This window comes from Phalangium opilio, unplaced genomic scaffold (genome assembly GCF_054372755.1).
Source record: "Phalangium opilio isolate 3A_F unplaced genomic scaffold, DU_Popi_V2 ptg000021l_1, whole genome shotgun sequence".
Taxonomy (NCBI): domain Eukaryota; kingdom Metazoa; phylum Arthropoda; class Arachnida; order Opiliones; family Phalangiidae; genus Phalangium; species Phalangium opilio.
Genome location: NW_028324153.1, coordinates 3,779,634 through 3,843,020, shown reverse-complemented (window position 1 = coordinate 3,843,020; position 63,387 = coordinate 3,779,634). Strand labels below are relative to the sequence as shown.

General features: G+C 33.9%; 1 non-coding gene and 26 pseudogenes across 1 annotated transcript; all 27 read left to right on the top strand.

Moving 5' to 3' along the window:
- Positions 1–18,962: 18,962 nt before the first annotated feature.
- On the top strand, positions 18,963–19,081 carry LOC149697029 (5S ribosomal RNA; annotated as a pseudogene).
- A 123-nt stretch (positions 19,082–19,204) lies between these two features.
- LOC149697028 (5S ribosomal RNA) lies at positions 19,205–19,323 on the top strand (annotated as a pseudogene).
- A 580-nt stretch (positions 19,324–19,903) lies between these two features.
- On the top strand, positions 19,904–20,022 carry LOC149697027 (5S ribosomal RNA; annotated as a pseudogene).
- A 137-nt stretch (positions 20,023–20,159) lies between these two features.
- Positions 20,160–20,278, top strand: LOC149697026 (5S ribosomal RNA; annotated as a pseudogene).
- Positions 20,279–20,415: 137 nt separating this feature from the next.
- Positions 20,416–20,534, top strand: LOC149697025 (5S ribosomal RNA; annotated as a pseudogene).
- Positions 20,535–20,657: 123 nt separating this feature from the next.
- On the top strand, positions 20,658–20,776 carry LOC149697024 (5S ribosomal RNA). Its single transcript, XR_016382469.1, has one exon. It is a non-coding gene; the product is annotated as a 5S ribosomal RNA (ribosomal RNA).
- A 361-nt stretch (positions 20,777–21,137) lies between these two features.
- On the top strand, positions 21,138–21,256 carry LOC149697023 (5S ribosomal RNA; annotated as a pseudogene).
- A 123-nt stretch (positions 21,257–21,379) lies between these two features.
- Positions 21,380–21,498, top strand: LOC149697022 (5S ribosomal RNA; annotated as a pseudogene).
- Positions 21,499–22,062: 564 nt separating this feature from the next.
- LOC149697021 (5S ribosomal RNA) lies at positions 22,063–22,181 on the top strand (annotated as a pseudogene).
- A 136-nt stretch (positions 22,182–22,317) lies between these two features.
- On the top strand, positions 22,318–22,420 carry LOC149697020 (5S ribosomal RNA; annotated as a pseudogene).
- A 122-nt stretch (positions 22,421–22,542) lies between these two features.
- Positions 22,543–22,661, top strand: LOC149697019 (5S ribosomal RNA; annotated as a pseudogene).
- Positions 22,662–23,032: 371 nt separating this feature from the next.
- LOC149697018 (5S ribosomal RNA) lies at positions 23,033–23,151 on the top strand (annotated as a pseudogene).
- Positions 23,152–23,273: 122 nt separating this feature from the next.
- Positions 23,274–23,392, top strand: LOC149697017 (5S ribosomal RNA; annotated as a pseudogene).
- Positions 23,393–37,678: 14,286 nt separating this feature from the next.
- LOC149697016 (5S ribosomal RNA) lies at positions 37,679–37,797 on the top strand (annotated as a pseudogene).
- A 361-nt stretch (positions 37,798–38,158) lies between these two features.
- LOC149697015 (5S ribosomal RNA) lies at positions 38,159–38,277 on the top strand (annotated as a pseudogene).
- Positions 38,278–38,414: 137 nt separating this feature from the next.
- On the top strand, positions 38,415–38,533 carry LOC149697014 (5S ribosomal RNA; annotated as a pseudogene).
- Positions 38,534–38,893: 360 nt separating this feature from the next.
- LOC149697013 (5S ribosomal RNA) lies at positions 38,894–39,012 on the top strand (annotated as a pseudogene).
- Positions 39,013–39,134: 122 nt separating this feature from the next.
- Positions 39,135–39,253, top strand: LOC149697012 (5S ribosomal RNA; annotated as a pseudogene).
- Positions 39,254–39,376: 123 nt separating this feature from the next.
- Positions 39,377–39,495, top strand: LOC149697011 (5S ribosomal RNA; annotated as a pseudogene).
- A 581-nt stretch (positions 39,496–40,076) lies between these two features.
- LOC149697010 (5S ribosomal RNA) lies at positions 40,077–40,179 on the top strand (annotated as a pseudogene).
- Positions 40,180–40,297: 118 nt separating this feature from the next.
- On the top strand, positions 40,298–40,417 carry LOC149697009 (5S ribosomal RNA; annotated as a pseudogene).
- Positions 40,418–41,256: 839 nt separating this feature from the next.
- On the top strand, positions 41,257–41,375 carry LOC149697008 (5S ribosomal RNA; annotated as a pseudogene).
- Positions 41,376–41,512: 137 nt separating this feature from the next.
- On the top strand, positions 41,513–41,631 carry LOC149697007 (5S ribosomal RNA; annotated as a pseudogene).
- Positions 41,632–41,755: 124 nt separating this feature from the next.
- LOC149697006 (5S ribosomal RNA) lies at positions 41,756–41,874 on the top strand (annotated as a pseudogene).
- A 580-nt stretch (positions 41,875–42,454) lies between these two features.
- Positions 42,455–42,574, top strand: LOC149697005 (5S ribosomal RNA; annotated as a pseudogene).
- A 361-nt stretch (positions 42,575–42,935) lies between these two features.
- LOC149697004 (5S ribosomal RNA) lies at positions 42,936–43,054 on the top strand (annotated as a pseudogene).
- A 376-nt stretch (positions 43,055–43,430) lies between these two features.
- On the top strand, positions 43,431–43,533 carry LOC149697003 (5S ribosomal RNA; annotated as a pseudogene).
- Positions 43,534–63,387: the final 19,854 nt, after the last annotated feature.

Sequence of the window (63,387 nt, the reverse complement as noted above, 5' to 3'; positions counted from 1 at the left end):
TTTGAGTATTTCTTCACTATTTTCAAATATGTTCACTGAAACCATTATATTTATACTTTTTGCTTTAATTCAAGCAAATGTAACGATATTCAATCAAAAAACTGTTAAAATTAAATTTTTCAATAAGAAATCGTTGTCACGGATTTTGTATCTTGAAGAAGAAAAACATGCGATTTTTTCGGTACTTTTTTGAATGCATTTTTTTCTGGAGAAATTTTTGACCGAATTCAGCTTAATTCCCTATAAAACACTCATTGAAAGTGATTTCATCTCGATTGAACAATAAATAAAAATGTACCTCGATTTTTAATAACATTTTCAAAATCGACGTAACTCGGCCTAAGAAAAACATTTTGAGTATTTGTTCACTGTTTTCAAATATAAACACTGAAACCATTATTTTTGTAATTTTTGCGTTAATTCAAGCAAATGTAACGATATTCATTCAACAAACTGTTAAAATTCAATTTTAAATAAGAAATCGTTGTCACGGATTTTGTATCTTGAAGAAAAAAACATGCGATTTTTTCGGTACACTTTTGAATGCATTTTTTTCTGGAGAAATGTTTGACCGAATTCAGTTTAATTCCCTATAAAAACACTCATTAAAAGTGATTTCATCTCGATTGAACAATAAATAAAAATGTACCTCGATTTTTAATAACATTTTCAAAGTCGACGTAACTCGGCCTAAGAAAAACATTTTGAGTATTTGTTCACTGTTTTCAAATATAACCACTGAAACCATTATTTTTGTAATTTTTGCGTTAATTCAAGCAAATGTAACGATATTCATTCAACAAACTGTTAAAATTCAATTTTAAATAAGAAATCGTTGTCAAGGATTTTGTATCTTGAAGAAAAAAAACATGCGATTTTTTCGGTACACTTTTGAATGCATTTTTTTCTGGAGAAATGTTTGACCGAATTCAGTTTAATTCCCTATAAAAACACTCATTAAAAGTGATTTCATCTCGATTGAACAATAAATAAAAATGTACCTCGATTTTTAATAACATTTTCAAAGTCGACGTAACTCGGCCTAAGAAAAACATTTTGAGTATTTGTTCACTGTTTTCAAATATAACCACTGAAACCATTATTTTTGTAATTTTTGCGTTAATTCAAGCAAATGTAACGATATTCATTCAATAAACTGTTAAAATTCAATTTTAAATAAGAAATCGTTGTCAAGGATTTTGTATCTTGAAGAAAAAAAACATGCGATTTTTTCGGTACACTTTTGAATGCATTTTTTTCTGGAGAAATGTTTGACCGAATTCAGCTTAATTCCCTATAAAACACTCATTGAAATGGATTTCATCTCGATTGAACAATAATTAAAAATTTACCTCGATTTTTAATAACATTTTCAAAATCGACGTAACTCGGCCTAAGAAAAACATTTTGAGTATTTGTTCACTGTTTTCAAATATAAACACTGAAACCATTATTTTTGTAATTTTTGCGTTAATTCAAGCAAATGTAACGATATTCATTCAACAAACTGTTAAAATTCAATTTTAAATAAGAAATCGTTGTCACGGATTTTGTATCTTGAAGAAAAAAACATGCGATTTTTTCGGTACACTTTTGAATGCATTTTTTTCTGGAGAAATGTTTGACCGAATTCAGTTTAATTCCCTATAAAAACACTCATTAAAAGTGATTTCATCTCGATTGAACAATAAATAAAAATGTACCTCGATTTTTAATAACATTTTCAAAGTCGACGTAACTCGGCCTAAGAAAAACATTTTGAGTATTTGTTCACTGTTTTCAAATATAACCACTGAAACCATTATTTTTGTAATTTTTGCGTTAATTCAAGCAAATGTAACGATATTCATTCAATAAACTGTTAAAATTCAATTTTAAATAAGAAATCGTTGTCAAGGATTTTGTATCTTGAAGAAAAAAAACATGCGATTTTTTCGGTACACTTTTGAATGCATTTTTTTCTGGAGAAATGTTTGACCGAATTCAGCTTAATTCCCTATAAAACACTCATTGAAATGGATTTCATCTCGATTGAACAATAATTAAAAATTTACCTCGATTTTTAATAACATTTTCAAAATCGACGTTTCACGGCCAAAGAAGCATACTTTGAGTATTTCTTCACTATTTTCAAATATGTTCACTGAAACCATTATATTTATACTTTTTGCTTTAATTCAAGCAAATGTAACGATATTCAATCAAAAAACTGTTAAAATTAAATTTTTCAATAAGAAATCGTTGTCACGGATTTTGTATCTTGAAGAAGAAAAACATGCGATTTTTTCGGTACTTTTTTGAATGCATTTTTTTCTGGAGAAATTTTTGACCGAATTCAGCTTAATTCCCTATAAAACACTCATTGAAAGTGATTTCATCTCGATTGAACAATAAATAAAAATGTACCTCGATTTTTAATAACATTTTCAAAATCGACGTAACTCGGCCTAAGAAAAACATTTTGAGTATTTGTTCACTGTTTTCAAATATAAACACTGAAACCATTATTTTTGTAATTTTTGCGTTAATTCAAGCAAATGTAACGATATTCATTCAACAAACTGTTAAAATTCAATTTTAAATAAGAAATCGTTGTCACGGATTTTGTATCTTGAAGAAAAAAACATGCGATTTTTTCGGTACACTTTTGAATGCATTTTTTTCTGGAGAAATGTTTGACCGAATTCAGTTTAATTCCCTATAAAAACACTCATTAAAAGTGATTTCATCTCGATTGAACAATAAATAAAAATGTACCTCGATTTTTAATAACATTTTCAAAGTCGACGTAACTCGGCCTAAGAAAAACATTTTGAGTATTTGTTCACTGTTTTCAAATATAACCACTGAAACCATTATTTTTGTAATTTTTGCGTTAATTCAAGCAAATGTAACGATATTCATTCAACAAACTGTTAAAATTCAATTTTAAATAAGAAATCGTTGTCAAGGATTTTGTATCTTGAAGAAAAAAAACATGCGATTTTTTCGGTACACTTTTGAATGCATTTTTTTCTGGAGAAATGTTTGACCGAATTCAGCTTAATTCCCTATAAAACACTCATTGAAATGGATTTCATCTCGATTGAACAATAATTAAAAATTTACCTCGATTTTTAATAACATTTTCAAAATCGACGTTTCACGGCCAAAGAAGCATACTTTGAGTATTTCTTCACTATTTTCAAATATGTTCACTGAAACCATTATATTTATACTTTTTGCTTTAATTCAAGCAAATGTAACGATATTCAATCAAAAAACTGTTAAAATTAAATTTTTCAATAAGAAATCGTTGTCACGGATTTTGTATCTTGAAGAAGAAAAACATGCGATTTTTTCGGTACTTTTTTGAATGCATTTTTTTCTGGAGAAATTTTTGACCGAATTCAGCTTAATTCCCTATAAAACACTCATTGAAAGTGATTTCATCTCGATTGAACAATAAATAAAAATGTACCTCGATTTTTAATAACATTTTCAAAATCGACGTAACTCGGCCTAAGAAAAACATTTTGAGTATTTGTTCACTGTTTTCAAATATAAACACTGAAACCATTATTTTTGTAATTTTTGCGTTAATTCAAGCAAATGTAACGATATTCATTCAACAAACTGTTAAAATTCAATTTTAAATAAGAAATCGTTGTCACGGATTTTGTATCTTGAAGAAAAAAACATGCGATTTTTTCGGTACACTTTTGAATGCATTTTTTTCTGGAGAAATGTTTGACCGAATTCAGTTTAATTCCCTATAAAAACACTCATTAAAAGTGATTTCATCTCGATTGAACAATAAATAAAAATGTACCTCGATTTTTAATAACATTTTCAAAGTCGACGTAACTCGGCCTAAGAAAAACATTTTGAGTATTTGTTCACTGTTTTCAAATATAACCACTGAAACCATTATTTTTGTAATTTTTGCGTTAATTCAAGCAAATGTAACGATATTCATTCAACAAACTGTTAAAATTCAATTTTAAATAAGAAATCGTTGTCAAGGATTTTGTATCTTGAAGAAAAAAAACATGCGATTTTTTCGGTACACTTTTGAATGCATTTTTTTCTGGAGAAATGTTTGACCGAATTCAGCTTAATTCCCTATAAAACACTCATTGAAATGGATTTCATCTCGATTGAACAATAATTAAAAATTTACCTCGATTTTTAATAACATTTTCAAAATCGACGTTTCACGGCCAAAGAAGCATACTTTGAGTATTTCTTCACTATTTTCAAATATGTTCACTGAAACCATTATATTTATACTTTTTGCTTTAATTCAAGCAAATGTAACGATATTCAATCAAAAAACTGTTAAAATTAAATTTTTCAATAAGAAATCGTTGTCACGGATTTTGTATCTTGAAGAAGAAAAACATGCGATTTTTTCGGTACTTTTTTGAATGCATTTTTTTCTGGAGAAATTTTTGACCGAATTCAGCTTAATTCCCTATAAAACACTCATTGAAAGTGATTTCATCTCGATTGAACAATAAATAAAAATGTACCTCGATTTTTAATAACATTTTCAAAATCGACGTAACTCGGCCTAAGAAAAACATTTTGAGTATTTGTTCACTGTTTTCAAATATAAACACTGAAACCATTATTTTTGTAATTTTTGCGTTAATTCAAGCAAATGTAACGATATTCATTCAACAAACTGTTAAAATTCAATTTTAAATAAGAAATCGTTGTCACGAATTTTGTATCTTGAAGAAAAAAACATGCGATTTTTTCGGTACACTTTTGAATGCATTTTTTCTGGAGAAATGTTTGACCGAATTCAGTTTAATTCCCTATAAAAACACTCATTAAAAGTGATTTCATCTCGATTGAACAATAAATAAAAATGTACCTCGATTTTTAATAACATTTTCAAAGTCGACGTAACTCGGCCTAAGAAAAACATTTTGAGTATTTGTTCACTGTTTTCAAATATAACCACTGAAACCATTATTTTTGTAATTTTTGCGTTAATTCAAGCAAATGTAACGATATTCATTCAAAAAACTGTTAAAATTCAATTTTAAATAAGAAATCGTTGTCAAGGATTTTGTATCTTGAAGAAAAAAAACATGCGATTTTTTCGGTACACTTTTGAATGCATTTTTTTCTGGAGAAATGTTTGACCGAATTCAGTTTAATTCCCTATAAAAACACTCATTAAAAGTGATTTCATCTCGATTGAACAATAAATAAAAATGTACCTCGATTTTTAATAACATTTTCAAAGTCGACGTAACTCGGCCTAAGAAAAACATTTTGAGTATTTGTTCACTGTTTTCAAATATAACCACTGAAACCATTATTTTTGTAATTTTTGCGTTAATTCAAGCAAATGTAACGATATTCATTCAATAAACTGTTAAAATTCAATTTTAAATAAGAAATCGTTGTCAAGGATTTTGTATCTTGAAGAAAAAAAACATGCGATTTTTTCGGTACACTTTTGAATGCATTTTTTTCTGGAGAAATGTTTGACCGAATTCAGCTTAATTCCCTATAAAACACTCATTGAAATGGATTTCATCTCGATTGAACAATAATTAAAAATTTACCTCGATTTTTAATAACATTTTCAAAATCGACGTTTCACGGCCAAAGAAGCATACTTTGAGTATTTCTTCACTATTTTCAAATATGTTCACTGAAACCATTATATTTATACTTTTTGCTTTAATTCAAGCAAATGTAACGATATTCAATCAAAAAACTGTTAAAATTAAATTTTTCAATAAGAAATCGTTGTCACGGATTTTGTATCTTGAAGAAGAAAAACATGCGATTTTTTCGGTACTTTTTTGAATGCATTTTTTTCTGGAGAAATTTTTGACCGAATTCAGCTTAATTCCCTATAAAACACTCATTGAAAGTGATTTCATCTCGATTGAACAATAAATAAAAATGTACCTCGATTTTTAATAACATTTTCAAAATCGACGTAACTCGGCCTAAGAAAAACATTTTGAGTATTTGTTCACTGTTTTCAAATATAAACACTGAAACCATTATTTTTGTAATTTTTGCGTTAATTCAAGCAAATGTAACGATATTCATTCAACAAACTGTTAAAATTCAATTTTAAATAAGAAATCGTTGTCACGGATTTTGTATCTTGAAGAAAAAAACATGCGATTTTTTCGGTACACTTTTGAATGCATTTTTTTCTGGAGAAATGTTTGACCGAATTCAGTTTAATTCCCTATAAAAACACTCATTAAAAGTGATTTCATCTCGATTGAACAATAAATAAAAATGTACCTCGATTTTTAATAACATTTTCAAAGTCGACGTAACTCGGCCTAAGAAAAACATTTTGAGTATTTGTTCACTGTTTTCAAATATAACCACTGAAACCATTATTTTTGTAATTTTTGCGTTAATTCAAGCAAATGTAACGATATTCATTCAAAAAACTGTTAAAATTCAATTTTAAATAAGAAATCGTTGTCAAGGATTTTGTATCTTGAAGAAAAAAAACATGCGATTTTTTCGGTACACTTTTGAATGCATTTTTTTCTGGAGAAATGTTTGACCGAATTCAGTTTAATTCCCTATAAAAACACTCATTAAAAGTGATTTCATCTCGATTGAACAATAAATAAAAATGTACCTCGATTTTTAATAACATTTTCAAAGTCGACGTAACTCGGCCTAAGAAAAACATTTTGAGTATTTGTTCACTGTTTTCAAATATAACCACTGAAACCATTATTTTTGTAATTTTTGCGTTAATTCAAGCAAATGTAACGATATTCATTCAATAAACTGTTAAAATTCAATTTTAAATAAGAAATCGTTGTCAAGGATTTTGTATCTTGAAGAAAAAAAACATGCGATTTTTTCGGTACACTTTTGAATGCATTTTTTTCTGGAGAAATGTTTGACCGAATTCAGCTTAATTCCCTATAAAACACTCATTGAAATGGATTTCATCTCGATTGAACAATAATTAAAAATTTACCTCGATTTTTAATAACATTTTCAAAATCGACGTTTCACGGCCAAAGAAGCATACTTTGAGTATTTCTTCACTATTTTCAAATATGTTCACTGAAACCATTATATTTATACTTTTTGCTTTAATTCAAGCAAATGTAACGATATTCAATCAAAAAACTGTTAAAATTAAATTTTTCAATAAGAAATCGTTGTCACGGATTTTGTATCTTGAAGAAGAAAAACATGCGATTTTTTCGGTACTTTTTTGAATGCATTTTTTTCTGGAGAAATTTTTGACCGAATTCAGCTTAATTCCCTATAAAACACTCATTGAAAGTGATTTCATCTCGATTGAACAATAAATAAAAATGTACCTCGATTTTTAATAACATTTTCAAAATCGACGTAACTCGGCCTAAGAAAAACATTTTGAGTATTTGTTCACTGTTTTCAAATATAAACACTGAAACCATTATTTTTGTAATTTTTGCGTTAATTCAAGCAAATGTAACGATATTCATTCAACAAACTGTTAAAATTCAATTTTAAATAAGAAATCGTTGTCACGGATTTTGTATCTTGAAGAAAAAAACATGCGATTTTTTCGGTACACTTTTGAATGCATTTTTTTCTGGAGAAATGTTTGACCGAATTCAGTTTAATTCCCTATAAAAACACTCATTAAAAGTGATTTCATCTCGATTGAACAATAAATAAAAATGTACCTCGATTTTTAATAACATTTTCAAAGTCGACGTAACTCGGCCTAAGAAAAACATTTTGAGTATTTGTTCACTGTTTTCAAATATAACCACTGAAACCATTATTTTTGTAATTTTTGCGTTAATTCAAGCAAATGTAACGATATTCATTCAAAAAACTGTTAAAATTCAATTTTAAATAAGAAATCGTTGTCAAGGATTTTGTATCTTGAAGAAAAAAAACATGCGATTTTTTCGGTACACTTTTGAATGCATTTTTTTCTGGAGAAATGTTTGACCGAATTCAGTTTAATTCCCTATAAAAACACTCATTAAAAGTGATTTCATCTCGATTGAACAATAAATAAAAATGTACCTCGATTTTTAATAACATTTTCAAAGTCGACGTAACTCGGCCTAAGAAAAACATTTTGAGTATTTGTTCACTGTTTTCAAATATAACCACTGAAACCATTATTTTTGTAATTTTTGCGTTAATTCAAGCAAATGTAACGATATTCATTCAATAAACTGTTAAAATTCAATTTTAAATAAGAAATCGTTGTCAAGGATTTTGTATCTTGAAGAAAAAAAACATGCGATTTTTTCGGTACACTTTTGAATGCATTTTTTTCTGGAGAAATGTTTGACCGAATTCAGCTTAATTCCCTATAAAACACTCATTGAAATGGATTTCATCTCGATTGAACAATAATTAAAAATTTACCTCGATTTTTAATAACATTTTCAAAATCGACGTTTCACGGCCAAAGAAGCATACTTTGAGTATTTCTTCACTATTTTCAAATATGTTCACTGAAACCATTATATTTATACTTTTTGCTTTAATTCAAGCAAATGTAACGATATTCAATCAAAAAACTGTTAAAATTAAATTTTTCAATAAGAAATCGTTGTCACGGATTTTGTATCTTGAAGAAGAAAAACATGCGATTTTTTCGGTACTTTTTTGAATGCATTTTTTTCTGGAGAAATTTTTGACCGAATTCAGCTTAATTCCCTATAAAACACTCATTGAAAGTGATTTCATCTCGATTGAACAATAAATAAAAATGTACCTCGATTTTTAATAACATTTTCAAAATCGACGTAACTCGGCCTAAGAAAAACATTTTGAGTATTTGTTCACTGTTTTCAAATATAAACACTGAAACCATTATTTTTGTAATTTTTGCGTTAATTCAAGCAAATGTAACGATATTCATTCAACAAACTGTTAAAATTCAATTTTAAATAAGAAATCGTTGTCACGGATTTTGTATCTTGAAGAAAAAAACATGCGATTTTTTCGGTACACTTTTGAATGCATTTTTTTCTGGAGAAATGTTTGACCGAATTCAGTTTAATTCCCTATAAAAACACTCATTAAAAGTGATTTCATCTCGATTGAACAATAAATAAAAATGTACCTCGATTTTTAATAACATTTTCAAAGTCGACGTAACTCGGCCTAAGAAAAACATTTTGAGTATTTGTTCACTGTTTTCAAATATAACCACTGAAACCATTATTTTTGTAATTTTTGCGTTAATTCAAGCAAATGTAACGATATTCATTCAACAAACTGTTAAAATTCAATTTTAAATAAGAAATCGTTGTCAAGGATTTTGTATCTTGAAGAAAAAAAACATGCGATTTTTTCGGTACACTTTTGAATGCATTTTTTTCTGGAGAAATGTTTGACCGAATTCAGCTTAATTCCCTATAAAACACTCATTGAAATGGATTTCATCTCGATTGAACAATAATTAAAAATTTACCTCGATTTTTAATAACATTTTCAAAATCGACGTTTCACGGCCAAAGAAGCATACTTTGAGTATTTCTTCACTATTTTCAAATATGTTCACTGAAACCATTATATTTATACTTTTTGCTTTAATTCAAGCAAATGTAACGATATTCAATCAAAAAACTGTTAAAATTAAATTTTTCAATAAGAAATCGTTGTCACGGATTTTGTATCTTGAAGAAGAAAAACATGCGATTTTTTCGGTACTTTTTTGAATGCATTTTTTTCTGGAGAAATTTTTGACCGAATTCAGCTTAATTCCCTATAAAACACTCATTGAAAGTGATTTCATCTCGATTGAACAATAAATAAAAATGTACCTCGATTTTTAATAACATTTTCAAAATCGACGTAACTCGGCCTAAGAAAAACATTTTGAGTATTTGTTCACTGTTTTCAAATATAAACACTGAAACCATTATTTTTGTAATTTTTGCGTTAATTCAAGCAAATGTAACGATATTCATTCAACAAACTGTTAAAATTCAATTTTAAATAAGAAATCGTTGTCACGGATTTTGTATCTTGAAGAAAAAAACATGCGATTTTTTCGGTACACTTTTGAATGCATTTTTTTCTGGAGAAATGTTTGACCGAATTCAGTTTAATTCCCTATAAAAACACTCATTAAAAGTGATTTCATCTCGATTGAACAATAAATAAAAATGTACCTCGATTTTTAATAACATTTTCAAAGTCGACGTAACTCGGCCTAAGAAAAACATTTTGAGTATTTGTTCACTGTTTTCAAATATAACCACTGAAACCATTATTTTTGTAATTTTTGCGTTAATTCAAGCAAATGTAACGATATTCATTCAAAAAACTGTTAAAATTCAATTTTAAATAAGAAATCGTTGTCAAGGATTTTGTATCTTGAAGAAAAAAAACATGCGATTTTTTCGGTACACTTTTGAATGCATTTTTTTCTGGAGAAATGTTTGACCGAATTCAGTTTAATTCCCTATAAAAACACTCATTAAAAGTGATTTCATCTCGATTGAACAATAAATAAAAATGTACCTCGATTTTTAATAACATTTTCAAAGTCGACGTAACTCGGCCTAAGAAAAACATTTTGAGTATTTGTTCACTGTTTTCAAATATAACCACTGAAACCATTATTTTTGTAATTTTTGCGTTAATTCAAGCAAATGTAACGATATTCATTCAATAAACTGTTAAAATTCAATTTTAAATAAGAAATCGTTGTCAAGGATTTTGTATCTTGAAGAAAAAAAACATGCGATTTTTTCGGTACACTTTTGAATGCATTTTTTTCTGGAGAAATGTTTGACCGAATTCAGCTTAATTCCCTATAAAACACTCATTGAAATGGATTTCATCTCGATTGAACAATAATTAAAAATTTACCTCGATTTTTAATAACATTTTCAAAATCGACGTTTCACGGCCAAAGAAGCATACTTTGAGTATTTCTTCACTATTTTCAAATATGTTCACTGAAACCATTATATTTATACTTTTTGCTTTAATTCAAGCAAATGTAACGATATTCAATCAAAAAACTGTTAAAATTAAATTTTTCAATAAGAAATCGTTGTCACGGATTTTGTATCTTGAAGAAGAAAAACATGCGATTTTTTCGGTACTTTTTTGAATGCATTTTTTTCTGGAGAAATTTTTGACCGAATTCAGCTTAATTCCCTATAAAACACTCATTGAAAGTGATTTCATCTCGATTGAACAATAAATAAAAATGTACCTCGATTTTTAATAACATTTTCAAAATCGACGTAACTCGGCCTAAGAAAAACATTTTGAGTATTTGTTCACTGTTTTCAAATATAAACACTGAAACCATTATTTTTGTAATTTTTGCGTTAATTCAAGCAAATGTAACGATATTCATTCAACAAACTGTTAAAATTCAATTTTAAATAAGAAATCGTTGTCACGGATTTTGTATCTTGAAGAAAAAAACATGCGATTTTTTCGGTACACTTTTGAATGCATTTTTTTCTGGAGAAATGTTTGACCGAATTCAGTTTAATTCCCTATAAAAACACTCATTAAAAGTGATTTCATCTCGATTGAACAATAAATAAAAATGTACCTCGATTTTTAATAACATTTTCAAAGTCGACGTAACTCGGCCTAAGAAAAACATTTTGAGTATTTGTTCACTGTTTTCAAATATAACCACTGAAACCATTATTTTTGTAATTTTTGCGTTAATTCAAGCAAATGTAACGATATTCATTCAACAAACTGTTAAAATTCAATTTTAAATAAGAAATCGTTGTCAAGGATTTTGTATCTTGAAGAAAAAAAACATGCGATTTTTTCGGTACACTTTTGAATGCATTTTTTTCTGGAGAAATGTTTGACCGAATTCAGCTTAATTCCCTATAAAACACTCATTGAAATGGATTTCATCTCGATTGAACAATAATTAAAAATTTACCTCGATTTTTAATAACATTTTCAAAATCGACGTTTCACGGCCAAAGAAGCATACTTTGAGTATTTCTTCACTATTTTCAAATATGTTCACTGAAACCATTATATTTATACTTTTTGCTTTAATTCAAGCAAATGTAACGATATTCAATCAAAAAACTGTTAAAATTAAATTTTTCAATAAGAAATCGTTGTCACGGATTTTGTATCTTGAAGAAGAAAAACATGCGATTTTTTCGGCACTTTTTTGAATGCATTTTTTTCAGGAGAAATTTTTGACCGAATTCAGCTTAATTCCCTATAAAACACTCATTAAAAGTGATTTCATCTCGATTGAACAATAAATAAAAATGTACCTCGATTTTTAATAACATTTTAAATCCGTGACAACGATTTCTTATTGAAAAATTTAATTTTAACAGTTTTTTGATTGAATATCGTTACATTTGCTTGAATTAAAGCAAAAAGTATAAAAATAATGGTTTCAGTGAATATATTTGTAAATAGTGAAGAAGTACTCAAATATGCTTCGTTGGCGGTGAAACGTCGATTTTGAAAATGTTATTAAAAATCGAGGTACATTTTTATTTATTGTTCATTCGAGATGAAATCACTTTTAATGAGTGTTTTATAGGGAATTAAGCTGAATTCGGTCAAAAATTTCTCCAGAAAAAAATGCATTCAAAAAAGTACCGAAAAAATCGCATGTCTTTCTTCTTCAAGATACAAAATCCGTGACAACGATTTCTTATTGAAAAACTTAATTTTAACAGTTTTTTGATTGAATATCGTTACATTTGCTTGAATTAAAGCAAAAAGTATAAAAATAATGGTTTCAGTGAACATATTTGAAAATAGTGAAGAAATACTCAAAGTATGCTTCTTTGACCGTGAAACGTCGATTTTGAAAATGTTATTAAAAATCGAGGTAAATTTTTAATTATTGTTCAATCGAGATGAAATCACTTTTAATGAGTGTTTTATAGGGAATTAAGCTGAATTCGGTCAAACATTTCTCCAGAAAAAAATGCATTTAAAAGTGTACAGAAAAAATCGCATGTTTTTTTCTTCAAGATACAAAATCCGTGACAACGATTTCTTATTTAAAATTGAATTTTAACAGTTTGTTGAATGAATATCGTTACATTTGCTTGAATTAACGCAAAAATTACACAAATAATGGTTTCAGTGGTTATATTTGAAAATAGTGAACAAATACTCAAAATGTTTTTCTTAGGCCGAGTTACGTCGATTTTGAAAATGTTATTAAAAATCGAGGTACATTTTTATTTATTGTCCTGACGAACATTTAATTTTTGGGCTTCCGTGGCTCAATGTTAGCGCGTTCGGCTGTTAATCGAAAGGTTGGTGGTTCGAGCCCATCCGGGAGCGGTCTTGTGAGGTCTCAGATGTAGCGTGAAAAGTCAAACTTTTTCCATAATACGTGATAACCATTTATTTTCTGAGCTTCCGTGGCTCAATGGTTAGCACGTTCGGCTTTTAAGCAATAGGTTGGTGGTTCGAGCCCACCCGGGAGCGGTGTTTTGGGATCTCAAATGTAACGTTAATAGCCAAAGTTTTTCCACAATACCTGACGACCATTTAATTTTTGGGTGTCCGTGGCGCAATGGTTAGCGCGTTCGGCTGTTAACCGAAAGGTTGGTGGTTCGAGCCCAGCCGGGAGCGGTGTTGTGAGTGCTCAGATGTGAAGTAAAAAGCCAAAGTTTTTCCACAATACCTGACGACCATTTTTTTTTGGGCGTCCGTGGCGCAATGGTTAGCGCGTTCGGCTGTTAACCGAAAGGGTGGTGGTTCGAGCCCACCTGGGAGAGGTGTTGTAGGGTCTCAGATGTAACGTAAAAAGTCATAACTTATCCACAAAACCTAACAACCATTCAATTTCTTAGCTTCTGTGGCTCAATGTTTAGCGCGTTCGGCTATTAACCCATAGGTTGGTGGTTCGAGCCCATCCGGGAGCGGTGTTGTGACGTCTCAGATGTTACGTAAAATGTCAGAGTTTTTCCACAATACCTGACGAACATTTAATTTTTGGGCTTCCGTGACGCAATGGTTAGCGCGTTCAGCTGTTAATCGAAAGGTTGGTGGTTCGAGCCCACCCGGGAGAGGTGTTGTGAGGTCTCAGATGTAGCGTGAAAAGTCAGAGTTTTTCCACAACACCTGACGACCATTTAATTTTTGGGCGTCCGTGGCGCAATGGCTAGCGCGTTCGGCTGTTAACCGAAAGGTTGGTGGTTCGAGCCCATCCGGGAGCGGTGTTGTGACGTCTCAGATGTTACGTAAAATGTCAGAGTTTTTCCACAATACCTGACGAACATTTAATTTTTGGGCTTCCGTGGCGCAGTAATTAGCGCGTCCAGCTCTTAATCGAAAGGTTGGTGGTTCGAGACCACCCGGAAGAGGTGTTGTGGGGTCTCAGATGTAGCGTTAAAAGTCAAAACTTTTCCACAATACGTGACAACCATTTAATTTCTGATCTTCCGTGGCTCAATGGTTAGCGCGTTCGGCTGTTAACCAATAGGTTGGTGGGTCGAGCCCACCCGGGAGCGGTGTTTTTGGATCTCAAATGTAACGTAAATAGCCAAAGTTTTTCCACAATACCTGACGACCATTTAATTTTTGGGCGTCCGTGGCGAATGGTTAGCGCGTTCGGCTGTTAACCGAAAGGTTGGTGGTTCGAGCCCATCCGGGAGCGGTGTTGTGAGGTCTCAGATGTGAAGTAAAAAGTCAAGGTTTTACCTCAATACCTGACGAAAATTTAATTTTTGGGCTTCAGTGGCGCAATGGTCAGCGCGTTCAGCTGTTAACCGAAAGGTTGGTGGTTCGAGCCCTCCCGGGAGCGGTGTTGTGACGTCTCAGATGTAACGTAAAATGTCAGAGTTTTTCCACAACACCTGACGAACATTTAACTTTTGGGCTTCCGTGGCGCAATGGTTAGCGCGTTCAGCTGTTAATCGAAAGGTTGGTGGTTGAGCCCGCCCGGAAGAGGTATTGTGTGGTCTCAGATGTAGCGTAAAAAGTCAAAACTTTTCCACAATACGTGACAACCATTTAATTTCTGAGCTTCCGTGGCTCAATGGTTAGCGCGTTCGGCTGTTAATCGAAAGGTTGGTGGTTCGAGCCCTCCCGGGAGCGGTGTTGTGACGTCTCAGATGTAACGTAAAATGTCAGAGTTTTTCCACAACACCTGACGAACATTTAACTTTAGGGCTTCCGTGGCGCAATGGTTAGCGCGTTCAGCTGTTAATCGAAAGGTTGGTGTTTCGAGCCCATCCGGGAGCGGTGTTGTGAGGTCTCAGATGTAGCGTGAAAAGTTAAACTTTTTCCATAATACGTGATAACCATTTATTTTCTGAGCTTCCGTGGCTCAATGGTTAGCGCGTTCGGCTGTTAACCAATAGGTTGGTGGTTCGAGCCCACCGGGGAGCGGTGTTTTGGGATCTCAAATGTAACGTAAATAGCCAAAGTTTTTCCACAATACCTGACGACCATTTAATTTTTGGGCCTCAGTGGCGCAATGGTTAGCGCGTTCAGCTGTTAACCGAAAGGTTGGTGGTTCGAGCCCAAACGAGAGAGGATTTGTGGGGTCTCAGAAGTAGCGTGAAAAGTCGTAACTTTTCAACAATACCTGACAACCATTTAATTTTTGGGCGTCCGTGGCGCAGTGGTTAGCGCGTTCGGCTGTTAACCAATAGGTTGGTGGTTCGACCCCATCCGGGAGCGGTGTTGTGAGGTCTCAGATTTGACGTAAAAAGTCAAGGTTTTTACACAATACCTGACGAGCATTTAACTTTTGGGCTTCCGTGGCGCAATGGTTAGCGCGTTCGGCTGTTAACCAATAGGTTGGTGGTTCGAGCCCTCCCGGGAGCGGTGTTGTGAGGTCTCAGATGTGACGTAAAAAGTCAAAGTTTTTACACAATACCTGACGAGCATTTAACTTTTGGGCTTCCGTGGCGCAATGTTTAGCGCGTTCGGCTGTTAACCAATAAGTTGGTGGTTCGAGCCCATCCGGGAGCGGTGTTGTGAGGTCTCAGATGTGACGTAAAAAGTCAAGGTTTTTACACAATACCTGACGAGCATTTAATTTTTGGGCTTCCGCGGCGCAATGGTTAGCGCGTTCAGCTGTTAATCGAAAGGTTGGTGGTTCGAGCCCACCCGGGAAAGGTGTTGTGGGGTCTCAAATGTAACGTAGAAAGCCAAAGTTTTTCCACAATACCTGACAACCATTTAATTTCTGAGCTTCCGTGGCTCAATGGTTAGCGCGTTCGGCTGTTAACCAATAGGTTGGTGGTTCGAGGACACCCGGGAGCGGTGTTGTGTGATCTCAAATGTAACGTAGAAAGCCAAAGTTTTTCCACAATACCTGACGACCATTTAATTTTTGGGCTTCCGTGGCGCAATGGTTAGCACGTTTGGCTGTTAACCAATAGGTTGGTGGTTCGAGCCCATCCGGGATCGGTGTTGTGAGGTCTCAGATGTGACGTAAAAAGTCAAGGTTTTCCACAATACCTGACAACCATTTAATTTCTGAGCTTCCGTGGCTCAATGGTTAGCGCGTTTGGCTGTTAACCAATAGGTTGGTGGTTCGAGCCCATCTGGGAGCGGTGTTGTGAGGTCTCAGATGTGACGTAAAAAGGCAAGGTTTTTACACAATACCTGACGAGCATTTAACTTTTGGGCTTCCGTGGCGCAATGGTTAGCGCGTTCGGCTGTTAACCAATAGGTTGGTGGTTCGAGCCCATCCGGGAGCGGTGTTGTGAGGTCTCAGATGTGACGTAAAAAGTCAAGGTTTTTGCACAATACCTGACGAGCATTTAGCTTTTGGGCTTCCGTGGCGCAATGGTTAGCGCGTTCGGCTGTTAACCAATAGGTTGGTGGGTCGAGCCCACCCGGGAGCGGTGTTGTGTGATCCCAAATGTAACGTAGAAAGCCAAAGTTTTTCCACAATACCTGACGACCATTTAATTTTTGGGCTTCCGTGGCGCAATGGTTAGCACGTTCGGCTGTTAACCAATAGGTTGGTGGTTCGAGCCCATCCGGGAGCGGTGTTGTGAGGTCTCAGATGTGACGTAAAAAGTCAAAGTTTTTCCACAATACCTGACAACCATTTAATTTTTGGGCTTCCGTGGCGCAATGGTTAGCGCGTTCGGCTGTTAACCAATAGGTTGGTGGTTCGAGCCCACCCGGGAGCGGTGTTGTGGGATCTCAAATATAACGTAGAAAGACAAAGTTTTTGCACAATAAATGACGACCATTTAATTTTTGGGCTTCCGTGGCGAAGTGGTTAGCGCGTTCGGCTGTTAACCAATAGGTTGGTGGTTCGACCCCATCCGGGAGCCGTGTTGTGAGGTCTCAGATGTGACGTAAAAAGTCAAGGTTTTTACACAATACCTAACGAGCATTTAACTTTTGGGCTTCCGTGGCGCAATGGTTAGCGCGTTCGGCTGTTAACCAATAGGTTGGTGGTTCGAGCCCATCCGGGAGCCGTGTTGTGAGGTCTCAGATGTGACGTAAAAAGTCAAGGTTTTTACACAATACCTAACGAGCATTTAACTTTTGGGCTTCCGTGGCGCAATGGTTAGCGCGTTCGGCTGTTAACCAATAGGTTGGTGGTTCGAGCCCATCCGGGAGCGGTGTTGTGAGGTCTCAGATGTGACGTAAAAAGTCAAGGTTTTTACACAATACCTGACAAGCATTTAACTTTTGGGCTTCCGTGGCGCAATGGTTAGCGCGTTCGGCTGTTAACCAATAGGTTGGTGGTTCGAGCCCATCCGGGAGCGGTGTTGTGAGGTCTCAGATGTGACGTAAGAAGTCAAGGTTTTTACACAATACCTGACGAGTATTTAACTTTTGGGCTTCCGTGGCGCAATGGTTAGCGCGTTCGGCTGTTAACCAATAGGTTGGTGGTTCGAGCCCATCCGGGAGCGGTGTTGTGAGGTCTCAGATGTGACGTAAAAAGTCAAGGTTTTTACACAATACCTGACGAGCATTTAATTTTTGGGATTCCGTGGCGCAATGGTTAGCGCGTTCAGCTGTTAATCGAAAGGTTGGTGGTTCGAGCCCACCCGGGAGCGGTGTTGTGTGATCTCAAATATAACGTAGAAAGCCAAAGTTTTTCCACAATACCTGACGACCATTTAATTTTTGGGCTTCCGTGGCGCAATGGTTAGCGCGTCCGGCTGTTAAGCAATAGGTTGGTGGTTCGAGCCCACCCGGGAGCGGTGTTGTGGGATCTGAAATGTAACGTAGAAAGCCAAAGTTTTTGCACAATAAATGACGACCATTTAGTTTTTGGGCTTCCGTGGCGCAATGGTTAGCGCGTTCGGCTGTTAACCAATAGGTTGGTGGTTCGACCCCATCCGGGAGCGGTGTTGTGAGGTCTCAGATGTGACGTAAAAAGTCAAGGTTTTCCACAATACCTGACGAGCATTAAAATTTTGGGCTTCCTTGGCGCAATGGTTAGCGCGTTCGGCTGTTAACCAATAGGTTGGTGGTTCGAGCCCACCCGGGAGCGGTGTTGTGGGATCTGAAATGTAACGTAGAAAGCCAAAGTTTTTCCACAATACCTGACGACCATTTAGTTTTTGGGCTTCCGTGGCGCAATGGTTAGCACGTTCGGCTGTTAACCAATAGGTTGGTGGTTCGAGCCCATCCGGGAGCGGTGTTGTGAGGTCTCAGATGTGACGTAAAATGTCAAGGTTTTCCACAATACCTGACAACCATTTAATTTCTGAGCTTCCGTGGCTCAATGGTTAGCGCGTTCGGCTGTTAACCAATAGGTTGGTGGTTCGAGCCCACCCGGGAGCGGTGTTGTGGGATCTGAAATGTAACGTAGAAAGCCAAAGTTTTTGCACAATAAATGACGACCATTTAGTTTTTGGGCTTCCGTGGCGCAATGGTTAGCGCGTTCGGCTGTTAACCAATAGGTTGGTGGTTCGACCCCATCCAGGAGCGGTGTTGTGAGGTCTCAGATGTGACGTAAAAAGTCAAGGTTATAAAGATGAATTTTAATTTGTCTCACTTAATTTAAATTCGAATTTTTAACTTGCACTCTCGGCAACGGCCATATCACGCTGAGAACACCGGTTCTCGTCCGATCGCCGAAGTTAAGCAGCGTCGAGCGCAGTCAGTACTTGGGATGGAGACCACTTAGGAACACTGCGTGCCGTTGGCTTTTTCACTTTTTTTTCCTCTTTTAAATTTTAATAGATATGAAAAAAGCAAACATATCTTCTTTTTTGTTATTGTTTTATAAAGATGAAAGTTAATTAAATTCAAATTATTAACTAGCACTCTCGGCAACGGCCATATCACGCTGAATACACCGGTTCTCGTCCGATAACCGAAGTTAAGCAGCGTCGAGCGCAGTCAGTACTTGGGAGGGAGACCACTTAGGAACACTGCGTGCCGTTGATTTTTTCACTTTTTTTTCCTCTTATAAATTTTAATAGATATGAAAAAAGCAAACATGTTTTTTTGTTATTGTTTTAAAATGATGAAGGTTAATTTGTCTCACTTAATTTAAATTCGAATTATTAACAAGCACTCTCGGCAACGGCCATATCACGCTGAAAACACCGGTTTTCGTCCGATCACCGAAGTTAAGCAGCGTCGAGCGCATACAATACTTGGGAATACTGCGTTCCGTTGGTTTTTCACTTTTGTTTCCTCTTTTAAATTCCACCCGATATGAAAGAAGCAAACATATCTTCTTTATGTTATTGTTTTATAAAGATGAAAGTTAATTAAATTCAAATTATAAACTAGCACTCTCGGCAACGGCCATATCACGCTGAATACACCGGTTCTCGTCCGATAACCGAAGTTAAGCAGCGTCGAGCGCAGTCAGTACTTGGGAACACTGCATGCCGATGGCTTTTTCACTTTTGTTTCCTCTTAAATTCCACCAGATATGAAAAAACAAACATATCTTCTTTTTGTTATTGTTTTATAAAGATGAAAGTTAATTAAATTAAAACTATTAACTAGCACTCTCGGCAACGGCCATATCACGCTGAATACACCGGTTCTCGTCCGATAACTGAAGTTAAGCAGCGTCGAGCGCAGTCACTACTTGGGAGGGAGACCACTTAAGAACACTGCGTGCCGTTGGCTTTTTCAGTTTTTTTTCCTCTTTTAAATTTTAATAGATATGAAAAAAGCAAACATGTTTTCATTTTGTTATTGTTTTAAAATGATGAAGGTTAATTTGTCTCACTTAATTTAAATTCGAATTGTTAACTAGCACTCTCGGCAACGGCCATATCACGCTGAATACACCGGTTCTCGTCCGATAACTGAAGTTAAGCAGCGTCGAGCGCAGTCACTACTTGGGAGGGAGACCACTTAAGAACACTGCGTGCCGTTGGCTTTTTCACTTTTTTTTCCTCTTTTAAATTTTAATAGATATGAAGAAAGCAAACATGTTTTCATTTTGTTATTGTTTTAAAATGATGAAGGTTAATTTGTCTCACTTAATTTAAATTCGAATTGTTAACTAGCACTCTCGGCAACGACCATATCACGCTGAATACATCGGTTCTCATCCGATCACCGAAGTTAAGCAGCGTCGAGCGCAGTCAGTACTTGGGATGGAGACCACTTAGGAACACTGCGTGCCGTTGGCTTTTTCACTTTTTTTTCCTCTTTTAAATTTTAATAGATATGAAAAAAGCAAACATATCTTCTTTTTTGTTATTGTTTTATAAAGATGAAAGTTAATTAAATTCAAATTATCAACTAGCACTCTCGGCAACGGCCATATCACGCTGAATACACCGGTTCTCGTCCGATCACCGAAGTTAAGCAGCGTCGAGCGCAGTCAGTACTTGGGAGGGCGACCACTTAGGAACACTGCGTGCCGTTAGCTTTTTCACTTTTTTTTTCCTCTTTTAAATTCCAATAGATATAAAAAAGCAAACATATTTTCTTTTTGTTATTGTTTTAAAAAGATGAAGGTTAATTTGTCTCACTTAATTTAAATTCGAATTATTATCTAGCACTCTCGGCAACGGCCATATCACGCTGAGAACACCGGTTCTCGTCCGATCGCCGACGTTAGCAGCGTCGAGCGCAGTCAGTACTTGGGAATACTGCGTGCCGTTGGCTTTTTCACTTTTGTTTCCTCTTTTAAATTCCACCCGATATGAAAAAAGCAAACATATCTTCTTTTTGTTATTGTTTTATAAAGATGAAAGTTAATTAAATTAAGATTATTAACTAGCACTCTCGGCAACGGCCATATCACGCTGAATACACCGGTTCTCGTCCGATAACTGAAGTTAAGCAGCGTCGAGCGCAGTCACTACTTGGGAGGGAGACCACTTAGGAACACTGCGTGCCGTTGGCTTTTTCACTTTTTTTTCCTCTTTTAAATTTTAATAGATATGAAAAAAGCAAACATATCTTCTTTTTTGTTATTGTTTTATAAAGATGAAAGTTAATTAAATTCAAATTATCAACTAGCACTCTCGGCAACGGCCATATCACGCTGAATACACCGGTTCTCGTCCGATAACCGAAGTTAAGCATTGTCGAGCGCAGTCAGTACTTGGGAGGGAGACCACTTAGGAACACTGCGTGCCTTTTTTCCTCTTATAAATTTTAATAGATATGAAAAAAGCAAACATGTTTTTTTTGTTATTGTTTTAAAATGATGAAGGTTAATTTGTCTCACTTAATTTAAGTTCGAATTATTAACAAGCACTCTCGGCAACGGCCATATCACGCTGAAAACACCGGTTTTCGTCCGATCACCGAAGTTAAGCAGCGTCGAGCGCATACAGTACTTGGGAATACTGCGTTCCGTTGGTTTTTCACTTTTGTTTCCTCTTTTAAATTCCACCCGATATGAAAGAAGCAAACATATCTTCTTTTTGTTATTGTTTTATAAAGATGAAAGTTAATTAAATTCAAATTATTAACTAGCACTCTCGGCAACGGCCATATCACGCTGAATACACCGGTTCTCGTCCGATAACCGAAGTTAAGCAGCGTCGAGCACAGTCAGTACTTGGGAACACTGCATGCCGATGGCTTTTTCACTTTTGTTTCCTCTTAAATTCCACCAGATATGAAAAAACAAACATATCTTCTTATTGTTATTTTTTATAAAGGTGAAGGTTAATTAAGTTCAAATTATTAACTAGCACTCTCGGCAACGGCCATATCACGCTGAATACACCGGTTCTCGTCCGATCACCGAAGTTAAGCAGCGTCGAGCGCAGTCAGTACTTGGGAGGGTGACCACTTAGGAACACTGCGTGCCGGTAGCTTTTTCACTTTTTTTTCCTCTTTTAAATTCCAATAGATATAAAAAAGCAAACATGTTTTCTTTTTGTTATTGTTTTAAAAAGATGAAGGTTAATTTGTCTCACTTAATTTAAATTCGAATTATTATCTAGCACTCTCGGCAACGGCCATATCACGCTGAGAACACCGGTTCTCGTCCGATCACCGAAGTTAAGCAGCGTCGAGCGCATACAGTACTTGGGAATACTGCGTGCCGTTGGCTTTTTCACTTTTGTTTCCTCTTTCAAATTCCACCAGATATGAAAAAAGCAAACATATCTTCTTTTTGTTATTGTTTTATAAAGATGAAAGTTGATTTAATTCAAATTATTAACTAGCACTCTCGGCAACGGCCATAACACGCTGAATACACCGGTTCTCGTCCGATCACCGAAGTTAAGCAGCGTCGAGCGCAGTCAGTACTTGGGAGGGAGACCACTTAGGAACACTGCGTGCCGTTGGGTTTTTCACTTTTTTTCCTCTTTTAAATTTTAATAGATATGAAAAAAGCAAACAGGTTTTTTTTTGTTATTGTTTTAAAATTATGACGGTTAATTTGTCTCACTTAATTTAAATTCGAATTATTAACTAGCACTCTCGGCAACGGCCATATCACGCTGAGAATACCGGTTCTCGTCCGATCGCCGACGTTAGCAGCGTCGAGCGCAGTCAGTACTTGGGAATACTGCGTGCCGTTGACTTTTTCACTTTTGTTCCCTCTTTTAAATTCCACCCGATATGAAAAAAGCAAACATATCTTTTTGTTATTGTTTTATAAAGATGAAGGTTAATTTGTCTCACTTAATTTAAATTCGAATTTTTAACTAGCACTCTCGGCAACGGCCATATCACGCTGAATACACCGGTTCTCGTCCGATAACTGAAGTTAAGTAGCGTCGAGCGCAGTCAGTATTTGGGAGGGCGACCACTTAGGAACACTGCGTGCCGTTAGCTTTTTCACTTTTTTTTCCTCTTTTAAATTTTAATAGATATGAAAAAAGCAAACATGTTTTCATTTTGTTATTGTTTTATAAAGATGAAAGTTAATTTAATTCAAATTATTAACTAGCACTATCGTCAACGGCCATAACATGCTGAATACACCGGTTCTCGTCCGATAACCGAAGTTAAGCAGCGTCGAGCGCAGTCACTACTTGGGAGGGAGACCACTTAGGAACACTGCGTGCCGTTGGCTTTTTCACTTTTTTTTCCTCTTTTAAATTCCAATAGATTTGAAAAAAGCAAACTTATTTTCTTTTTGTTATTGTTTTAAAAAGATGATGGTTAATTTGTCTCACTTAATTTAAATTCGAATTATTACCTAGCACTCTCGGCAACGGCCATTTCACGCTGAATACACCGGTTCTCGTCCGATAACCGAAGTTAAGCAGCGTCGAGCGCATACAGTACTTGGGAATACTGCGTGCCGTCGGCTTTTTCACTTTTGTTTCCTCTTTAAAATTCCACCAAATTTGAAAAAACAAACATATCTTCTTTTTGTTATTGTTTTATAAAGATGAAAGTTAATTTAATTCAAATTATTAACTAGCACTCTCGAGAAACGGCCATAACACGCTGAATACACCGGTTCTCGTCCGATAACCGAAGTTAAGAAGCGTCGAGCGCTGTCAGTACTTTGGAGGGAGACCACTTTGAGTATTTCTTCACTATTTTCAAATATGATCACTGAAACCATTATTTTTATACTTTTTGCTTTAATTCAAGCAAATATAACGATATTCAATCAAAAAACTGTTAAAATTAAATTTTTCAATAAGAAATCGTTGTCACGGATTTTGTATCTTGAAGAAGAAAAACATGCGATTTTTTCGGTACACTTTTGAATGCATTTTTTTCTGGAGAAATGTTTGACCGAATTCAGCTTAATTCCCTATAAAACACTCATTGAAAGTGATTTCATCTCGATTGAACAATAATAAAAAATTTACCTCGATTTTTAATAACATTTTCAAAATCAACGTTTCACGGCCAAAGAAGCATACTTTGAGTATTTCTTCACTATTTTCAAATATGTTCACTGAAACCATTATTTTTATACTTTTTGCTTTAATTCAAGCAAATGTAACGATATTCAATCAAAAAACTGTTAAAATTAAATTTTTCAATAAGAAATCGTTGTCACGGATTTTGTATCTTGAAGAAGAAAAACATGCGATTTTTTCGGTACTTTTTTAATGCATTTTTTTCTGGAGAAATTTTTGACCGAATTCAGCTTAATTCCCAATAAAACACTCATTAAAAGTGATTTCATCTCGATTGAACAATAAATAAAAATGTACCTCGATTTTTAATAACATTTTCAAAATCGACGTTTCACGGGCAAAGAAGCATATTTTGAGTATTTCTTCACTATTTTCAAATATAACCACTGAATCCATTATTTTTATACCTTTTGCTTTAATTCAAGCAAATGTAACGATATTCATTCAAAAAACTGTTAAAATTAAATTTTTCAATAAGAAATCGTTGTCACGGATTTTGTATCTTGAAGAAGAAAAACATGCGATTTTTTCGGTTCACTTTTGAATGCATTTTTTTCTGGAGAAATGTTTGACCGAATTCAGCTTAATTCCCTATAAAACACCCATTAAAAGTGATTTCATCTCGATTGAACATAATTAAAAATTTACCTCGATTTTTAATAACATTTTCAAAATCGACGTTTCACGGCCAAAGAAGCATATTTTGAGTAGTTCTTCTCTATTTTCAAATATATTCATTGAAACCATTATTTTTATACTTTTTGCTTTAATTCAAGCAATGTAACGATATTCATTCAAAAAACTGTTAAAATTCAATTTTCAATAAGAAATCGTATTCACGGATTTTGTGTCTTGAAGAAGAAAAACATGCGATTTTTTCGGTACTTTTTTGAATGCATTTTTTTCTATAGAAATTTTTGACCGAATTCAGCTTAATTCCCTATAAAACACTCATTAAAAGTGATTTCATCTCGATTGAACAATAAATAAAAATGTACCTCGATTTTTAATAACATTTTCAAAATCGACGTAACTCGGCCTAAGAAAAACATTTTGAGCATTTGTTCACTATTTTCAAATATAACCACTGAAACCATTATTTTTGTAATTTTTGCGTTAATTCAAGCAAATGTAACGATATTCATTCAACAAACTGTTAAAATTCAATTTTAAATAAGAAATCGTTGTCACGGATTTTGTATCTTGAAGAGAAAAAACATGCGATTTTTTCGGTACACTTTTAAATGCATTTTTTTCTGGAGAAATGTTTGACCGAATTCAGCTTAATTCCCTATAAAACACTCATTAAAAGTGATTTCATCTCGATTGAACAATAATTAAAAATGTACCTCGATTTTTAATAACATTTTAAAAATCGACGTTTCACCGCCAACGAAGCATATTTTGAGTATTTCTTCACTATTTACAAATATATTCACTGAAACCATTATTTTTATACTTTTTGCTTTAATTCAAGCAAATGTAACGATATTCAATCAAAAAACTGTTAAAATTAAATTTTTCAGTAAGAAATCGTTGTCACGGATTTTGTATCTTGAAGAAGAAAACCATGCGATTTTTTCGGTACTTTTTTGAATGCATTTTTTCTGGAGAAATTTTTGACCGAATTCAGCTTAATTCCCAATAAAACACTCATTAAAAGTGATTTCATCTCGATTGAACAATAAATAAAAATGTACCTCGATTTTTAATAACATTTTCAAAATCGACGTTTCACGGCCAAAGAAGCATATTTTGAGTAGTTCTTCTCTATTTTCAAATATATTCATTGAAACCATTATTTTTATACTTTTTGCTTTATTTCAAGCAATGTAACGATATTCATTCAAAAAACTGTTAAAATTCAATTTTCAATAAGAGATCGTATTCACGGATTTTGTGTCTTGAAGAAGAAAAACATGCGATTTTTTCGGTACTTTTTTGAATGCATTTTTTTCTGGAGAAATGTTTGACCGAATTCAGCTTAATTCCCTATAAAACACTCATTAAAAGTGATTTCATCTCGATTGATGGGCTCGAACCACCAACCTATTGGTCAACAGCCGAACGTGCTAACCATTGCGCCACGGAAGCCCAAAAGTTAAATGGTCGTCAGGTATTGTGGAAAAACTTTGGCTTTCTACGTTACATTTGAGATCACACAACACCGCTCCCGGGTGGGCTCGAACCACCAACCTATTGGTTAACAGCCGAACGCGCTAACCATTGCGCCAAGGAAGCCCAAAATTTAAATGCTCGTCAGGTATTGTGTAAAAACCTTGACTTTTTACGTCACATCTGAGACCTCACAACACCGCTCCCGGATGGGCTCGAACCACCAACCTATTGCTTAACAGCCGAACGCGCTAACCATTGCGCCACGGAAGCCCAAAACCTAAATGCTCGTCAGGTATTGTGCAAAAAACTTGACTTTTTACGTCACATCTGAGACCTCACAACACCGCTCCCGGATGGGCTCGAACCACCAACCTATTGGTTAACAGCCGAACGCGCTAACCATTGCGCCACGGAAGCTCAGAAATTAAATGGTTGTCAGGTATTGTGGAAAAACTTTGGCTTTCTACGTTACATTTGAGATCACGCAACACCGCTCCCGGGTGGGCTCGAACCACCAACCTATTGGTTAACAGCCGAACGCGCTAACCATTGCGCCACGGAAGCCCAAAAGCTAAATGCTCGTCAGGTATTGTGCAAAAACCTTGACTTTTTACGTCACATCTGAGACCTCACAACACCGCTCCCGGATGGGCTCGAACCACCAACCTATTGGTTAACAGCCGAACGCGCTAACCATTGCGCCACGGAAGCCCAAAAGTTAAATGCTCGTCACGTATTGTGTAAAAACCTTGACTTTTTACGTCACATCTGAGACCTCACAACACCGCTCCCGGATGGGCTCGAACCACCAACCTATTGGTTAACAGCCGAACGCGCTAACCATTGAGCCACGGAAGCTCAGAAATTAAATGGTCGTCATTTATTGTGCAAAAACTTTGGCTTTCTACGTTACATTTGAGATCACACAACACCGCTCCCGGGTGGGCTCGAACCACCAACCTATTGGTTAACAGCCGAACGCGCTAACCATTGCGCCACGGAAGCCCAAAAGTTAAATGCTCGTCAGGTATTGTGTAAAAACCTTGACTTTTTACGTCACATCTGAGACCTCACAACACCGCTCCCGGATGGGCTCGAACCACCAACCTATTGGTTAACAGCCGAACGCGCTAACCACTGCGCCACGGAAGCCCAAAAATTAAATGGTCGTCATTTATTGTGCAAAAACTTTGGCTTTCTAAGTTACATTTCAGATCCCACAACACCGCTCCCGGGTGGGCTCGAACCACCAACCTATTGGTTAACAGCCGAACGCGCTAACCATTGAGCCACCGAAGCTCAGAAATTAAATGGTTGTCAGGTATTGTGGAAAACCTTGACTTTTTACGTCACATCTGAGACCTCACAACACCGCTCCCGGATGGGCTCGAACCACCAACCTATTGGTTAACAGCCGAACGCGCTAACCATTGCGCCACGGAAGACCAAAAGTTAAATACTCGTCAGGTATTGTGTAAAAACCTTGACTTCTTACGTCACATCTGAGACCTCACAACACCGATCCCGGATGGGCTCGAACCACCAACCTATTGGTTAACCGCCGAACGCGCTAACCATTGCGCCACGGAAGCCCAAATGTTAAATGCTCGTCAGGTATTGTGTAAAAACCTTGACTTTTTACGTCACATCTGAGACCTCACAACACCGCTCCCGGATGGGCTCGAACCACCAACCTATTGGTTAACAGCCGAACGCGCTAACCATTGAGCCACGGAAGCTCAGAAATTAAATGGTTGTCAGGTGTTGTGGAAAAACTTTGGCTTTCTACGTTACATTTGAGATCACGCAACACCGCTCCCGGGTGGGCTCGAACCACCAACCTATTGGTTAACAGCCGAACGCGCTAACCATTGCGCCACGGAAGCCCAAATGTTAAATGCTCGTCAGGTATTGTGTAAAAACCTTGACTTTTTACGTCACATCTGAGACCTCACAACACCGCTCCCGGATGGGCTCGAACCACCAACCTATTGGTTAACAGCCGAACGCGCTAACCATTGAGCCACGGAAGCTCAGAAATTAAATGGTTGTCAGGTGTTGTGGAAAAACTTTGGCTTTCTACGTTACATTTGAGATCACGCAACACCGCTCCCGGGTGGGCTCGAACCACCAACCTATTGGTTAACAGCCGAACGCGCTAAACATTGCGCCACGGAAGCCCAAAAGCTAAATGCTCGTCAGGTATTGTGCAAAAACCTTGATTTTTTACGTCACATCTGAGACCTCACAACACCGCTCCCGGATGGGCTCGAACCACCAACCTATTGGTTAACAGCCGAACGCGCTAACCATTGCGCCACGGAAGCCCAAAAGTTAAATGCTCGTTAGGTATTGTGTAAAAACCTTGACTTTTTACGTCACATCTGAGACCTCACAACACCGCTCCCGGATGGGCTCGAACCACCAACCTATTGGTTAACAGCCGAACGCGCTAACCATTGCGCCACGGAAGCCCAAAAGTTAAATGCTCGTCAGGTATTGTGCAAAAACTTTGGCTTTCTACGTTACATTTCAGATCCCACAACACGGCTCCCGGGTGGGCTCGAACCACCAACCTATTGGTTAACAGCCGAACGCGCTAACCATTGAGCCACGGAAGCTCAGAAATTAAAGGGTTGTCAGGTATTGTGGAAAACCTTGACTTTTTACGTCACATCTGAGACCTCACAACACCGCTCCCGGATGGGCTCGAACCACCAACCTATTGGTTAACAGCCGAACGCGCTAACCATTGCGCCACGGAAGCACAAAAGTTAAATGCTCGTCAGGTATTGTGCAAAAACTTTGGCTTTCTACGTTACATTTCAGATCCCACAACACGGCTCCCGGGTGGGCTCGAACCACCAACCTATTGGTTAACAGCCGAACGCGCTAACCATTGAGCCACGGAAGCTCAGAAATTAAAGGGTTGTCAGGTATTGTGGAAAACCTTGACTTTTTACGTCACATTTGAGACCTCACAACACCGCTCCCGGATGGGCTCGAACCACCAACCTATTGGTTAACAGCCGAACGTGCTAACCATTGCGCCACGGAAGCCCAAAAATTAAATGGTCGTCAGGTATTGTGGAAAAACTTTGGCTTTCTACGTTACATTTGAGATCACACAACACCGCTCCCGGATGGGCTCGAACCACCAACCTATTGGTTAACAGCCGAAGGCGCTAACCATTGAGCCACGGAAGCTCAGAATTTAAATGGTTGTCAGGTATTGTGGAAAAACTTTGGCTTTCTACGTTACATTTGAGACCCCACAACACCTTTCCCGAATGGGCTCGAACCACCAACCTTTCGATTAACAGCTGAACGCGCTAACCATTGCGCCACCGAAGCCCAAAAATTAAATGCTCGTCAGGTATTGTGTAAAAACCTTGACTTTTTACGTCACATCTGAGACCTCACAACACCGCTCCCGGATGGGCTCGAACCACCAACCTATTGGTTAACAGCCGAACGCGCTAAACATTGCGCCACGGAAGCCCAAAAGTTAAATGCTCGTCAGGTATTGTGTAAAAACCTTGACTTTTTACGTCACATCTGAGACCTCACAACACCGCTCCCGGATGGGGTCGAACCACCAACCTATTGGTTAACAGCCGAACGCGCTAACCATTGCGCCACGGAAGCCCAAAAATTAAATGGTCGTCATTTATTGTGCAAAAACTTTGGCTTTCTACGTTACATTTCAGATCCCACAACACGGCTCCCGGGTGGGCTCGAACCACCAACCTATTGGTTAACAGCCGAACGCGCTAACCATTGAGCCACGGAAGCTCAGAAATTAAAGGGTTGTCAGGTATTGTGGAAAACCTTGACTTTTTACGTCACATTTGAGACCTCACAACACCGCTCCCGGATGGGCTCGAACCACCAACCTATTGGTTAACAGCCGAACGTGCTAACCATTGCGCCACGGAAGCCCAAAAATTAAATGGTCGTCAGGTATTGTGGAAAAACTTTGGCTTTCTACGTTACATTTGAGATCACACAACACCGCTCCCGGATGGGCTATAACCACCAACCTATTGGTTAACAGCCGAAGGCGCTAACCATTGAGCCACGGAAGCTCAGAATTTCGAACCTGTGGCCTTCCGGGAGTGAGGCGGATGCGATAACCGCTACACTAAAGATATGTTATTATTTTTAATCGAAAGAACAGGGTCAAGTAATTAAGCAATACGTGAACAAACAAACCCCTCCATAGAAAATGCATTAGACTATACTTTGCAAGAACCATAACTCTGTGTCTACTAGAGATACCGGGATGTCCTTAGGATATGTTATAGTCCAATTTGTCATTCATCTAACCATACTAAAAACTTTGGGCTACGACAAACAGGGGCCGAGTACTTAAGCGAAACGTAAAGAAACAAACCCCCTCCATAGGAAATGAGTTAGACTATACTTTGCAGGCTCGTAACTCTGTTTCCACTGGAGATACGGGGATGTCCTTTGAGTATGTTATAGTCCAATTTGTCCCCCATCTAACCATACTAAAAACATTGAGCTACGACAAACAGGGGCCGAGTAATTAAGCTAAACGTAAACAAACAACCCGTCCTTAGGAAATGCATTAGACTATACTTTGCAGGCCCATAACTCTGTGTCTACTAGAGATACGAGGATGTCCTTAGGATATGTTATAGTCCAAATTGTCCCCCATCTAACCATACTAAAAACATTGAGCTACGGCAAACAAGGGCCGAGATATTAAGCAAAATGTTCGTCAACTTTGGTATCGTCTCACTTATTTTTATTATGTTACTTATGATTTTTGCACTAAACTTTGGAGGCTCATAACTCTTGTTCTACAAGAGATACTGGGATCTCCTTTGGATATGTTATAGTACTCTTTGCTCCCCATACAAGGATACTTTAAACTTGAGTCTACCGCAATATCGTCGTCAACTTATTTTTTGTCTCACTTATTGTTAGAAGGTTACTTTTGATTTTTGAAAATAAACTTTGCAGGCTCGTAACTCTGTTTCTACTGGAGATACGGGGATGTCCTTTGAGTATGTTATAGTCCAATTTGTCCCCCATCTAACCATACTAAAAACATTGAGCTACGACAAACAATAGTCGAGTAATTAAGCTAATCGTAAACAAACAAACCCTTCCATAGGAAATCCATTAGACTAAATTCTGGAGGCTCGTAACTCTGGTTCTACCAGAGATACGGGGATGTAAATAATGTGACCTTGACACAAATGTTCGGACAATTATAAAAAAAAACTTCGCGGTTTCGAACCTGTGGCCTTCCGGGAGTGAGGCGGATGCGATAACCGCTACACTAAATATATGTTATTATTATTAATCGAAAGAACAGGGTCAAGTAATTAAGCAATACGTGAACAAACAAACCCCTCCATAGAAAATGCATTATACTATACTTTGCAGGCTCGTAACTCTGTTTCTACTGGATATACGGGGATGTCCTTTGAGTATGTTTTAGTCCAATTTGTCTCCCATCTAACCATACAAAAAACATTGATCTACGACAAACAGGGGCCGAGATATTAAGCAAAACGTAACGAAACAAACCCCCTCCATAGGAAATGCATTAGACTATACTTTGCAGGCTCGTAACTCTGTTTCTACTGAAGATACGGGGATGTCCTTTGAGTATGTTATTGTCCAATTTGTCACCCATCTAACCATACTAAAAACATTGAGCTACGACAAACAGGGGCCGAGATATTAAGCAAAATGTTCGTCAACTTTGGTATCGTCTCACTTATTTTTATTATGTTATTTATGATTTTTGCACTAAACTTTGGAGGCTCATAACTCTTGTTCTACAAGAGATACTGGGATCTCCTTTGGATATGTTATAGTACTCTTTGCTCCCCATACAAGGATACTTTAAACTTGAGGCTACCTCAATATCGTCGTCAACTTACTTTTTGTCTCACTTATTGTTAGAAGGTTACTTTTGATTTTTGAAAATATACTTTGCAGGCTCGTAACTCTGGTTCTACCAGAGATACGGGGATGTAAATAATGTGACCTTGACACAAATGTTCGGATAATTATAAAGGTCTTTGCATGTTCCAAGCAAAAAAAAAAAAACTTCGCGGTTTCGAACCTGTGGCCTTCCGGGAGTGAGGCGGATGCGATAACCGCTACACTAAAGATATGTTATTATTTTTAATCGAAAGAACAGGGTCAAGTAATTAAGCAATACGTGAACAAACAAACCCCTCCATAGAAAATGCATTAGACTATACTTTGCAGGCTCGTAACTCTGTTTCTACTGGAGATACGGGGATGTCCTTTGAGTATGTTATAGTCCAATTTGTCCCCCATCTAACCATACTAAAAACATTGAGCTACGACAAACAATAGTCGAGTAATTAAGCTAATCGTAAACAAACAAACCCCTCCATAGGAAATCCATTAGACTAAATTCTGGAGGCTCGTAACTCTGGTTCTACCAGAGATACGGGGATGTAAATAATGTGACCTTGACACAAATGTTCCGATAATTATAAAAAAAAACTTCGCGGTTTCGAACCTGTGGCCTTCGGGAGTGAGGCGGATGCGATAACCGCTATACTAAAGATATGTTATTATTTTTAATCGAAAGAACAGGGTCAAGTAATTAAGCAATACGTGAACAAACAAACCCCTCCATAGAAAATGCATTAGACTATACTTTGCAAGGCCCATAACTCTGTGTCTTTTAGAGATACCGGGATGTCCTTAGGATATGTTATAGTCCAATTTGTCCTCCATCTAACGATACTAAAAACTTTGGGCTACGACAAACAGGGGCCGAGTACTTAAGCGAAACGTAAAGAAACAAACCCCCTCCACAGGAAATGAGTTAGACTATAATTTTGCAGGCTCGTAACTCTGTTTCCACTGGAGATACGGGGATGTCCTTTGAGTATGTTATAGTCCAATTTGTCCCCCATCTGACCATACTAAAAACATTGAGCTACGACAAACAGGGGCCGAGTAATTAAGCTAAACGTAAACAAACAACCCGTCCTTAGGAAATGCATTAGACTATACTTTGCAGGCCCATAACTCTGTGTCTACTAGAGATACGGGGATGTCCTTAGGATATGTTATAGTCCAAATTGTCCCCCATCTAACCGTACTAAAAACATTGAGCTACGACAAACAGGGGCCGAGTAATTAAGCTAAACGTAAACAAACAACCCGTCCTTAGGAAATGCATTAGACTCTATTTTGCAGGCCCATAACTCTGTGTCTACTAGAGATACGGGGATGTCCTTAGGATATGTTATAGTCCAAATTGTCCCCCATCTAACATACTAAAAACATTGAGCTACGGCAAGCAAGGGCCGAGATATTAAGCAAAATGTTCGTCAACTTTGGTATCGTCTCACTTATTTTTATTATGTTACTTATGATTTTTGCACTAAACTTTGGAGGCTCATAACTCTTGTTCTACAAGAGATACTGGGATCTCCTTTGGATATGTTATAGTACTCTTTGCTCCCCATACAAGGATACTTTAAACTTGAGGCTACCTCAATATCGTCGTCAACTTATTTTTTGTCTCACTTATTGTTAGAAGGTTACTTTTGATTTTTGAAAATAAACTTTTTAGGCTCGTAACTCTGTTTCTACTGGAGATACGGGGATGTCCTTTGAGTATGTTATAGACCAATTTGTCCCCCATCTAGCCATACTAAGAATTAGGGCTACGACAAACAGTAGTCGAGTAATTAAGCTAATCGTAAACAAACAAACCCCTCCATAGGAAATACATTAGACTAAATTCTGGAGGCTGGTAACTCTGGTTCTACCAGAGATACGGGGATGTAAATAATGTGACCTTGACACAAATGTTCGGATAATTATAAAAAAAAACTTCGCGGTTTCGAACCTGTGGCCTTCCGGGAGTGAGGCGGATGCGATAACCGCTACACTAAAGATATGTTATTATTTTTAATCGAAAGAACAGGGTCAAGTAATTAAGCAATACGTGAACAAACAAACCCCTCTATAGAAAATGCATTAGACTATACTTTTCAGGCTCGTAACTCTGTTTCTACTGTAGATACGGGGATGTCCTTTGAGTATGTTATAGTCCAATTTGACCCCCATCTAACCATACTAAAAACATTGAGCTACGACAAACAGGGGCCGAGTAATTAAGCTAAACGTAAACAAACAACCCGTCCTTAGGAAATGCATTAGACTATACTTTGCAGGCCCATAACTCTGTGTCTACTAGAGATACGGGGATGTCCTTAGGATATGTTATAGTCCAAATTGTCCCCCATCTAACCATACTAAAAAAATTGAGCTACGACAAACAAGGGCCGAGATATTAAGCAAAATGTTCGTCAACTTTGTTATCGTCTCACTTATTTTTATTATGTTACTTATGATTTTTGCACTAAACTTTGGAGGCTCATAGCTCTTGTTCTACAAGAGATACTGGGATCTCCTTTGGATATGTTTTAGTACTCTTTGCTCCCCATACAAGGATAATTTAAACTTGAGGCTACCTCAATATCGTCGTCATTTTATTTTTTGTCTCACTTATTGTTAGAAGGTTACTTGATTTTTGAAAATAAACTTTGCAGGCTCGTAACTCTGTTTCTACTCTGTCGAGTAATTAAGCTAATCGTAAACAAACAAACCCCTTCATAGGAAATACATGCAAAGACCTTTATAATTATCCGAACATTTGTGTCAAGGTCACATTATTTACATCCCCGTATCTCTGGTAGAACCAGAGTTACGAGCCTGCAAAGTTTATTTTCAAAAATCAAAAGTAACCTTCTAACAATAAGTGAGACAAAAAATAAGTTGACGACGATATTGAGGTAGCCTCAAGTTTAAAGTATCCTTGTATGGGGAGCAAAGAGTACTATAACATTTCCAAAGGAGATCCCAGTATCTCTTGTAGAACAAGAGTTATGAGCCTCCAAAGTTTAGTGCAAAAATCATAAGTAACATAATAAAAATAAGTGAGACGATACCAAAGTTGACGAACATTTTGCTTAATATCTCGGCCCTTGTTTGTCGTAGCTCAATGTTTTTAGTATGGTTAGATGGGGGACAATTTGCACTATAACATATCCTAATTACATCCCCGTATCTCTAGTAGACACAGAGTTATGGGCCTGCAAAGTATAGTCTAATGCATTTCCTAAGGACGGGTTGTTTGTTTACGTTTAGCTTAATTATTATTATTTATTATTGTTGATGAGGCGGGGCTCACGCCCTAGCACCGATGCCAAAGGCATATTGTGCAACCTCAAAATCAGGCCTTGAATAGGCCCGTAGCCACAGCGTAGCGAAGAATTCGCTCCACCGTAAAAGAGGAGACCCGCGAGGGCTCCACAGTGTGTGAATCAAAATGTTCTAGTCTAAGCGAGGCGAAGAAGTCGCACTCGCAAAGTACGTGAGCGGATGTTTCTTCCTTCTCCTGGCACGACCTGCAGAGGGGGTCGTCAGCAAGACCCATCAGATGGAGGTGCCTATTTAGCCGACAGTGTCCGGTCAGAAGACCGGTGGCCAGCCTAATATCCCATCTGCTGAGCGAAATTAGGTCTCTAGCACGAGACCTGCAGGGACCATTGACTAACTGTTTTGTCTGTCTCTGGCCATCCATGTCATGCCAGAGCTGGTTTTGTATGACAGTCATCCTGTCATGCAGGCTCCGTTTGACATGCCCGTAGGGGATGGGGACGGCCGGCTCCGGCCCCAAGAGCTTGGCCTCCGCGCCCCTTTTCGCAAATCTATCGGCTTGCTCATTGCCATAATAACCGCTATGCCCTGGCACCCAGTACAACAGAACCCTGTTGCAGGACGCCAGTTGCGCTAGCAGATCAAGGCAGCTACGCACCAGTTGAGAGGTAATCTGACACTGGTCCAGCGCATTCAGGGCGGCCTGACTGTCAGAATAGATCCTCACAGTCCGTCCGTTATACCCTTTGTTAATGCAGTAGTCTGCGCAATAACAGATCGCGGCAATTTCCGCTTGGAACACACTAGCAAAGGTGCCCAAGCAAGCAGAAAAACCGACCCTTGTAGTTTGGCAGTAATAGCCGGCGCCAGCGCCGGAATCAGTCTTGGAACCATCGGTGAACCAAATAGTTTCACCCCCAGTGCCAAGAGGCAGCAGGTTAGTCCACTCGGCCCGACTGGGAAAGTGGATGCTGAATGGCTTAGTGAAATCAAAGCTGGTAACGGTTTTGTCAGAGCACATCGTTAACGATGGCTCAAGTGCAGCGTACTCCCGAAAGAGCTTCGTATGGCTGTAATCCCAAAGTCTTGGAACCCAACAGCTTAATTACTCGGCCCCTGTTTGTCGTAGCTCAATGTTTTTAGTATGGTTAGATGGGGACAAATTGGACTATAACATACTCAAAGGACATCCCCGTATCTCCAGTGGAAACAGAGTTACGAGCCTGCAAAGTATAGTCTAACTCATTTCCTATGGAGGGGGTTTGTTTCTTTACGTTTCGCTTAAGTACTCGGCCCCTGTTTGTCGTAGCCCAAAGTTTTTAGTATGGTTAGATGAATGACAAATTGGACTATAACATATCCTAAGGACATCCCGGTATCTCTAGTAGACACAGAGTTATGGGCCTTGCAAAGTATAGTCTAATGCATTTTCTATGGAGGGGTTTGTTTGTTCACGTATTGCTTAATTACTTGACCCTGTTCTTTCGATTAAAAATAATAACATATCTTTAGTGTAGCGGTTATCGCATCCGCCTCACTCCCGGAAGGCCATTGATTCGAAACCGCGAAGTTTTTATTTTTCTTGGAACATGCAAAGACCTTTATAATTATCCGAACATTTTTGTCAAGGTCACATTATTTACATCCCCGTATCTCTGGTAGAACCAGAGTTACGAGCCTGCAAAGTTTATTTTCAAAAATCAAAAGTAACCTTCTAACAATAACCGAAGTTAAGCAGCGTCGAGCGCAGTCAGTACTTGGAAGGGCGACCACTTAGGAACACTGCGTGCCGTTAGCTTTTTCACTTTTTTTTCCTCTTTTAAATTCCAATAGATATGAAAAAAGCAAACATATTTTCTTTTTGTTATTGTATGAAAAAGATGAAGGTTAATTTGTCTCACTTAATTTAAATTCGAATTATTATCTAGCACTCTCGGCAACGGCCATATCACGCTGAGAACACCGGTTCTCATCCGATCGCCGACGTTAGCAGCGTCGAGCGCAGTCAGTACTTGGGAATACTGCGTGCCGTTTGCCTTTTCACTTTTGTTTCCTCTTTCAAATTCCACCAGATATGAAAAAAGCAAACATATCTTCTTTTTGTTATTGTTTTATAAAGAAGAAAGTTAATTAAATTCAAATTATTAACTAGCATTCTCGGCAACGGCCATATCACGCTGAATTCACCGGTTCTCGTCCGATAACCGAAGTTAAGCAGCGTCGAGCGCAGTCACTACTTGGGAGGGAGACCACTTAGGAACACTGCGTGCCTTTGGCTTTTTCACTTTTTTTCCCCATTTAAATTTTAATAGATATGAAAAAAGCAAACATGTTTTCTTTTTGTTATTGTTTTAAAATGATGAAGGTTAATTTGTCTCACTTAATTTAAATTCGAATTATTAACTAGCACTCTCGACAACGGCCATATCACGCAGAAAACACCGGTTCACGTCCGATCACCGAAGTTAAGCAGCGTCGAGCGCATACAGTACTTGGGAATACTGCGTGCCGTTTGTTTTTTCACTTTTGTTTCCTCTTTTAAATTCCACCAGATATGAAAAAAGCAAACATATCTTCTTTTTGTTATTGTTTTATAAAGATGAAGGTTAATTAAATTCAAATTATTAACTAGCACTCTCGGCAACGGCCATATCACGCTGAATACACCGGTTCTCGTCCGATAACCGAAGTTAAGCAGCGTCGAGCGCAGTCACTACTTGGGAGGGAGACCACTTAGGAACACTGCGTGCCGTTGGCTTTTTCACTTTTTTTTCCTCTTTTAAATTTTAATAGATATGAAAAAAGCAAACATGTTTTCTTTTTGTTATTGTTTTAAAATGATGAAGGTTAATTTGTCTCACTTAATTTAAATTCGAATTATTAACTAGCACTCTCGGCAACGGCCATATCACGCTGAAAAGACCGGTTCACGTCCGATCACCGAAGTTAAGCAGCGTCGAGCGCAGTCAGTACTTGGGAGGGCGACCACTTAGGAACATTGCGTGCTGTTAGTTTTTCACTTTTTTTTCCTCTTTTAAATTCCAATAGATATGAAAAAAGCAAACATATTTTCTTTTTGTTATTGTTTGAAAAAGATGAAGGTTAATTTGTCTCACTTAATTTAAATTCGAATTATTATCTAGCACTCTCGGCAACGGCCATATCACGCTGAGAACACCGGTTCTCGTCCGATCGCCGACGTTAGCAGCGTCGAGCGCAGTCAGTACTTGGGAATACTGCGTGCCGTTTGCTTTTTCACTTTTGTTTCCTCTTTCAAATTCTACCAGATATGAAAAAAGCAAACATATCTTCTTTTTGTTATTGTTTTATAATGATGAAAGTTAATTAAATTCAAATTATTATTTAGCACTCTCGGCAACGGCCATATCACGCTGAATACACCGGTTCTCGTCCGATAACCGAAGTTAAGCAGCGTCGAGCGCAGTCACTACTTGGGAGAGAGACCACTTAGGAACACTGCGTGCCGTTGGCTTTTTCAATTTTTCTTCCCCATTTAAATTTTAATAGATATGAAAAAAGCAAACATGTTTTCTTTTTGTTATTGTTTTATAAAGATGAAAGTTAATTAAATTCAAATTATTAACTAGCACTCTCGGCAAGGGCCATATCACGCTGAAAACACCGGTTCTAGTCCTATCACCGAAGTTAAGCACCGTCGAGCGCAGTCAGTACTTGGGAGGGCGACCACTTAGGAACACTGCGTGCCGTTGGCTTTTTCACTTTTTTTTCCTCTTTTAAATTTTAATAGATATGAAAAAAGCAAACATATCTTCTTTTTTGTTATTGTTTTATAAAGATGAAAGTTAATTAAATTCAAATTATTAACTAGCACTCTCGGCAACGGCCATATCACGCTTAATACACCGGTTCTCGTCCGATAACCGAAGTTAAGCAGCGTCGAGCGCAGTCACTACTTTCGAGGGAGACCACTTAGGAACACTGCGTGCCGTTGATTTTTTCACTTTTTTTTTCCTCTTATAAATTTTAATAGATATGAAAAAAGCAAACATGTTTTTTTGTTATTGTTTTAAAATGATGAAGGTTAATTTGTCTCACTTAATTTAAATTCGAATTATTAACAAGCACTCTCGGCAACGGCCATATCACGCTGAAAACACCGGTTTTCGTCCGATCACCGAAGTTAGGCAGCGTCGAGCGCATACAGTACTTGGGAATACTGCGTTCCGTTGGTTTTTCACTTTTGTTTCCTCTTTTAAATTCCACCCGATATGAAAGAAGCAAACATATCTTCTTTTTGTTATTGTTTTATAAAGATGAAAGTTAATTAAATTCAAATTATTAACTAGCACTCTCGGCAACGGCCATATCACGCTGAATACACCGATTCTCGTCCGATAACCGAAGTTAAGCAGCGTCGAGCGCAGTCAGTACTTGGGAACACTGCTTGCCGATGGCTTTTTCACTTTTGTTTCCTCTTAAATTCCACCAGATATGAAAGAAGCAAACATATCTTCTTATTGTTATTTTTTATAAAGATGAAGGTTAATTAAGTTCAAATTATTAACTAGCACTCTCGGCAACGGCCATATCACGCTGAATACACCGGTTCTCGTCCGATCACCGAAGTTAAGCAGCGTCGAGCGCAGTCAGTACTTGGGAACACTGCATGCCGATGGCTTTTTCACTTTTGTTTCCTCTTAAATTCCACCAGATATGAAAAAACAAACATATCTTCTTATTGTTATTTTTTATAAAGATGAAGGTTAATTAAGTTCAAATTATTAACTAGCACTCTCGGCAACGGCAATATCACGCTGAAAACACCGGTTTTCGTCCGATCACCGAAGTTAAGCAGCGTCGAGCGCAGTCAGTACTTGGGAGGGCGAACACTTAGGAACAACTGCGTGCCGTTAGCTTTTTCACTTTTTTTTCCTCTTTTAAATTCCAATAGATATGAAAAAAGCAAACATATTTTCTTTTTGTCATTGTTTTAAAAAGATGAAGGTTAATTTGTCTCACTTAATTTAAATTCGAATTATTATCTAGCACTCTCGGCAACGGCCATATCACGCTGAGAACAACGGTTCTCGTCCGATCGCCGACGTTAGCAGCGTCGAGCGCAGTCAGTACTTGGGAATACTGCGTGCCGTTGGTTTTTCACTTTTGTTTCCTCTTTTAAATTCCACCCGATTTGAAAAAAGCACACATATCTTCTTTTTGTTATTGTTTTATAAAGATGAAAGTTAATTTAATTCAAATTATTAACTAGCACTATCGGCAACGGCCATAAAACGCTGAATACACCGGTTCTCGTACGATAACCGAAATTAAGCAGCGTCGAGCGCAGTCAGTATTTGGGAGGGCGACGACTAAGGAACACTGCGTGCCGTTAGCTTTTTCACTTTTTTTTCCTCTTTTAAATTCCAATAGATATGAAAAAAGCAAACATATTTTCTTTTTGTTATTGTTTTAAAAAGATGAAGGTTAATTTGTCTCACTTAATTTAAATTCGAATTATTATCTAGCACTCTCGGCAACGGCCATATCACGCTGAGAACACCGGTTCTCGTCCGATCGCCGACGTTAGCAGCGTCGAGCGCAGTCAGTACTTGGGAAAACTGCGTGCCGTTTGCTTTTTCACTTTGTTTCCTCTTTCAAATTCCACCAGATATGAAAAAAGCAAACATATCTTCTTTTTGTTATTGTTTTATAAAGAAGAAAGTTAATTAAATTCAAATTATTAACTAGCATTCTCGGCAACGGCCATATCACGCTGAATTCACCGGTTCTCGTCCGATAACCGAAGTTAAGCAGCCTCGTGCGCAGTCACTACTTGGGAGGGAGACCACTTAGGAACACTGCGTGTCGTTGGCTTTTTCACTTTTTATTCCTCTTTTAAATTTTAATAGATATGAAAAAAGCAAACATGTTTTCTTTTTGTTATTGTTTTAAAATGATGAAGGTTAATTTGTCTCACTCAATTTAAATTCGAATTATTAACTAGCACTCTCGGCAACGGCCATATCACGCTGAAAACACCGGTTCTAGTCCTATCACCGAAGTTAAGTACCGTCGAGCGCAGTCAGTACTTGGGAGGGCGACCACTTAGGAACACTGCGTGCCGTTGGCTTTTTCACTTTTTTTTTCCTCTTTTAAATTTTAATAGATATGAAAAAAGCAAACATATCTTCTTTTTTGTTATTGTTTTATAAAGATGAAAGTTAATTAAATTCAAATTATTAACTAGCACTCTCGGCAACGGCCATATCACGCTTAATACACCGGTTCTCGTCCGATAACCGAAGTTAAGCAGCGTCGAGCGCAGTCACTACTTTCGAGGGAGACCACTTAGGAACACTGCGTGCCGTTGATTTTTTCACTTTTTTTTTCCTCTTATAAATTTTAATAGATATGAAAAAAGCAAACATGTTTTTTTGTTATTGTTTTAAAATAATGAAGGTTAATTTGTCTCACTTAATTTAAATTCGAATTATTAACAAGCACTCTCGGCAACGGCCATATCACGCTGAAAACACCGGTTTTCGTCCGATCACCGAAGTTAAGCAGCGTCGAGCGCATACAGTACTTGGGAATACTGCGTTCCGTTGGTTTTTCACTTTTGTTTCCTCTTTTAAATTCCACCCGATATGAAAGAAGCAAACATATCTTCTTTTTGTTATTGTTTTATAAAGATGAAAGTTAATTAAATTCAAATTATTAACTAGCACTCTCGGCAACGGCCATATCACGCTGAATACACCGGTTCTCGTCCGATAACCGAAGTTAAGCAGCGTCGAGCGCAGTCAGTACTTGGGAACACTGCTTGCCGATGGCTTTTTCACTTTTGTTTCCTCTTAAATTCCACCAGATATAAAAAAACAAACATATCTTCTTATTGTTATTTTTTATAAAGATGAAGGTTAATTAAGTTCAAACTATTAACTAGCACTCTCGGCAACGGCCATATCACGCTGAATACACCGGTTCTCGTCCGATCACCGAAGTTAAGCAGCGTCGAGCGCAGTCAGTACTTGGGAGGGCGACCACTTAGGAACAACTGCGTGCCGTTAGCTTTTTCACTTTTTTTCTCCTCTTTTAAATTCCAATAGATATGAAAAAAGCAAACATATTTTCTTTTTGTCATTGTTTTAAAAAGATGAAGGTTAATTTGTCTCACATAATTTAAATTCGAATTATTATCTAGCACTCTCGGCAACGGCCATATCACGCTGAGAACAACGGTTCTCGTCCGATCGCCGACGTTAGCAGCGTCGAGCGCAGTCAGTACTTGGGAATACTGCGTGCCGTTGGTTTTTCACTTTTGTTTCCTCTTTTATATTCCACCCGATTTGAAAAAAGCACACATATCTTCTTTTTGTTATTGTTTTATAAAGATGAAAGTTAATTTAATTCAAATTATTAACTAGCACTATCGGCAACGGCCATAAAACGCTGAATACACCGGTTCTCGTACGATAACCGAAATTAAGCAGCGTCGAGCGCAGTCAGTATTTGGGAGGGCGACCACTTAGGAACACTGCGTGCCGTTAGCTTTTTCACTTTTTTTTCCTCTTTTAAATTCCAATAGATATGAAAAAAGCAAACATATTTTCTTTTTGTTATTGTTTTAAAAAGATGAAGGTTAATTTGTCTCACTTAATTTAAATTCGAATTATTATCTAGCACTCTCGGCAACGGCCATATCACGCTGAGAACACCGGTTCTCGTCCGATCACCGACGTTAGCAGCGTCGAGCGCAGTCAGTACTTGGGAATACTGCAAGCCGTTGGCTTTTTCACTTTTGTTTCCTCTTTTAAATTCAACCCGATATGAAAAGAGCAAACTTATTTTCTGTTTGTTATTGTTTTAAAAAGATGATGGTTAATTTGTCTCACTTAATTTAAATTTGAATTATTACCTAGCACTCTCGGCAACGGCCATATCACGCTGAATACACCGGTTCTCGTCCGATAACCGAAGTTAAGCAGCGTCGAGCGCATACAGTACTTGGGAATACTGCGTGCCGTTGCCTTTTTCACTTTTGTTTCCTCTTTCAAATTCCACCAAATATGAAAAAGGCAAACATATCTTCTTTTTGTTATTGTTTTATAAAGATGAAAGTTAATTAAATTAAAGTTTTCAATAAGAAATCGTTGTCACGGATTTTGTATCTTGAAGAAAAAAAACATGCGATTTTTTCGGTACACTTTTGAATGCATTTTTTTCTGGACAAATGTTTGACCGAATTCAAATTAATTACCTATAAAATACTCATTAAAAGTGATTTCATTTCGATTGATCAATAAATAAAAATGAACCTCGATTTTTAATAACATTTTCAAAATCGACGTTTCTCGGCCAGAGAAAAACATTTTGAGAATTTTTTCACTATTTTAAAATATAACCATTGAAACCATTATTTTTGTTCTTTTTGCTTTAATTCAAGCAAATATAACGATATATATCCAAAAAACTGTTAAAATTCAATTTCCAATAAGAAATAGTTGTCACGGATTTTGTATCTAGAAGAAAAAAAACATGCGATTTTTTCGGTACACTTTTTAAGGAATTTTTTTCTGGACAAATTTTTGACCGAATTCAGCTTAATTACCTATAAAATACTCATTAAAAGTGATTTCATCTCGATTGATCAATAAATAAAATTGAACCTCGATTTTTAATAACATTTTCAAAATCGACGTTTCTCGGCCAGAGAAGCACATTTTGAGAATTTTTTCACTATTTTAAAATATAACCACTGAAACCACTATTTTTGTACTTTTTGCTTTAATTCAAGCAAATATAACGATATATATCCAAAAAACTGTTAAAATTCAATTTCCAATAAGAAATAGTTGTCACGGATTTTGTATCTAGAAGAAAAAAAACATGCGATTTTTTCGGTACACTTTTTAAGGAATTTTTTTCTGGACAAATTTTTGACCGAATTCAGCTTAATTACCTATAAAATACTCATTAAAAGTGATTTCATCTCGATTGATCAATAAATAAAATTGAACCTCGATTTTTAATAACATTTTCAAAATCGACGTTTCTCGGCCAGAGAAGCACATTTTGAAAATTTTTTCACTATTTTAAAATATAACCACTGAAACCACTATTTTTGTACTTTTTGCTTTAATTCAAGCAAATATAACGATATTCATTCAAAAAACTGTTAAAATTCAATTTCCAATAAGAAATCGTTGTCACGGATTTTGTATCTAGAAGAAAAAAACATGCGATTTTTTCGGTACACTTTTTAAGAAATTTTTTCCTGGACAAATTTTTGACCGAATTCAGCTTTATTACCTATAAAATACTCATTAAAAGTGATTTCATTTCGATTGATCAATAAATAAAAATGAACCTCGATTTTTAATAACATTTTCAAAATCGACGTTTCTCGGCCAGAGAAAAACATTTTGAGAATTTTTTCACTATTTTAAAATATAACCATTGAAACCATTATTTTTGTTCTTTTTGCTTTAATTCAAGCAAATATAACGATATATATCCAAAAAACTGTTAAAATTCAATTTCCAATAAGAAATAGTTGTCACGGATTTTGTATCTAGAAGAAAAAAACATGCGATTTTTTCGGTACACTTTTTAAGAAATTTTTTCCTGGACAAATGTTTGACCGAATTCAGCTTATTTACCTATAAAATACTCATTAAAAGTGATTTCATATCGATTGATCAATAAATAAAAATGTACCTCGAGTTTTAATAACATTTTCAAAATCGACGTTTCTCGGCCAGAGAAGCACATTTTGAGAATTATTTCATTATTTTAAAATATAACCACTGAAACCATTATTTTTGTACTTTTTGCTTTAATTCAAGCAAATATAACGATATTCATCCAAAAAACTGTTAAAATTCAATTTCCAATAAGAAATAGTTGTCACGGATTTTGTATCTTGAAGAAAAAAAACATGCGATTTTTTCGGTACACTTTTTAAGGAATTTTTTTCTGGACAAATTTTTGACCGAATTCAGCTTAATTACCTATAAAATACTCATTAAAAGTGATTTCATCTCGATTGATCAATAAATAAAATTGAACCTCGATTTTTAATAACATTTTCAAAATCGACGTTTCTCGGCCAGAGAAGCACATTTTGAGAATTTTTTCACTATTTTAAAATATAACCACTGAAACCACTATTTTTGTACTTTTTGCTTTAATTCAAGCAAATATAACGATATTCATTCAAAAAACTGTTCAAATTCAATTTTCAATAAGAAATCGTTGTCACGGATTTTGTATCTTGAAGAAAAAAAAACATGCGATTTTTTTGGTACACTTTTTAAGAAATTTTTTCCTGGACAAATGTGTGACCGAATTCAAATTAATTACCTATAAAATACTCATTAAAAGTGATTTAATTTCGATTGATCAATAAATAAAAATGAACCTCGATTTTTAATAACATTTTCAAAATCGACGTTTCTCGGCCAGAGAAAAACATTTTGAGAATTTTTTCACTATTTTAAAATATAACCAATGAAACCATTATTTTTGTACTTTTTGCTTTAATTCAAGCAAATATAACGATATTCATTCAAAAAACTGTTAAAATTCAATTTCCAATAAGAAATCGTTGTCACGGATTTTGTATCTAGAAGAAAAAAACATGCGATTTTTTCGGTACACTTTTTAAGGAATTTTTTCCTGGACAAATTTTTGACCGAATTCAGCTTTATTACCTATAAAATACTCATTAAAAGTGACTTCATTTCGATTGATCAATAAATAAAAATGAACCTCGATTTTTAATAACATTTTCAAAATCGACGTTTCTCGGCCAGAGAAGCACATTTTGAGAATTTTTTCACTATTTTCAAATATAACCACTGAAACCATTTTTTTGTACTTTTAGCTCTAATTCAAGCAAATATAACGATATTCATCCAACAAACTGTTAAAATTCAATTTCCAATAAGAAATCGTTTTCACGGATTTTGTATCTTGAAGAAAAAAACAAGCGATTTTTTCGGTACACTTTTGAATGCATTTTTTTCTGGACAAATTTTTGACCGAATTCAGCTTATTTACCTATAAAATACTCATTAAAAGTGATTTCATATCGATTGATCAATAAATAAAAATGTACCTCGAGTTTTAATAACATTTTCAAAATCGACGTTTCTCGGCCAGAGAAGCACATTTTGAGAATTTTTTCATTATTTTAAAATATAACCACTGAAACCATTATTTTTGTACTTTTTGCTTTAATTCAAGCAAATATAACGATATTCATTCAAAAAACTGTTCAAATTCAATTTTCAATAAGAAATCGTTGTCACGGATTATGTATCTTGAAGAAAAAAAACATGCGATTTTTTCGGTACACTTTTTAAGAAATTTTTTCCTGGACAAATGTTTGACCGAATTCAAATTAATTACCTATAAAATACTCATTAAAAGTGATTTCATTTCGATTGATCAATAAATAAAAATGAACCTCGATTTTTAATAACATTTTCAAAATCGACGTTTCTCGGCCAGAGAAAAATATTTTGAGAATTTTTTCACTATTTTAAAATATAACCACTGAAACCACTATTTTTGTACTTTTTGCTTTAATTCAAGCAAATGTAACGATATTCATTCAAAAAACTGTTCAAATTCAATTTTCAATAAGAAATCGTTGTCACGGATTTTGTATCTTGAAGAAAAAAAAACATGCGATTTTTTCGGTACACTTTTTAAGAAATTTTTTCCTGGACAAATGTGTGACCGAATTCAAATTAATTACCTATAAAATACTCATTAAAAGTGATTTCATTTCGATTGATCAATAAATAAAAATGAACCTCGATTTTTAATAACATTTTCAAAATCGACGTTTCTCGGCCAGAGAAAAACATTTTGAGAATTTTTTCACTATTTTAAAATATAACCAATGAAACCATTATTTTTGTACTTTTTGCTTTAATTCAAGCAAATATAACGATATTCATTCAAAAAACTGTTAAAATTCAATTTCCAATAAGAAATCGTTGTCACGGATTTTGTATCTAGAAGAAAAAAACATGCGATTTTTTCGGTACACTTTTTAAGAAATTTTTTCCTGGACAAATTTTTGACCGAATTCAGCTTTATTACCTATAAAATACTCATTAAAAGTGACTTCATTTCGATTGATCAATAAATAAAAATGAACCTCGATTTTTAATAACATTTTCAAAATCGACGTTTCTCGGCCAGAGAAGCACATTTTGAGAATTTTTTCACTATTTTCAAATATAACCACTGAAACCATTTTTTTGTACTTTTAGCTCTAATTCAAGCAAATATAACGATATTCATCCAACAAACTGTTAAAATTCAATTTCCAATAAGAAATCGTTTTCACGGATTTTGTATCTTGAAGAAAAAAACAAGCGATTTTTTCGGTACACTTTTGAATGCATTTTTTTCTGGACAAATTTTTGACCGAATTCAGCTTTATTACCTATAAAATACTCATTAAAAGTGATTTCATTTCGATTGATCAATAAATAAAAATGAACCTTGATTTTTAATAACATTTTCAAAATCGACGTTTCTCGGTCAGAGAAAAACATTTTGAGAATTTTTTCACTATTTTAAAATATAACCATTGAAACCATTATTTTTGTTCTTTTTGCTTTAATTCAAGCAAATATAACGATATATATCCAAAAAACTGTTAAAATTCAATTTCCAATAAGAAATAGTTGTCACGGATTTTGTATCTAGAAGAAAAAAAACATGCGATTTTTTCGGTACACTTTTTAAGGAATTTTTTTATGGACAAATTTTTGACCGAATTCAGCTTAATTACCTATAAAATACTCATTAAAAGTGATTTCATCTCGATTGATCAATAAATAAAATTGAACCTCGATTTTTAATAACATTTTCAAAATCGACGTTTCTCGGCCAGAGAAGCACATTTTGAAAATTTTTTCACTATTTTAAAATATAACCACTGAAACCACTATTTTTGTACTTTTTGCTTTAATTCAAGCAAATATAACGATATTCATTCAAAAAACTGTTAAAATTCAATTTCCAATAAGAAATCGTTGTCACGGATTTTGTATCTAGAAGAAAAAAACATGCGATTTTTTCGGTACACTTTTTAAGAAATTTTTTCCTGGACAAATTTTTGACCGAATTCAGCTTTATTACCTATAAAATACTCATTAAAAGTGATTTCATTTCGATTGATCAATAAATAAAAATGAACCTCGATTTTTAATAACATTTTCAAAATCGACGTTTCTCGGCCAGAGAAAAACATTTTGAGAATTTTTTCACTATTTTAAAATATAACCATTGAAACCATTATTTTTGTTCTTTTTGCTTTAATTCAAGCAAATATAACGATATATATCCAAAAAACTGTTAAAATTCAATTTCCAATAAGAAATAGTTGTCACGGATTTTGTATCTAGAAGAAAAAAAACATGCGATTTTTTCGGTACACTTTTTAAGAAATTTTTTCCTGGACAAATGTTTGACCGAATTCAGCTTATTTACCTATAAAATACTCATTAAAAGTGATTTCATATCGATTGATCAATAAATAAAAATGTACCTCGAGTTTTAATAACATTTTCAAAATCGACGTTTCTCGGCCAGAGAAGCACATTTTGAGAATTATTTCATTATTTTAAAATATAACCACTGAAACCATTTTTTTGTACTTTTAGCTCTAATTCAAGCAAATATAACGATATTCATCCAACAAACTGTTAAAATTCAATTTCCAATAAGAAATCGTTTTCACGGATTTTGTATCTTGAAGAAAAAAACAAGCGATTTTTTCGGTACACTTTTGAATGCATTTTTTTCTGGACAAATTTTTGACCGAATTCAGCTTTATTACCTATAAAATACTCATTAAAAGTGATTTTATCTCGATTGATCAATAAATAAAATTGAACCTCGATTTTTAATAACATTTTCAAAATCGACGTTTCTCGGCCAGAGAAGCACATTTTGAGAACTTTTTCACTATTTTAAAATAGAACCATTGAAACCACTATTTTTGTACTTTTTGCTTTAATTCAAGCAAATATAACGATATTCATACAAAAAACTGTTAAAATTCAATTTCCAATAAGAAATCGTTGTCACGGATTTTGTATCTTGAAGAAAAAAAACATGCGATTTTTTCGGTACAGTTTTTAATGAATTTTTTTCTGGACAAATTTTTGACCGAATTCAGCTTATTTACCTATAAAATACTCATTAAAAGTGATTTCATATCGATTGATCAATAAATAAAAATGTACCTCGAGTTTTAATAACATTTTCAAAATCGACGTTTCTCGGCCAGAGAAGCACATTTTGAGAATTTTTTCATTATTTTAAAATATAACCACTGAAACCATTATTTTTGTACTTTTTGCTTTAATTCAAGCAAATATAACGATATTCATTCAAAAAACTGTTCAAATTCAATTTTCAATAAGAAATCGTTGTCACGGATTATGTATCTTGAAGAAAAAAAAACATGCGATTTTTTCGGTACACTTTTTAAGAAATTTTTTCCTGGACAAATGTTTGACCGAATTCAAATTAATTACCTATAAAATACTCATTAAAAGTGATTTCATTTCGATTGATCAATAAATAAAAATGAACCTCGATTTTTAATAACATTTTCAAAATCGACGTTTCTCGGCCAGAGAAAAATATTTTGAGAATTTTTTCACTATTTTAAAATATAACCACTGAAACCACTATTTTTGTACTTTTTGCTTTAATTCAAGCAAATGTAACGATATTCATTCAAAAAACTGTTCAAATTCAATTTTCAATAAGAAATCGTTGTCACGGATTTTGTATCTTGAAGAAAAAAAAACATGCGATTTTTTCGGTACACTTTTTAAGAAATTTTTTCCTGGACAAATGTGTGACCGAATTCAAATTAATTACCTATAAAATACTCATTAAAAGTGATTTCATTTCGATTGATCAATAAATAAAAATGAACCTCGATTTTTAATAACATTTTCAAAATCGACGTTTCTCGGCCAGAGAAAAACATTTTGAGAATTTTTTCACTATTTTAAAATATAACCAATGAAACCATTATTTTTGTACTTTTTGCTTTAATTCAAGCAAATATAACGATATTCATTCAAAAAACTGTTAAAATTCAATTTCCAATAAGAAATCGTTGTCACGGATTTTGTATCTAGAAGAAAAAAACATGCGATTTTTTCGGTACACTTTTTAAGAAATTTTTTCCTGGACAAATTTTTGACCGAATTCAGCTTTATTACCTATAAAATACTCATTAAAAGTGACTTCATTTCGATTGATCAATAAATAAAAATGAACCTCGATTTTTAATAACATTTTCAAAATCGACGTTTCTCGGCCAGAGAAGCACATTTTGAAATTTTTTCACTATTTTAAAATATAACCACTGAAACCACTATTTTTGTACTTTTTGCTTTAATTCAAGCAAATATAACGATATTCATTCAAAAAACTGTTAAAATTCAATTTCAAATAAGAAATCGTTGTCACGGATTTTGTATCTAGAAGAAAAAAACATGCGATTTTTTCGGTACACTTTTTAAGAAATTTTTTCCTGGACAAATTTTTGACCGAATTCAGCTTTATTACCTATAAAATACTCATTAAAAGTGATTTCATTTCGATTGATCAATAAATAAAAATGAACCTCGATTTTTAATAACATTTTCAAAATCGACGTTTCTCGGCCAGAGAAAAACATTTTGAGAATTTTTTCACTATTTTAAAATATAACCATTGAAACCATTATTTTTGTTCTTTTTGCTTTAATTCAAGCAAATATAACGATATATATCCAAAAAACTGTTAAAATTCAATTTCCAATAAGAAATAGTTGTCACGGATTTTGTATCTAGAAGAAAAAAAACATGCGATTTTTTCGGTACACTTTTTAAGAAATTTTTTCCTGGACAAATGTTTGACCGAATTCAGCTTATTTACCTATAAAATACTCATTAAAAGTGATTTCATATCGATTGATCAATAAATAAAAATGTACCTCGAGTTTTAATAACATTTTCAAAATCGACGTTTCTCGGCCAGAGAAGCACATTTTGAGAATTATTTCATTATTTTAAAATATAACCACTGAAACCATTATTTTTGTACTTTTTGCTTTAATTCAAGCAAATATAACGATATTCATCCAAAAAACTGTTAAAATTCAATTTCCAATAAGAAATAGTTGTCACGGATTTTGTATCTTGAAGAAAAAAACATGCGATTTTTTCGGTACACTTTTTAAGGAATTTTTTTCTGGACAAATTTTTGACCGAATTCAGCTTAATTACCTATAAAATACTCATTAAAAGTGATTTCATCTCGATTGATCAATAAATAAAAATGAACCTCGATTTTTAATAACATTTTCAAAATCGACGTCTCTCGGCCAGAGAAGCACATTTTGAGAATGTTTTCACTATTTTCAAATATAACCACTGAAACCATTTTTTTGTACTTTTTGCTTTAATTCAAGCAAATATAACGATATTCATCCAAAAAACTGTTAAAATTCAATTTCCAATAAGAAATCGTTGTCACGGATTTTGTATCTTGAAGAAAAAAACAAGCGATTTTTCGGTACACTTTTGAAAGCATTTTTTTCTGGACAAATTTTTGACCGAATTCAGCTTTATTACCTATAAAATACTCATTAAAAGTGATTTCATCTCGATTGATCAATAAATAAAATTGAACCTCGATTTTTAATAACATTTTCAAAATCGACGTTTCTCGGCCAGAGAAGCACATTTTGAGAATTTTTTCACTATTTTAAAATATAACCACTGAAACCACTATTTTTGTACTTTTTGCTTTAATTCAAGCAAATATAACGATATTCATTCAAAAAACTGTTCAAATTCAATTTTCAATAAGAAATCGTTGTCACGGATTTTGTATCTTGAAGAAAAAAAAACATGCGATTTTTTCGGTACACTTTTTAAGAAATTTTTTCCTGGACAAATGTGTGACCGAATTCAAATTAATTACCTATAAAATACTCATTAAAAGTGATTTAATTTCGATTGATCAATAAATAAAAATGAACCTCGATTTTTAATAACATTTTCAAAATCGACGTTTCTCGGCCAGAGAAAAACATTTTGAGAATTTTTTCACTATTTTAAAATATAACCAATGAAACCATTATTTTTGTACTTTTTGCTTTAATTCAAGCAAATATAACGATATTCATTCAAAAAACTGTTAAAATTCAATTTCCAATAAGAAATCGTTGTCACGGATTTTGTATCTAGAAGAAAAAAACATGCGATTTTTTCGGTACACTTTTTAAGGAATTTTTTCCTGGACAAATTTTTGACCGAATTCAGCTTTATTACCTATAAAATACTCATTAAAAGTGACTTCATTTCGATTGATCAATAAATAAAAATGAACCTCGATTTTTAATAACATTTTCAAAATCGACATTTCTCGGCCAGAGAAGCACATTTTGAGAATTTTTTCACTATTTTCAAATATAACCACTGAAACCATTTTTTTGTACTTTTAGCTCTAATTCAAGCAAATATAACGATATTCATCCAACAAACTGTTAAAATTCAATTTCCAATAAGAAATCGTTTTCACGGATTTTGTATCTTGAAGAAAAAAACAAGCGATTTTTTCGGTACACTTTTGAATGCATTTTTTTCTGGACAAATTTTTGACCGAATTCAGCTTTATTACCTATAAAATACTCATTAAAAGTGATTTTATCTCGATTGATCAATAAATAAAATTGAACCTCGATTTTTAATAACATTTTCAAAATCGACGTTTCTCGGCCAGAGAAGCACATTTTGAGAACTTTTTCACTATTTTAAAATAGAACCATTGAAACCACTATTTTTGTACTTTTTGCTTTAATTCAAGCAAATATAACGATATTCATACAAAAAACTGTTAAAATTCAATTTCCAATAAGAAATCGTTGTCACGGATTTTGTATCTTGAAGAAAAAAAACATGCGATTCTTTCGGTACAGTTTTTAATGAATTTTTTTCTGGACAAATTTTTGACCGAATTCAGCTTATTTACCTATAAAATACTCATTAAAAGTGATTTCATATCGATTGATCAATAAATAAAAATGTACCTCGAGTTTTAATAACATTTTCAAAATCGACGTTTCTCGGCCAGAGAAGCACATTTTGAGAATTTTTTCATTATTTTAAAATATAACCACTGAAACCATTATTTTTGTACTTTTTGCTTTAATTCAAGCAAATATAACGATATTCATTCAAAAAACTGTTCAAATTCAATTTTCAATAAGAAATCGTTGTCACGGATTTTGTATCTTGAAGAAAAAAAAACATGCGATTTTTTCGGTACACTTTTTAAGAAATTTTTTCCTGGACAAATGTGTGACCGAATTCAAATTAATTACCTATAAAATACTCATTAAAAGTGATTTCATTTCGATTGATCAATAAATAAAAATGAACCTCGATTTTTAATAACATTTTCAAAATCGACGTTTCTCGGCCAGAGAAAAATATTTTGAGAATTTTTTCACAATTTTAAAAAATATAACCACTGAAACCACTATTTTTGTACTTTTTGCTTTAATTCAAGCAAATGTAACGATATTCATTCAAAAACTGTTCAAATTCAATTTTCAATAAGAAATCGTTGTCACGGATTTTGTATCTTGAAGAAAAAAAACATGCGATTTTTTCGGTACACTTTTTAAGAAATTTTTTCCTGGACAAATGTTTGACCGAATTCAAATTAATTACCTATAAAATACTCATTAAAAGTGATTTCATTTCGATTGATCAATAAATAAAAATGAACCTCGATTTTTAATAACATTTTCAAAATCGACGTTTCTCGGCCAGAGAAAAACATTTTGAGAATTTTTTCACTATTTTAAAATATAACCATTGAAACCATTATTTTTGTACTTTTTGCTTTAATTCAAGCAAATATAACGATATATATCCAAAAAACTCTTAAAATTCAATTTCCTATAAGAAATAGTTGTCACGGATTTTGTATCTTGAAGAAAAAAAACATGCGATTTTTTCGGTACAATTTTTAAGGAATTTTTTTCTGGACAAATTTTTGACCGAATTCAGCTTAATTACCTATAAAATACTCATTAAAAGTGATTTCATCTCGATTGATCAATAAATAAAAATGAACCTCGATTTTTAATAACATTTTCAAAATCGACGTTTCTCGGCCAGAGAAGCACATTTTGAGAATTTTTTCACAATTTTAAAATATAACCACTGAAACCACTATTTTTGTACTTTTTGCTTTAATTCAAGCAAATATAACGATATTCATTCAAAAAACTGTTAAAATTAGATTTACAATAAGAAATCGTTGTCACGGATTTTGTATCTAGAAGAAAAAAAACATGCGATTTTTTCGGTACACTTTTTAAGGAATTTTTTCCTGGACAAATTTTTGACCAAATTCAGCTTTATTACCTATAAAATACTCATTAAAAGTGATTTCATCTCGATTGATCAATAAATAAAAATGAACCTCGATTTTTAATAACATTTTCAAAATCGACGTTTTTCGGCCAGAGAAAAACATTTTGAGAATTTTTTCACTATTTTAAAATATAACCACTGAAACCACTATTTTTGTACTTTTTGCTTTAATTCCAGCAAATGTAACGATATTCATTCAAAAAACTGTTCAAATTCAATTTTCAATAAGAAATCGTTGTCACGGATTTTGTATCTTGAAGAAAAAAAAACATGCGATTTTTTCGGTACACTTTTTAAGAAATTTTTTCCTGGACAAATGTTTGACCGAATTCAAATTAATTACCTATAAAATACTCATTAAAAGTGATTTCATTTCGATTGATCAATAATTAAAAATGAACCTCGATTTTTAATAACATTTTCAAAATCGACGTTTCTCGGCCAGAGAAAAATATTTTGAGAATTTTTTCACTATTTTAAAATATAACCATTGAAACCATTATTTTTGTACTTTTTGCTTTAATTCAAGCAAATATAACGATATTCATTCAAAAAACTGTTAAAGTTCAATTTCCAATAAGAAATCGTTGTCACGGATTTTGTATCTAGAAGAAAAAAACATGCGATTTTTTCGGTACACTTTTTAAGGATTTTTTTCCTGGACAAATGTTTGACCGAATTCAAATTAATTACCTATAAAATACTCATTAAAAGTGATTTCATTTCGATTGATCAATAAATAAAAATGAACCTCGATTTTTAATAACATTTTCAAAATCGACGTTTTTCGGCCAGAGAAAAACATTTTGAGAATTTTTTCACTATTTTCAAATATATTCACTGAAACCATTATTTTTATACTTTTTGCTTTAATTCAAGCAATGTAACGATATTCATTCAAAAAACTGTTAAAATTCAATTTTAAATAAGAAATCGTTGTCACGGATTTTGTATCTTGAAGAAGAAAAACATGCGATTTTTTCGGTACTTTTTTGAATGCATTTTTTTCTGGAGAAATTTTTGACCGAATTCAGCTTAATTCCCTATAAAACACTCATTGAAAGTGATTTCATCTCGATTGAACAATAATTAAAAATTTACCTCGATTTTTAATAACATTTTAAAAATCGACGTTTCACCGCCAACGAAGCATATTTTGAGTATTTCTTCACTATTTACAAATATATTCACTGAAACCATTATTTTTATACTTTTTGCTTTAATTCAAGCAAATGTAACGATATTCAATCAAAAAACTGTTAAAATTAAATTTTTCAATAAGAAATCGTTGTCACGGATTTTGTATCTTGAAGAAGAAAAACATGCGACTTTTTCGGTACTTTTTTGAATGCATTTTTTTCTGGAGAAATTTTTGACCGAATTCAGCTTAATTCCCTATAAAACACTCATTAAAAGTGATTTCATCTCGATTGAACAATAAATAAAAATGTACCTCGATTTTTAATAACATTTTCAAAATCGACGTTTCACGGCCAAAGAAGCATATTTTGAGTATTTCTTCACTATTTTCAAATATAACCACTGAAACCATTATTTTTATACTTTTTGCTTTAATTCAAGCAAATGTAACGATATTCATTCAAAAAACTGTTAAAATTCAATTTTTCAATAAGAAATCGTTGTCACGGATTTTGTATCTTGAAGAAGAAAAACATGCGATTTTTTCGGTACACTTTTGAATGCATTTTTTTCTGGAGAAATGTTTGACCGAATTCAGCTTAATTCCCTATAAAACACTCATTGAAAGTGATTTCATCTCGATTGAACAATAATTAAAAATTTACCTCGATTTTTAATAACATTTTCAAAATCGGCGTAACTCGGCCTAAGAAAAACATTTTGAGTATTTGTTCACTGTTATCAAATATAACCACTGAAACCATTATTTTTGTAATTTTTGCGTTAATTCAAGCAAATGTAACGATATTCATTCAACAAACTGTTAAAATTCAATTTTAAATAAGAAATCGTTGTCACGGATTTTGTATCTTGAAGAAGAAAAACATGCGATTTTTTCGGTACACTTTTGAATGCATTTTTTTCTGGAGAAATGTTTGACCGCATTCAGCTTAATTCCCTATAAAACACTCATTGAAAGTGATTTCATCTCGATTGAACAATAATTAAAAATTTACCTCGATTTTTAATAACATTTTAAAAATCGACGTTTCACCGCCAACGAAGCATATTTTGAGTGTTTCTTCACTATTTACAAATATATTCACTGAAACCATTATTTTTATACTTTTTGCTTTAATTCAAGCAAATGTAACGATATTCAATCAAAAAACTGTTAAAATTTAATTTTTCAATAAGAAATCGTTGTCACGGATTTTGTATCTTGAAGAAGAAAAACATGCGATTTTTTCGGTACTTTTTTGAATGCATTTTTTTCTGGAGAAATTTTTGACCGAATTCAGCTTAATTCCCTATAAAACACTCATTAAAAGTGATTTCATCTCGATTGAACAATAAATAAAAATGTACCTCGATTTTTAATAACATTTTCAAAATCGACGTAACTCGGCCTAAGAAAAACATTTTGAGTATTTGTTCTCTATTTTCAAATATAACCACTGAAACCATTATTTTAGTAATTTTTGCGTTAATTCAAGCAAATGTAACGATATTCATTCAATAAACTGTTAAAATTCAATTTTAAATAAGAAATCGTTGTCACGGATTTTGTATCTTGAAGAAGAAAAACATGCGATTTTTTCGGTACTTTTTTGAATGCATTTTTTTCTGGAGAAATTTTTGACCGAATTCAGCTTAATTCCCTATAAAACACTCATTGAAAGTGATTTCATCTCGATTGAACAATAAATAAAAATGTACCTCGATTTTTAATAACATTTTCAAAATCGACGTTTCACGGCCAAAGAAGCATATTTTGAGTATTTCTTCACTATTTTCAAATATAACCACTGAAACCATTATTTTTATACTTTTTGCTTTAATTCAAGCAAATGTAACGATATTCATTCAAAAAACTGTTAAAATTCAATTTTTCAATAAGAAATCGTTGTCACGGATTTTGTATCTTGAAGAAGAAAAACATGCGATTTTTTCGGTACACTTTTGAATGCATTTTTTTCTGGAGAAATGTTTGACCGAATTCAGCTTAATTCCCTATAAAACACTCATTGAAAGTGATTTCATCTCGATTGAACAATAATTAAAAATTTACCTCGATTTTTAATAACATTTTCAAAATCGACGTAACTCGGCCTAAGAAAAACATTTTGAGTATTTGTTCACTGTTATCAAATATAACCACTGAAACCATTATTTTTGTAATTTTTGCGTTAATTCAAGCAAATGTAACGATATTCATTCAAAAAACTGTTAAAATTCAATTTTCAATAAGAAATCGTATTCACGGATTTTGTGTCTTGAAGAAGAAAAACATGCGATTTTTTCGGTACTTTTTTGAATGCATTTTTTTCTGGAGAAATTTTTGACCGAATTCAGCTTAATTCCCTATAAAACACTCATTAAAAGTGATTTCATCTCGATTGAACAATAAATACAAATGTACCTCGATTTTTAATAACATTTTCAAAATCGACGTTTCACGGCCAAAGAAGCATATTTTGAGTATTTCTTCACTATTTTCAAATATAACCACTGAAACCATTACTTTTATACTTTTTGCTTTAATTCAAGCAAATGTAATTATATTCATTCAAAAAACTGTAAAAATTCAATTTTCAATAACAAATCGTTGTCACGGATTTTGTATCTTGAAGAAGAAAAACATGCGATTTTTTCGGTACTTTTTTGAATGCATTTTTTTCTGGAGAAATTTTTGACCGAATTCAGCTTAATTCCCTATAAAACACTCATTAAAAGTGATTTCATCTTGATTGAACAATAAATAAAAATGTACCTCGATTTTTAATAACATTTTCAAAATCGACGTTTCACGGCCAAAGAAGCATATTTTGAGTATTTCTTCACTATTTTCAAATATAACCACTGAAACCATTATTTTTATCCTTTTGGTTTAATTCAAGCAAATGTAACGATATTCATTCAAAAAACTGTTAAAATTTAATTTTTCAATAAGAAATCGTTGTCACGGATTTTGTATCTTGAAGAAGAAAAACATGCGATTTTTTCGGTACACTTTTGAATGCATTTTTTTCTGGAGAAATTTTTGACCGAATTCAGCTTAATTCCCTATAAAACACTCATTAAAAGTGACTTCATCTCGATTGAACAATGAAAAAAAATGTACCTCGATTTTTAATAACATTTTCAAAATCGACGTAACTCGGCCAAAGAAAAAAATTTTGAGTATTTGTTCTCTATTTTCAAATATAACCACTGAAACCATTATTTTTGTAATTTTTGCGTTAATTCAAGCAAATGTAACGATATTCATTCAATAAACTGTTAAAATTCAATTTTAAATAAGAAATCGTTGTCACGGATTTTGTATCTTGAAGAAGAAAACATGCGATTTTTTCGGTACTTTTTTGAATGCATTTTTTTCTGGAGAAATTTTTTACCGAATTCAGCTTAATTCTCTATAAAACACTCATTAAAAGTGATTTCATCTCGATTGAACAATAAATAAAAATTTACCTCGATTTTTAATAACATTTTCAAAATCGACGTTTCACGGCCAAAGAAGCATATTTTGAGTATTTCTTCACTATTTTCAAATATAACCACTGAAACCATTATTTTTATACTTTTTGCTTTAATTCAAGCAAATGTAACGATATTCATTCAAAAAACTGTTAAAATTCAATTTTTCAATAAGAAATCGTTGTCACGGATTTTGTATCTTGAAGAAGAAAAACATGCGATTTTTTCGGTACTTTTTTGAATGCATTTTTTTCTGGAGAAATTTTTGACCGAATTCAGCTTAATTCCCTATAAAACACTCATTGAAAGTGATTTCATCTCGATTGAACAATAAATAAAAATGTACCTCGATTTTTAATAACATTTTCAAAATCGACGTAACTCGGCCTAAGAAAAACATTTTGAGTATTTGTTCACTGTTTTCAAATATAAACACTGAAACCATTATTTTTGTAATTTTTGCGTTAATTCAAGCAAATGTAACGATATTCATTCAACAAACTGTTAAAATTCAATTTTAAATAAGAAATCGTTGTCACGGATTTTGTATCTTGAAGAAAAAAAACATGCGATTTTTTCGGTACACTTTTGAATGCATTTTTTTCTGGAGAAATGTTTGACCGAATTCAGTTTAATTCCCTATAAAAACACTCATTAAAAGTGATTTCATCTCGATTGAACAATAAATAAAAATGTACCTCGATTTTTAATAACATTTTCAAAATCGACGTAACTCGGCCTAAGAAAAACATTTTGAGTATTTGTTCACTGTTTTCAAATATAAACACTGAAACCATTATTTTTGTAATTTTTGCGTTAATTCAAGCAAATGTAACGATATTCATTCAACAAACTGTTAAAATTCAATTTTAAATAAGAAATCGTTGTCACGGATTTTGTATCTTGAAGAAAAAAAACATGCGATTTTTTCGGTACACTTTTGAATGCATTTTTTTCTGGAGAAATGTTTGACCGAATTCAGTTTAATTCCCTATAAAAACACTCATTAAAAGTGATTTCATCTCGATTGAACAATAAATAAAAATGTACCTCGATTTTTAATAACATTTTCAAAATCGACGTAACTCGGCCTAAGAAAAACATTTTGAGTATTTGTTCTCTATTTTCAAATATAACCACTGAAACCATTATTTTTGTAATTTTTGCGTTAATTCAAGCAAATGTAACGATATTCATTCAATAAACTGTTAAAATTCAATTTTAAATAAGAAATCGTTGTCACGGATTTTGTATCTTGAAGAAGAAAAACATGCGATTTTTTCGGTACTTTTTTGAATGCATTTTTTTCTGGAGAAATTTTTGACCGAATTCAGCTTAATTCCCTATAAAACACTCATTGAAAGTGATTTCATCTCGATTGAACAATAAATAAAAATGTACCTCGATTTTTAATAACATTTTCAAAATCGACGTTTCACGGCCAAAGAAGCATATTTTGAGTATTTCTTCACTATTTTCAAATATAACCACTGAAACCATTATTTTTATACTTTTTGCTTTAATTCAAGCAAATGTAACGATATTCATTCAAAAAACTGTTAAAATTCAATTTTTCAATAAGAAATCGTTGTCACGGATTTTGTATCTTGAAGAAGAAAAACATGCGATTTTTTCGGTACACTTTTGAATGCATTTTTTTCTGGAGAAATGTTTGACCGAATTCAGCTTAATTCCCTATAAAACACTCATTGAAAGTGATTTCATCTCGATTGAACAATAATTAAAAATTTACCTCGATTTTTAATAACATTTTCAAAATCGACGTTTCACGGCCAAAGAAGCATATTTTGAGTATTTCTTCACTATTTTCAAATATAACCACTGAAACCATTATTTTTATCCTTTTGGTTTAATTCAAGCAAATGTAACGATATTCATTCAAAAAACTGTTAAAATTTAATTTTTCAATAAGAAATCGTTGTCACGGATTTTGTATCTTGAAGAAGAAAAACATGCGATTTTTTCGGTACACTTTTGAATGCATTTTTTTCTGGAGAAATTTTTTACCGAATTCAGCTTAATTCCCTATAAAACACTCATTAAAAGTGACTTCATCTCGATTGAACAATGAAAAAAAATGTACCTCGATTTTTAATAACATTTTCAAAATCGACGTAACTCGGCCAAAGAAAAAAATTTTGAGTATTTGTTCTCTATTTTCAAATATAACCACTGAAACCATTATTTTTGTAATTTTTGCGTTAATTCAAGCAAATGTAACGATATTCATTCAATAATCTGTTAAAATTCAATTTTAAATAAGAAATCGTTGTCACGGATTTTGTATCTTGAAGAAGAAAACATGCGATTTTTTCGGTACTTTTTTGAATGCATTTTTTTCTGGAGAAATTTTTTACCGAATTCAGCTTAATTCCCTATAAAACACTCATTAAAAGTGATTTCATCTCGATTGAACAATAAATAAAAATTTACCTCGATTTTTAATAACATTTTCAAAATCGACGTTTCACGGCCAAAGAAGCATATTTTGAGTATTTCTTCACTATTTTCAAATATAACCACTGAAACCATTATTTTTATACTTTTTGCTTTAATTCAAGCAAATGTAACGATATTCATTCAAAAAACTGTTAAAATTCAATTTTTCAATAAGAAATCGTTGTCACGGATTTTGTATCTTGAAGAAGAAAAACATGCGATTTTTTCGGTACTTTTTTGAATGCATTTTTTTCTGGAGAAATTTTTGACCGAATTCAGCTTAATTCCCTATAAAACACTCATTGAAAGTGATTTCATCTCGATTGAACAATAAATAAAAATGTACCTCGATTTTTAATAACATTTTCAAAATCGACGTAACTCGGCCTAAGAAAAACATTTTGAGTATTTGTTCACTGTTTTCAAATATAAACACTGAAACCATTATTTTTGTAATTTTTGCGTTAATTCAAGCAAATGTAACGATATTCATTCAACAAACTGTTAAAATTCAATTTTAAATAAGAAATCGTTGTCACGGATTTTGTATCTTGAAGAAAAAAACATGCGATTTTTTCGGTACACTTTTGAATGCATTTTTTTCTGGAGAAATGTTTGACCGAATTCAGTTTAATTCCCTATAAAAACACTCATTAAAAGTGATTTCATCTCGATTGAACAATAAATAAAAATGTACCTCGATTTTTAATAACATTTTCAAAGTCGACGTAACTCGGCCTAAGAAAAACATTTTGAGTATTTGTTCACTGTTTTCAAATATAACCACTGAAACCATTATTTTTGTAATTTTTGCGTTAATTCAAGCAAATGTAACGATATTCATTCAATAAACTGTTAAAATTCAATTTTAAATAAGAAATCGTTGTCAAGGATTTTGTATCTTGAAGAAAAAAAACATGCGATTTTTTCGGTACACTTTTGAATGCATTTTTTTCTGGAGAAATGTTTGACCGAATTCAGCTTAATTCCCTATAAAACACTCATTGAAATGGATTTCATCTCGATTGAACAATAATTAAAAATTTACCTCGATTTTTAATAACATTTTCAAAATCGACGTTTCACGGCCAAAGAAGCATACTTTGAGTATTTCTTCACTATTTTCAAATATGTTCACTGAAACCATTATATTTATACTTTTTGCTTTAATTCAAGCAAATGTAACGATATTCAATCAAAAAACTGTTAAAATTAAATTTTTCAATAAGAAATCGTTGTCACGGATTTTGTATCTTGAAGAAGAAAAACATGCGATTTTTTCGGTACTTTTTTGAATGCATTTTTTTCTGGAGAAATTT